This window comes from Primulina tabacum, chromosome 3 (assembly GCF_025594145.1).
Source record: "Primulina tabacum isolate GXHZ01 chromosome 3, ASM2559414v2, whole genome shotgun sequence".
In the NCBI taxonomy this organism is placed as follows: domain Eukaryota; kingdom Viridiplantae; phylum Streptophyta; class Magnoliopsida; order Lamiales; family Gesneriaceae; genus Primulina; species Primulina tabacum.
In genome coordinates, this window is record NC_134552.1 from 11,241,348 (window position 1) to 11,300,358 (window position 59,011).

Genomic DNA, 59,011 nt, shown 5'->3' on the forward strand with positions numbered 1-59,011 from the left:
TCGCTGATTCAATTTTAGCGACGGTTTTGATATATATTTCGTCGTTAAAATATTTCTTCGGAGCGAGGACGCTCCTACGTGGAGCAAAGTCCGCGCTTGGTAAGCGCGGACGCTGCTTCACGTGAGCACCGTCCGCGCTTACCAAACGCAGATTGCAGTAGTTTAGCAAAATTTTTTTTTAATTATTTTTGAAATTTTTTTTAAAATTAAATTAGTTTTAAAAAAAAAAATCCGTGTCAATCGGGTCGGGTTTCGGGTCAACCTGCGAATTTTTTTTTTCAACCCGAAGCAACTCGAAAACCCCCAACCCAAACACGAACCCGTCTAACCCGACTCAACCCGTCTAACCCGAATTTTATTCATTTTAAAAAAAAATTAATGAAAAAAATTCGAAAAAATAAAAAAAATAATAATATTTTATTTTAAACACATAATAACAAAATTTTCGATTTAAATTTGAAAGTTTAATTGTAAAAAATTAAAGTATATTTATTAAATCAAATAAACAATTGTTAAAAAATAAAAGATATACAAAATAAATATTAATGATGAAAATTTATCATATAAATATACAATAAATTTTGTTCAAACATACAATATATAAAAATATAGGTAATATTTTCAAAAAAAAAAATTGGGTCAACCCGGGACCCAACCCGAAACCGTCTAACCTGGCACTAACCTGAACCCACCCGACCCGAACCCGACCCGAACCCGAAAAACACCAACCCAAACCTGATTTTTTTCGTGTTGGGTCGTATTGGGTTGACGGGTCGTATTGCATTTTGACACCCCTAGGCCAGTTTAATGTAACAAACTTATATTTTATAGATCATCATAATTTTAGAGGCATGGATTAAAAACTTGTGTGAGACTGGTCTAATGAGTCGTATTTTGTTAGACAGATCTCTTATTTGAGTAATCTATAAAAAGTATTACTTTTTATCATAATAGTATTACTTTTTATGGTGAATATCGGTAGGATTGACCTGTCTCACAGATAAAGATTCGTGAGACCGTCTACATACTTTTTGTTCATTAGGTATTAAATTTGTTGAAATTCAATTCTAATTGTTTGACTTAAAATATAATTAAAATTATAGTAAAAACTAAAAATTGAAAATATATATTTTTCCATTAGTAATTATATTTTGCGATTTTACCGCGATTGAGTAATAGAAATGAAGATGGAGATATAGGGGTAATTTGGATCTCACTTGTTTGCAGGAATTGTTGGTGAAATACATAAGTAGTAGTTAAAACTTGGTAACCAACTGTTGAAGATTTTCTCAATAAACCTCTTTTCAGAAGAAGGGTACTTCTTCAAGCCTTCGGAGGAGTGGACAATATGAAGTCATGCATCCCGATCTCACACTGGGCCTATCGCCACACTCGGACCCCGGTGGAATGACCATCCTCTTACCAGATGACAATGTATCGGGCCTCCAAGTCCGCCATGGCGACTATTAGGTTACCGTCAAGCCCATTCCAAATGCTCTTGTCCTTTGGCACGAGATGGGCTATGGTTTAATTTCTTGATTTTTTTTGTATATATATAATTTAATTCCCAATCTCTCGGAAAGTTCGAAAATCAGCATCTCCTTGTGTTAATTGGCGGGTTGCAGGTGTTCAGCAACGGAAAATACAAAAGTGTACAATCCAAGAGGTGACACTCATCAAGCCAGCTGAGCCGCTCATGACCGAGGATGACGTCGAGCCACCGCTCTGTCCAGCCTTACTTCTGATGAATATAGAGTACTCTACATTAGGACCAGGGGCCCTTGTGGCAAGTCTCAAGTTGAATCCCAACTCATCAAATCTCCCCCCCATAATTATCATGTCGTTCTATGTTATTAGAATTTAACATAAGCTATCCGCTGAAATTGGGAAAACAAATTAATAAATAAATTTCTATTATTTTAGTGGTTTTATCCATTACTTAATTGTTACTATTGATTCAGTGAAGTAATCACATAAATAAAGCTCGACCAAGTACATGGCATGTAAACACAGTCAAGACACGTGAATGAATCGAAGAATCCTATAAAATAGCTATTAATAACTTTAGAGCAAAGTATTTTAAATGTCTCGCTTGACGCTGCACACTCGACACTACTGATCATTATGTCCGGTATCTAAATGAAGTTGCCTCGCGGAAGACGTGATACAAAGGATAGAGGAATATTTGCATTAAAAGTGAACGCACCTACCGTGAAAGAAGACTGCCTTATTCCTTCCATAATTTACTATAATAAACATCAGAAACTAGTCTATAATAGATGAAAGACAATGTTGCTGTACCAGCTTGTTAGCACACACCAATCGAAGGGGGATACCTACTGCTTGCCACGCTTTATGCAGTATGGGCATTTGTATTGCTTGATGTTCTCGGCTTTTGCAGGAGTTATCTTCACGCACTTACCATGAAACCACCTCTCACAGATGTCACAGCCGATCCAGAACTCATCTGCACTGTAATTTCCACTACAGCTTCCGCAGATAGCTTCACTATGTTCATCTTCATCTTCTTCGTAAATTTCCCCTTCCAGCTTTTGATTATTTTTAGCCTGGCCGTCAATGGACCTCTGTATATGGAACATATTTAACGCTGATCAATATCACAATCAATGATCAAAATCTAAGACTCCTGAACAAAATCTTATGGAGAAGCTGACAGTCGGAAATATTCCGATTTTCACTTCATTATCTAAAACTTTTAGTTAAAAAGAAACACTGCTTTCAGGTATCTGGTAACATTTTTTAGCTACGAGAAAAAAGTGCTTATTCAAGAGGAAAACTTCAATTATAACTAGCAGTTACATTTACAACAATTCTACCTTTGTGCCGCCACGAGACTTGCTTCCACTATCCACATTGGGCTTGTCTTTTTCAGCCTTGCTTTCTGTCACTAGTTCATAGACCGTAGGCAGATCATTGATCAAGCTAAACATGTGTTTTCTGCAAGTACAGAAACAAATTAATTTATACCTATAAATAACCCATCTTGAATCAAATATATGCCTCTACATGCATACATGTCCTTAAGGAAAGCATGGTCTACAACAAATTTAGAAAACAGTAAATGTTCGTAACTGACTAACATCAGTAAGTTATCAAGGACGATAGACTTTCTTTCTCGTCAATAACACCTTGTAACTGTGGTGGAAAATAAGCATGTAATTGAGTTTTCTTGAAATGCTAAAATAATATTAATTTCAAAGACAATTTATAGTGAGATTTTAATTTTAAATGTTGAAAAAACCAGCTGAGTATTCTATGAGTCAGATACAGCCAAAATGTGTGCCAATAAAAACCCAAAAAACTAATTACTTTCTAAACTGTTTGCTTATGCTCTGCAAACTGTATGACAAACCAAGATTAGTTGAAGTCCCCCAAGGGGATGCATCAGAAAGTCCAATACACACTATAGAGTATCCATATTACATTCCAAATTCTAATGATCAAGGGTTTATCACATAAGACACTTATTTTTAAGCAAACACAAATTATACTATGAGTCATAGAAAAATCAATGCATTCAGCAAAATTTAAAGTTGCATAACTTGACCAATGAATCATTTAATAGTTGAATCTTATCAAATGAATTCTCAAACAAGACGAATTTCAGACCTATATCGAAGAGCTCTGATGGTACCAAATCCTTCGACATTTAGGAAGAGTAAACTTTGTTATGGTGGTTAAATAGGGTTAATCTCTCTTATTTTATTGATGAAGAATTACTAAAAGGTGTAAAGCATCAGCAATTAGAGCAACTGTCAAGTTAAGGCAATTTTTGGTGCACATGACATTTAAGAACAGCACATGAATAAAAGAGCCTATGATCAGCCACAACAAGAAACTTGTAGCAAGACATGTGGCGTAAACCTTTCATTTCTGTTGAGCCTTGCTCCAAGATAAAAAGCAACTGAGAGCAACCAACAATCACTGTGCACAGCAACTAGGGAAAGCCAATCTCTTTGGTTCATTCCATCCCGGGCAAAATTGATCCCAAGTGCTGGCTCAGGAAGTTCTGGTGGAACTTCCTCGGCTGGTAGATTCACTTCCCAAGATTCATTAGGATACCCATATAAACACAAATTTTCCTTCTCTACAAACAAGTGATGCAAGAGACAAAACATGAATACATAAGAGTCATAAGACAGAAATCTAAGATGAAATAAATTTCATATATCACAAAACTGATAAAAATTCAGGACTCTGCACACTAACCCATTAGAAATGTTTCATTCAACAAAGCAGCACTTAAATTTGCGGATTCATTTTCTAACTGTCTGGAATAATTTTAACAAACAGAGTATTCATTTTCACAATTTCATGAAAGAGTCGACTAAAAAATTGAAGTGGAGTTTATCATGTGAAAGCATTACATTTCTTCACAAAAATATATTAAAAAAGTATCTGTATACAATATACTTAATTGGCAAATATAGGCAACCCCGGTGGCCCAATTTGAAGAAGTGGCAAGTTGGAAAATACAAGTCTTCTTCACTTTTGACTATTAACGTCAACAGAGAAGAAGCAGAAGGCAGCTTCTTTCAACCAAAATGTACAGTTAACAACAGAACACGAAAAAGAAAACACAACTGAGTAAGAAAAACAGTAACATTTCCGACTAAACGCTTCAGAAAAATAGTAGAGGCAATCTTAAGTAAAAAGGAGCTGATTAGCCCACAATTTTAAACCAAAAAAAATGACAGTAACATTAAGATTCAAAATTTCGTCTTTACGCATTAGACAATATTCAATTTGTAACAAAACGATGATAAAAACATTTAGCCATAAAGTAAATTAAACTAAATCTGAGCTAAAAACTTTACCTGGATCACAAAGCCCGTAAAATTCATCCACGTCTAAGAAAAAAACCAAAAAAAATTATAAACCCAGATATAAACATTTAGACTCAAATACTGTATGTGTAAAGTTGTGTATACGACGTACCATAAGTTAAAGCACGAACAATTCCAGAACGGCGAGCACTGTAATCTTTGAAGATCTCCTCTACCGTTCGGGGGCTTAAAGAAACTGCAGCCATTTCTGTGTGTAATTTAAGATCTGAAATGAATACGTACGATTAAAAAGAGGGATTGAAAGAATTGTCTGAATAAGAACTGCAGACATGAAAAGAGGTGATGGTTGAGTGTGCATGTATCATGAGAATCGAAACACAGCAGCAGCAGCAGCAGCAGGTCAAGAAGCGAACGACGTCGTTTTAATTACATGTTTTCAGTAAGAAAACCGGCGGTCTCTTTCTTTTTTCTACTAATCTCTGATTAATTAGAGTATCAATTAACTCTTTTTTTTTTAATTAAAAAATATCATAAAATCGAAAAGCTCCATTTCTAAAAGCTTGATTTGTGTTATATATCTCACTTTTAATTTATTTTCAAAAAGAAATCTCACTTTTATCTTGAGATTTCAACTTTTGGTACATAATTTACATGGGCCAAATTGCCTCAGAACCCTCATGAATTTTTTTTTCAAAAAAAAAAAAAAACTAAAAACCCTCGTGTAAGATCAAATACATATAAAACCTTCTGTTTTTTTTTTTAAATTATTATCAAGAATAAAACATATTGTAAATGGGGTAAATAGATGTTATCCAGTTTTGAAAATACAATATTATATGCGTTAGATTTTTTAAAAGCATACGGGGTGTAAAATCCCAGTAATCTTATAAGGGGATTTTGTGATTTTTTAGGGTTTTTCGATAATGTAAATGTTTTTTTGTATGGTAAGGTACTAACGTAGGATCAACTGATCAACAGCATTAAGAAAGTACTTTATGAGCCAAATTATTAGTATTTTTTTAACAAAAACACCACATGTCATAAACTGGTAGGGGTGCGTGTCAATCGGGTGGGTTGGATCGAGTTTCAGGTCAACCCGCGAAATTTTTTTTATTTCTTTTCAACCTGAACCCAACCCGAACCCGAAGCAACCCGAAAACCCCCGACCCGAACACGAACCCGTATAACCCGACTCAACCCGTCTAACCTGAATTTTATTTATTTTTTTTTAATTTTTTAAAAAATTAATGAAAAAAATTCAAAAAAATAATAATAATATTTTAATTTAAACACATAATAACAAAATTTCGGATTTAAATTTGAAAGTTTAATCGTAGAAAATTAAAAGTATGTTTATTAAATCAAATAAAAAATTGTTAAAAAAATAAAAATATGCAAAATAAATATTAAATGATGAAAATTTATCATATAAATATACAATAAATTTTGTTCAAACATACAATATATAAAAATATAGGTAATATTTTTTTTAAAAAAAAGTTCGCGGATCATCCCGACCCAACCCGAAACCCGCCTAACATGGCACTAACCCGAATCCACCCAACCCGAACCCGAAAAACCCCAACTCGAACTTGATTTTTTTCGTGCTGGGTCGTGTCGGGTTGACTGTCGCATTTTGACACCCCTGTAAACTGGCCCAAAAAAATTAAAAGGAAAATCAAATAAACAACATATTTTCTATATATTCATTTTCTTCAGTAAGATTCACCTTTAGTAAAAACTACAAATGAACAAATCTCCAACATAACCAATTCTGGTTTTTAATTTAAAAAAAAATATCAATTTCAAGCAATAAATTATGTTAGCCAAAAAAACATGTGGTTCAGATATTTCTTGCATGTTGTTGTGCTTACAGCGGCGGCATAACACCACATTTAGACAGGCAAGGGAGGAAAATCGTCATCATCTTTAAGTGAGTAAGAAGACCTCATTGGGATCCTACATTTTCAGGGCAGAGAAACGCTCAAACAAAACACCAGCCACATTTAGTAATCAGAGTATCCCAAGATTCTTTACCTATCATGTTCCCTGCTGAATCCAGGCTGTGGCCTTGGCGTTGGGGGGAAACTTCTAGGAGAAGAAGAGACGGGTCTCTGTCGCCTACTTATTTCTTGCATGGAGGTTCCAAATGCATGCACAACCCCATATTCAACTGTTCCCTCGGGCTCTCGTTCGATGATCAAGCCATCGGAGTAAGGAGGAGAAGATGGTTGGCGGCTTTCGGAAGACGGTGCTGGCTCGTGCAGGCTTCTGTCTAACATACTTGGCTGTATCGGGTTCCGCTCGTTATTATGGTAAGTCCTTGGTGGAGCCTCACTCCAACCTTTCAGAGCGGAAGGTCGATACCCTTGTGGGGGTTTGTTCTGCACAAAAATGCAACTAAATATTCATCCAAGTTCGGAACCTTTTTTCACAAATTTAGTAGGAAAAGCATGAATTTCTATACCGTATTGGGAAAATATGTTCCTGTGCCTCGGGGCTTTGGCATTTCTTCCCATCCAACGGCCACACCAGGCAGCAGTAAATGTGGCATGGCATACACTGGAGTAACCGGATGGGAGCTGTTGGGATGTCGGAAGGAAAACCCATTGGTCTGCAACTGTGATGGAGATTGGACATCATCCTGAGGATTCTTGATCTGAAACAAAGGGGGGCTTCGAGAGGGAGGCACCGGCGAAGAAGGTACAGGTAATGTATATTCATAACACCGCCGACCATATTCTAACCCATACAAATGACTTTCATAATCCCCAGTAAGATCTACCGAAAAATTCAACAATTCAGGTGTCCCAATCCTACTAGCCGAACCCTGATCCCATTTCATATTATTTGAATTCCCAGAAAAAGTTAATGGCTTTGCGCCATCTAAGACAATGGCATTTGCCTTGACGGAAGAAACATTCTCTTTAGGATCATTGCAGTGATTTGAATCTGATTTTCCGCCCCTTGTACTCCGGTTAAACATTTTTGAATTGGAGAAAAAGAGGTGAGGGGCAAAAATGGGCTTGACAGTTGCACGGGAACTCTCCTCAATAATTGGAACCACAGTGTCAGGAGAGTCACTTGAAATTCTAAGGCCTTGCATACCTGAAGTGGCAAGATCCGTCGCTAAGCCGGTGTGATTAACACGTGTTTTAAAGGACAAGATGTCGTTTTTTCGCAACTCTGCCTTAGAAACAGGTAAATCGGTGATGGTATCATCGCACGTCGGTGGTGGAACAAAATCTTGAACATCATGCCTTTGTCCGCATCCATGCCTAGCCATGGAGTCTGAAAAGAACTTGTGCAGCTCCTTAGGGATTACATGTTCAGGCTGCAAAAGTATTCGGTTAAGCCTCTGAGCACCAAAACTGAAAGCGCTGCGAATCCGGTAATAATTTGCTGTACAAAAATAAGCAGACCCCATGATGCAATATTAGTAAGAAATTAAAGGATTTTCTATCATGTGAAATATAGAGAAGATCAACTATATAATTATATCCAACTATTCCAGTCCATGCTACCTTTGTTGACACTACGGCCTAGATTATTCGTCTCCTTTAAGGGATCAATTATGTTCAGATGCTTCTGCTGAAATCCACGGGAATTTGTAGAAGGGATCGAGAATGCTTTAGTACTAGAACTTAAGAAATCACTTGTCAGCATTAAATCACCACAACAGTCTTCCAGTATCTCAGCTGCAAATGAGAGAATGAACAATGGTTAAATTTTAATCTGAAACATCATAGTTAATTTCATTCAAGGTGTTACTTACGCACAACATCTGGCAATGAGGAAAGTCGAACAGGCCCTTTTAAGCTGATACAGTAGGTTTCCCAGTCAAATTTGCTAAAGTAGTCCAAAAATTTATGTAAAACCTATTTTCAGAAATTTCAATAATCAGGTTCTTTTTGTGAGCACAATCTAAAGTCTAAAGAGCGTAACTTTCTCAGGAACCACTCACAGATAAAGGGCCATTTAATGTCGAGTAGAAGAGATGGAAGATGTACAAAACCATAATCTCCAGAGCATATGTAGAAATTAATCCATGAAATGCACCGAGAATACGACTTTCATAATAGCACCATGCTTTGGTGAGTATAATACTGCGCTTAAACAGATGATCTTTTCCAATGAAGCGATCAACCTGAAACATAAGAATGGTAAAAAAGTCACTGCCTCTTAAACATAATTAGAAAGAAATGTAATAATTTAATAATTAATAAATATAACAAAAAAACGTAAAATGTCATTTATAAAATCTGAAGATTTGTAAAATAATTTAAGAATCTATCATTGTTAAACTCATGTTCGACTTAACTGGACTGGATTAATCAACAAATACGAGAATATTTAAAACATCAATCTTAATTATGATTCTCAACCAGGTGAGTTATGAGTTCATGTACATATTTTAATTTCTTCAACCTTTTAGGTTTCTTTACCTGCTCAAGAAAACATAAAGCAGACAGGCCACCAATTTGATTGAGGGAGATGTCGACAACAATATCCTGAACAATGCATTTGACAATCTTAACCTGCACCATAACAGTTTGAGATCAAGAATCTAGAGAAAGAAGCACACAGGGACATAAAACACCTTCAAAAGAAATTTTCGAATCTTGATTAGAAAGTGGAATAAAAAGAACGGCAGTAGGGACATTCAAAGTTCAATAAGGTTTCAATTTAGCAACTAATATTCACTCAAAGAATTTATTATCCTTGTTCTACAGCATTCTGAACTAACAGAAGATAGGATCATGATTAAAACCAATTTAAAGAAAAGAAAGCACGCACATTAATTCAAGCGATGATAAATTTCTTATATTCTGCAAGTGGAAACTTACACACTTGTTTTGGGTTATTTTCACATTTGTCTAATTTTTAAACATTGTCATATCCACAGTTGCCATAACAGTGCATTTGCTGAAAAAGAGAAATTTTATCCTCATTCACATGCAGTCAGCTGCTAGGAAACTTCTCTTCCACTCAGCAGCCCGTCACGGCCATCTGTATCTCTAAATCTACAGCATAAAACAAGCTATTTTGACCAATACCCATTATTCCAAGTAGCAAGGAACTTGGTTCCCGTCAAACATGCTAGGAATTGGGTTTGAATTAAGAGAAATTTTCCGAGAGCTTTTCCTAATGAGTCCAACCAGCTCAACCCCAAATTAATCTGGGTCCGATATGGCACCAGGAGTTGAGTGGGTAAGGGTGCCTCTGGAACAAAAAACCATGCTATTTTGTCTACCTTCAACATATGATTTTGGATAGAACATGCCCTATTGGTTAACCTTTAATTATGCATCCATTACATCGATAACTCTCAAGCTGCCTCTTTAAATGCATTTCAACTATAATAAAGTGATATACAAAAAGATACCTTTTTCTCTGGAAATACTCGTCTTTATCCAAAACAAGATGCGCTTAACAGTATGTTACCCTCATATTGTTTAACCGAACTATTGCATGTCATTTACATGCTTTTTGTTAAGGTTTCATTTCATATGAAGCCTCTACTCTAGTTTCCTACTATTTGATTTATAAGGAGAAAATGGTGCACCAAGCAACCAATTATGCTGGACCATCACATCACAGAATTACAAAATGGACAGTGGAAGTAACATGGAGTAGATATTGCGAAAACTTATGTCAAATAACTTTTTGAAGCAAAAAATTTAGTGAAATAAAAAACCTCAGCATGAATTAGCTGGACATCCTTTACAACAAACTCAGCTGCCTTGTTTTTTGTCTCCTCTTCCAGAGAAAATTTTATTTCATTAGCCAACTTATCTTCACTATTTGCGCCACCAAAGGCAGTCAAATCAATGTCTCCATCAGGGAGATAAGTTTTTAATGGCACAGATCCATAAGGAAATACCTGCAAAGTCCAAATTTTTAATGTTACAAAGAAAAAGAATTGATTGACCAGAAAAACTTGCATACATCAGTTACCAAGAACATGAATGAGTGATATAGGCACAAAACAGGTAGTACAATCCAATCAAGGATGGTAAAAGAATTTAGTAATATTCCGCTTTCTTCGCAGGTTTATATCCATTCAGATCTAATAGGCCACAAATTCCACCATCATAAATGATACTATTGCTACATTAAACGCATTTGATAAATACTTTGGAAGAAAATGGAAAGCATGTAATTCCAACATGGCCACAATGGACAATAAATTAAAATAAGCAGCCAGGTATTACCTGTTCTCATCGGTTTTCTGTTTTTCAAAGCAAATCTGATCCTATCTTACACAAAATCTGACAGTGTTCGATTTATCAAGAAATATGTATCGCTTGCTCTGGCTCAAACAAACAATCATTTTTAGTTAATTAACATGTTAAAACCTTCTTCTAATCACTAATCTGACGAAGTTACAAAGTTGCAAAAGCTGCTTTAATTGATTTTACAGCTGAAGACATTATGTTGCCACACATGATTGTAACCTTTCCTCCCGTTTACCAATGACAACGACCAATTCCAAACCAGCACGTGTTGAGAATTGATGGAAATATCTCTAAAAATATTGGATTGACCTTGATAAAGGGCTTCTAAGATACCAATCTCTCTCTGGTGCATGGCGTGTTCCTTATTTCTCGAATATCAATCATAAAAGCTACTTCATACATGCTCGTAACGGTTTTAATTCCTTTGTTGATAACCAATTCCGAACCAGCACGTATAGAGAATTGATGGAAAATTATCATAATTCTTGGATTCACCTCAACAAAAATATCCCTTCCTAGATACCTATTCTACTCGGCATGTTTCAAAACCTCTTAAAAATTCAATAGCAGAAGCTACTTTAATAAATACTAAAAAACAGACAGCATTTTGCCACACGTGATCGTACGGATAACAGCAAACAATTTCAGACGACCACGTGTAAAGAATTGACGGATCGTTCTCAGAAATCCAGGACAGCGAGAACTCTCTGGTCTCTATGTTTTGGCAAGTTCATAACCTCTTAAAGGTCAACTTTTTATATCCTCAAGTTGTTTACATTCTTCAGCTCGAACACATTAATTTACAAGAACTTCATTTACCACAAGAGCTATCCTTGCACACTAATCTCTAAGTGTGTCCAGTGAACCATAGCAGATTATCGCTGCACAGCTCCATCGGTCAAAATCCAAACTAACACAAAAAATAAAGTTTAGAACATAAAAAAACTAGAGGGCTCTGCACATCAATCTCTAGAATAAAAAAATTCTCGAACCACCGAAAAAAACACATTAGCCGCTATACCTACAACCACAAATGTTGCAACTTGCAAACAAAACATGCTTCCAAATGCATCTAACAACATGCATCGCGAAAGATAGATTGGTGCAATCAAACTTTATACCTCAGCACCAAGACGATTCCTAATGAATCTCTGAACATAATCAGTAATTTGCCGTCTCCTCTCCTCTGATGCAGCAGTTAGCTGGACCTTCTGGATTAGCTCGTGTGCAACCTGTTCCGCCCGGGCCCAACGCTCCGGTCCAAAACCAAACTGATACGAGTCAAAGATCGACGATGAAGGTGAAGTGACCTGAGCGGCTGCGGCGACCGGAAGATCAACCATTTAATCTTTTTATGTAAACCAGATTTTAGAATAAATATATATATATGCACTTTAATTATCTCTACACACAACTGACGCCGTATAACAAATCACCGAACCCTTTTGATTAGAATCAAAATATCAAGTTCCGGTGTTGGAAATTCAAGAATCAGAAATGCCCACAAAGATCAACAAAAGTTGTATCTTCTTCCTCCACTCGCATGTGTGTGAAATGGGTTCTGGCGTGAAAGGTATAAAGATTCGAGGAGATTAATCATTAGATGGTCGGAAGGGTTTAAAGATCGCAAGAGAGATTTAGGGGTTCATACGTATAATTACGCTCATTCGCAAGTGATTCTCAGTTGGATTGTGATATTAAATTAAATTATACAGATCTGTCTTTGCAAGACTGATGTAGTTTCTTGACCGCCGATTCCCTGCTTTTTTAAATTTCCCTTTTTCAAATTCTTATTATTACATGCTTATTATTTAATTAATTCTTTGTAATATCGACCGTGTAAAACATAGTTTTGTTATTTTATAAAATAATATATTTTTTGTTAAAACAATTTACTTTTTTTTTAAAAAAAAATTTTAAAGAGTCGATGTCGATTATTTTAATCATAACTTGTAACATTATATCTATATCGATGCAGATCGTTTAATCATATGATCTACGCGATTACGATATGATAAAAAACGGATATCTATTGATAACCAAAATCAAAAAGTGTGTATCTTTTTTTTTTCTATTTAGTTTGGTTATTGAATATTTGTTTTTTCCTTTTTCCAACTATTATAAAAAAAGTAATTTTCATACTTTTTCAAGATGTGTGTCGATTTAAAATTTTAAAAATAATAAATGAGATATATACCCACTGCTAATATCTCATTTCCCTTATGAGAAAAATATTATAAAATAAAAATTGTTAAACACAAAATTAGATAGAGAAATACACTCTCATATGATTATATTTTATACAGAAATATATTACATATTAAATTATTAATTAATTAATATTTAATATAAATATATGGATCGCATGCAGTAGATAATATAGCAGGGCTCGCGATTTAAACCAAGCTGGGCTCATGTTGATTTTAGTGATTATTATCTCCGATAGGGCTAACCACCACGCTCACGGCCCAATCACTACTCCAACTCTCTTCGAAATTGCTATAAAACATCATTGATTCACGGCCGAGGCAAGAGTTTATATATTTGTTTTTAATATGATATTTCAATTTTATGAGGACTTATGTCCATCAAAACATCTCGTACACATATAACAGCAAAATATACGACGAGCTACGATGTCAGCTCGTCTATTAATAATCTAGTCATGTTTTGTGATCTCGATAGTTTTTGCACTTTAACTCTGGGAGAAGATTCCAATCCTTTTCGCCCTGACTACGTATTTGGTTGCTGTAGTTAAAAAAAGGGGAAGAAAACAAAGCGAATATGATTCTTCATTGTGGACCAAACCAGAATTAGGAACAACCCAACAAATGATATAATAATAGGACAAATTTAGTGCTAATTTAATTTCAAATTTTGATCTTGAATTCGATGTTTTTCTAGCACGTACGCATAAAATTTTGTCATGTTTTATTTATGATATTGCATTCAAATATATTCCTTAAAGTAAGATATTGGGATCCATTCTTGTAAACGAAAATGATGGATATGTATAGAGTTTTTTTCCTTGCGATAATGTGTACGTTAAACTGAGGAATTTTTTTTAAAAAAAAGATCTTAGTTCTCCTCTCCATGTATATTTAGAAAATAAAATTAAAACGGGTTTTATTACGTGTTTTTAGCGATATAAATCATTTTTAAAAATAAATCTTGTATGAAAGTTAAAAATTTAAATTCATCTTTAAATTTTTTCTACATAAACTATAATATCGTAGGATAATTATAGTGCTTTTTATAGTGATTTCTACTGATAAATTAGTTTATATATTCGTGTGACCTTTGAAATTCAATTCACACTTTGTGATATTTTGCTTTTGATTCAAACTATTTTAAATCATATATTTGTCGCTTTAATTTTTTTTTAAATCATATCCTCCTCCTGAAATAAATTGTAGATAATTATTGTATGATCAAGTACACTAAAAACCCTTTATGTATTTAAGGAGCTAGAGATATTTAATAAAATTGTTAAGATCGATATCAAGATATTATTATCACTATTAATTATATCGTCGTCGAAAAATCCCAAGCTCGAGTCGGTCCGATACATATGATATTATGTTTAAGGCAATACATGAAATTTGTTTTATAGATAACCATAATCTCATCAAATAATTTATAGAGGTGATTTTAGTGGTGATATACATGAAATCAAGGAATATGAGAGATACCATTAATTCAAATGTGACTTACCATTGACATTTAAGGTGGTCTTTCGTTTTTTTTTTTATAATAATTCATGATACAACGGGATTTTTTCTTTATACGATTTCCCCCTCCATAGATTGCACCAAGTACTCTAAATAACAAAAAACAATTTAACTAAATTTGTGCATGCCCTCCAACTAAATTTCAAATCCCTCACATTTACACTATCTTAATTAGGCTGAATTATTTATTTAAAATACAGGATTGATATGTAATAAGAAAATTTAACGAAAAGTATAGTTAAACAAAAAATAATCGATATTTATATAAATATAAATAAATATAAAAATAATCACAGACTCGGTATACATACATTAAATAATGTAAAAATAACATTTTTGGTTTTATGATAATTGCAATTTTTTTGGACACTATTATCGATCAATTCACAGTCTTATCTAAAAAAGAAAATTTTTTTTTTCAACGGAGTGGTGACAGATACATCAACAATATATAATTTCATGTTACCACGTCAAATTTTTTGAAAAAATACAAATTAATGGCTAAACACACATGTTATGTCACGAATAAAGCCATGAATTAAGTAAAACCCAACTGTCCACCAACCAAATGTTGGCTCATTCATTAATTTCTCCAAACCCCATTCGCAGCCCTCTATAAATTCAAACTTTCTGACAAAGAAAAGCCCATACAAAAGCTCCATTCTTCCTCCGACAAATTATTCAAACTACTTTTTGTCATCTCAATGGCAAGCTTTTCCGCAAGGAAGACGTCGTTGAAGGCAATGTGGGTTACAGTACTGCTGGTTGTGACCACGGCGGCTTTAATCGCTCCGCCCCCTACGGCGGAGGCAGTGATTTCATGCAACTCGGTGCTTACCACACTGTCACCATGCCTCAACTTTGTTATGTTTGGAGGTGATGTGCCATCGACGGAGTGCTGCTACGGCGTAAAGTTTGTCTACAACGCCGCCACCACCAAAGAGGACCGCCAGGCCGTCTGCTCGTGTTTGAAATCTGTTGCCAACTCCGCCACCCCGAGCATGATTAAAAACGCCGCCGAGATCCCCGGAAAATGTGGCGTCTCTCTTCCCTATGTCATCAGCCCATCCACTGACTGCTCCAAGTACGTACATGTACATGCATAAATTAACAAATATATATACATATTTATTTGACTTACTTGTTAGTTGTTATCGTCTAGATAAAATCTCTGAAAATTGCATATATGGATTTGGACAATTCTTTCTTCTCGAGCTAGCTTTTGAGATTGATTTAGGTCAAAGTTTTAATCTTAACATGATATCAGAGCTCAAGTTCTACCGTTGTGTGTTGAATTGTCTATAGTCAGGACACATGTTATGTCCATAATTGATCATTTGTAAACTTCACGTTCTAAATGTTCATTTCCTGGACGTGATAGAAGTGTGTTAGTTGTTCCACATCGGTTAGATAAAATTCCTGAGAGTTGCATATATGGACTTGGACAATCATCTTCTTTTGAGCTAACTTTTGGGGTTGAGTTAGGTTCAAATTCCAATATTTCATTATAATTTCTAATATATATATTTATTGTCGTCTTGTGTTGCAGGGTGAGCTAAATGATGTTAATGGAGTTGGAATGACGATTTTCCTTTAACGACCATAATTGTTTGGAGAAAATATAATGGGACGTACGTGAATTTGCCATATGATTAAGAAGTTTTAGTTAGTATTAAGTAGTAAAGTAAGGTTTGATTAAGGTAGTCAACTATTGCTATTAATCTACCAGTTTAATGAAGATATTCTTCTCTCATGTGCCTCTCCTTTTGCATATTTGAGTATCAATTTTAATTAATGCCATGCATTGCGATATTATATATATATCGTTAGAACTTTGAATTTAAAAATAAGGAAACTAGGGTCGAGAGAATAGTAGAATTACTAACAACAACTAACAAATGAACATCAATTTATAATTTTTTTGAAAATTTGAACTAATACGCAATTAAACAAGTTACAGTTTGGGCCACTATGCAATTTAATATTGCAAATTTGGCTAGAGAGCGTTGTACTCTACAACGCCTCTCATTACAGTAGTTGGGTCCAATGACTATATCAATCATTGTTCCATATTTTTTTAAATATTTTTACCGGTTCCGGTTCCGGTTCATAAGAACCGGTTCTTAACAGTGCGGTTCCGTTATAGTTCTGGTTTGAACCACCTTATTAAGCATGCCTACTCAAAACCACTATTCTGTCTAAACATACCATTCCACCGCTGTTCTTGGAGACCTCTCCCCAAATTTCTCACCATTGGGTCGTTAGCTTCTTGTTTTTGTCGTTTCGCACGAGGAATTGCTGACCTCCTTTTTATTTTTTGTTTTTTGTTTTTTTTTTATCATTTCTTCGAGAGTTACTGCAATAAGATTGGAAATTAACTTATAATATGACTAAAATTGATAAAAATCTAAATCATGTAACAAAAAATGTATGAGTATGTCTCTTGTGAGACGGTCTCACGAATCTTTATATGTGAGACGAGTCAAAACCTATCGATATTCACAATAATAGTAATACTCTTAGTATAAAAAGTAATACTTTTTCATGGATGACCCAAATAAGATATACATCTCACAAAATACGACATGTGAAACGTCTCACATAAGTTTTTGCCAAAATGTATATATCCCGCAAGATCATTAATATGAATTTTGAGTTTTTGATTGTCCCGACGAAAATTAAAGGTTTAGAGTACTATGCTTGAAGTTTTATTTATTATATAATTGATAGTAAATGTTCCTATGATTTGTCACGTTTAATATATTCATTTTTCCGGGTAATTCAACTATACTAATAATGTCTTCCTTTCTGACTAAATTTGTGCATGGCCTCCAACTAAATTTCAAATCCCTAACATTATTTACACTATCTTAATTAGGCTGAATTATTCATTTGAAAATGACACAAGCAAAATTTAACGAAAAGTATAATTGACAAAAAATGGATATTTATATACAAAAATATACATTTTCGGAGTTAAATAAACACTTGCTATGTACTTGATCAAGTTCTCATACGAAATAATTATGTATTAATAAAAATTCATTCATATGTACATGAGAAACTCATTTTTACAATATATATTATATATAACCCAAACCAAATCGGAATTCGAAATATTGAACGATTGAACTCGATCTACTCTTTAATTTTCTATGCGACCTCGATCCAACCCGAATTGTAGCATATGACGATGTTCCCAGAAAAATTAAAAAAAAAAGTTTAGCATATAATATAAAGGCTTGAAAGTACAGAAAGCGTTCACCGTTTACATTAATAAACAGAAAGAAACTTAAATAATTCATCCTAATTTGGGTTTTCTCAGTTTGGGTTATCTAACCGAGAAAATTATCATATAGTAAATTGAAAACTTTCTTTTCGGTTATGTATGTTTGTGTTTTTAAGATTTAATGATTTTGGTCTTCTATATCATCGAACTTTAGTTTTAGTCACGTAACTTTCGATTTTTTTTTATAAATTTTAGTCTGTTTGTTTATCGAAAGTGTTGATGTGACATTACACACAGGGACGGATCCAGGAATAAAAGTTGGGGGAGCTTGAAGTCAATATGATAAGTTATATATTATTAAAAAAAAATTACATTATATCGTTCAACGAAGTTGTGCCCTACGAGATTTTAAAACATAAAATTCATCAATAATAGAATTTACATCAATATGTTTAGCTAAATCTCGTTCAATATAGAGTGTCAAACAATCGGCAAGAAAGTCATCCTCCATTTTATTGCGAAGTGTCGTCTTCACATGCTTCATTGCTGAAAAAGCCCGCTCAGTAGTGACAGTAGACACAGGTAATGTCAAAACAAGATGAATCAATCTAGTCAACATAACATAAACACTTGACCGTCCACTCTCGGTCAATTGCTGACACAACTCAACAAGTGTAGAAACCTTTAAATTCTGCATCACATCAAGTTTATAATGTATCAATTCATACTCCAAAGCAACAATTTCTTGATATGTGAAATCTCCAGGATAAAACTTCTTCGCAAGCTTGCAAATATCATCACTGTTAAATGAGTCAAATGAATTTTTAGGATCTAAAGTTGTACTAAGAGAAAGAAGTTTCACCGATGACTCATTGAACCGAGTATTTAACTCCATCAAAATGAAATGTATTGCTGCATTAAAAACATCAAAGTGGTAATGATTTTATATTGTAGTTTGCCGACAGGAACGTCCAATCTTATATAGACAATCAAGGTCAGGTACATCAATTTCATTTCTTGAGCAAAAAACTTTAACTTCCTGAAGAAATTCATTCCACCCACATTCTCTAAATTCTTGAAGTCAAGTTTTGGTAGTAGTGACAAATGTGATAGCAGTCAAAATGTCTTGAGATTTTCTTTGAAGAATTTGACAAAGAGTATCTGTTGTTCTCATAATTTTATGCATTAAGTGCAAAATAAACACAAATTCAAAGCTTGCCATGTTTCTGTAAATCCCCCGAACTTCAGCCTTAACTCTTCCATTTGGAGAATAATCACTGAGAACTTCAAAAACTTTGCAAGTTGCAGTGTACATACCTATCAAGCTTTTTACCGAATCATAGTGAGAACTCCAACGAGTAGCTCCTGCTCGTTGGAAATTACCAATCTGGTTTGCACCATTTCCAGAATCACGTTCTCCAATTGACAACATATACTCAATTTCATTTCTTTGTGCAGTATGTAATTCAGCAATGCGCTTAGTAGAAGAAGTGACAATATTAACAATATTGTCCAAATGAGAAAAGAATTCCCAAATAACACTAACATCCTTAGCTGCAGAAACCAATGTCAGTTGTAAACGATGTGCAAAACAGTGGACATAGTATGCATAGGGACAATCTTTGAGAAATAATGCTTGAAGTCCATTCCACGCTCCACGCATATTGCTAGCACCATCATATCCTTGGCCTCTGATTTTCTTAACATGGAGATCATGATGAACAAGAACATTTGATATCTCATTTTTCAAATTCATTGAGGTAGTGTCACTAACACTTTTGATGGCAAAAAATCTTTCTGTCAAAATCCCATGATTGTTCACAAACCTCAATATAATGGCCATTTGCTCTCGTTTAGATATATCTCGGGCTTCATCAACAAGAATACATAAGTATTTATCTCCAACTTCTTCACGAACCATCTGTCGTACTCTATTGGCCATAATATGTAAAATCTCTTTCTGAATTTCTGGAGCGATATATTGGGCATTTTTTGGAGCATTCTCAAGCACAACTTCATCAATTTCTATATTCATTTTTGCAAAAGCCTTCACCAATTCAAGAAAATTTCCAAGATTAGATGAAGATAGAGATTCATCGTTACCTCTAAAAGCACAACCTTGAAGTGCTAGCCAACGAACAGCTACAATTGAGGTGCTCAAACGCAGACGATTTTTCTCTTTTTCCTCTCTAGATTGTGCATGCATCACTTTATCAATATGTTGTGAGGGCATCATCAAATTTTCAGCCCTTCTCTCACATATAGTATGAGGTGAAGAAGCTGCAGAACCAATATGGGCAAGAAAAGCACATGTTTTTCCTTGGTTTACCCTTTTCCAATTGTCAAATCCTTCATAGACCAATGCCGAGATATTAGATGAATTAACATCATTCAGGAAAAGAAAACAATAGAAACAATATGCCTTATTTGTTGAAGGCGAATACTCCAACCAATAAAATTTCTGAAACCATTTTTTCTGAAAACGACGATTCTGGCTTCCAAATTTTGTGCCTGGATACTCCAACATATCTGGTTGATAAGGCCCATATTTAGATATGAACGTCTTATCTCATCTCGTACATTAACATGATATTCACATATCTGTTTTTTTTTTCCCGGATCTCGTTCAATAAAAGTAGACGAAGACTGATGATCGTCTCTAGGAGAGGAACATGAAGGAATTTGGATATTGGGAAATAGAAGACTTTCACTGGATTGATGTTGCATTGTAAGGACCGTAGGAATTGAAGTATCTTCACTAGCTTGACGATCTCTCTTCTTAAAGAAAGAGGATATCAATGTTTTTTCTTTCTTTGCAGCAGATTGATATTCCATTTTGAAATAGTTCAATTTATAATCCTAAACAAGAATAAAATAATTATTAAACAAATAAACAAGTAATAGTCAATCAACAACTCAACAACAAACAATCAAGAAACCACAAATCACACACAGAGAAGCTATAAAAAACAAAATAAAAAATGTATAGCCAATTCTTACCTGGATTGTTGCCTTGCCGATGAGCAATTCGATTTCTTCGAGAGTCCGCAATTCTATTCTGTCGCTAAAGGGCTTGGGACTTGGGAGAGAAATTTTGTAGAATTGAGGTGGGGCGGATCAGAGGATAAATTTGGTCTCATCCTTGTAAATGGACGGGACTTGATTGGACTAAGATATTGATGTACGACGATTTTTGAAACTAGCGACGGTTTTTCAAAAAACAGTCGCTAATAGCGACTGTTATTAGCGACTGTTTGAATAAACCGTCACTAGTAGCGACAGTGTAATTAAAACCGTCGCCGATCCACATCGGCGGCGGTTTTACTAAAACCGTCGCAAATATTAGCGACGGTTTTTCAAAAACCGTCGCTAAATTATTAAAAAAGTGGGCTGGCCTACAGCCCAGTACAGCCCTAGAATACATCCGTCTCTGATTACACATGTCATTACTATATTGGTTCCATGTCAACAACATGTCGGAGAAAGAGCTAAAATAGAATTTTTAAAAATCAAAGATAGCATACTGAGTTCGACAACATAGAAATTCAAAATCGCAATGAGACAAACATCACAAAAACAACAAAAAAAAAACCACACAATTAAATAGCTAGCTAAACTTTTGTGGGTTGAAAAATTAATTCCCAGCCTCTAATCATCAATCAGACTCTCGATCGAGTAGATCTCTTATGAAATAGTCTCACGAATCTTTATTTGTGAGACGGGTCAACCCTACCGATATTCACAATAAAAAGTAATACCTTTAGCATAAAAAATAATATTTTTTCGTGGATGACCAAAATAAAGAGATCTATCTCACAAAATACAACTCGTGAGACCGTCTCACACAAGTTTTTACCCTCTCAATTTATTTATTTGTTTCAATAGCTTTAGTGGTTGTCAATTAAATGTCATGTTTCACCTTCCCCAAGTTCCGATACAGCTTAAATTAGATACGGTGAACGTTTATGAACTTATATGGGAATGGTATACTGCACGAAAATGACAGCTCGCACTTAATTTTCAAAGTTGAGACACAATTGAAATCGAATTCTGCAATTAATACACAAAAACTTGAAAATTTTACAAAATCAAATGCGTGTGATTTTCGTGCAGTATGCCGTATTTGATTAAATGTTGGGTGCATGTGTTTGTGTTTTCCACACGAACTTCATATTTTCGTGGCACGTATCTCGTCTGATTGTTTTATTCCAAGTGTAGCACGTAATCGCTCGTTTTTTCTATTTCGTCTTATATATTTGATATTATCTACAATTTAATGGAAGGGACTCCACGTAGATATGTTTTAGATAAATTTAATTAAGAAACTAATCTTGAATAAAAATACTAGTACTTAGACGCATGCAGCAACAGTTCCTTTTTTGTTAACAGAAGCAAAAAGGAAAGAAAAAATAAACGGTAAAATTTTAAAAAAATGTAGCGTTTTCGTGAACAAATAGTCATCAAAACGTAATAGATAAATCAATTTTATTATTTTACGTGACATTATCGTAAATAAAAAACGATGAAATGACACAAAGTGGGTGTTATTTTACTATCACAGACACATTACATTATATTATTTTCTCAATTGTGTGTCAATTTGGATAAATAAGTAGGTGATACTATTTTGCTATAACTTTGAGGTTAGTTCATCGAGCATGCATATTTTAATTTTTTAAAAAAGCACGATAAATTTTTACATTTCCTTTCCAGAAACAACTTTTCTATGTAATTGAAATTATAATTTTTTTTTAATTCAACTTTTATCTCAGAAATTTTATTCTATATATGTGGTCCCGTGCCTAACACACATGAAATGTAATGAATAAAACCAAACTGTCGGCCAACAAAATATTGGCTGATTCATTAATTTCTCCAAAAGCTATTCGTAAGCACACTATAAATACAAACTTCGTAACAAAAGAAAACCTATTCAAAAACTCCATTCTTCCTTCACCGAATTCTGCCTCTTTTCATCATCTCAATGGCGAGTTTTTCGGCAAGGACGACGTCGTTGAAGCCAATGTGGGTTGCACTACTTCTTGTGATCGCGGTGGCTCTAATTGCTCCACCCCCTACAGCGGAGGCAGCGATTTCATTGCAACTCGGTGTTGAACTCTGTGACTCCATGCCTCAACTTTGTTCTGGTTGGAGGTTCGCCATCGACGCAGTGCTGCAACGGCGTAAAGTCTGTCTTCAACTCTGCCACCACCAAAGAGGACCGCCAGGCTGTCTGCACGTGCTTGAAATCTCTTGTTGGATCTGCCACCCCGGGCATGATTTCTAACGCCGAGGCGCTCCCTGGAAAATGTGGCGTCTCTGTTCCCTATGTCATCAGCCCATCCACTGACTGCTCCAAGTACATATATATGGATTTATACATAATATATATACATATATGTGTTTGTTTTGTTTGCCAGCTTCCACTTGTTCTAACCATATTTCTTTACATTTTCTAATATATTTACTGTTGCTTTGCATTGCAGGGTGAGCTAAACAATGTTAGAACGAAGATCTTCCCTTAATTAGCACAAATCTGTTTGGAGAAAATATAATGGGACGTACGTAGCTGTGCATGCCATATGAATAAGAACTCTTAGTTAGTACTATTAAGCAGTAATTTAAGGTTAATTTGAATAAGCTAGTACTCAACTATTGCTAAGTAGGGGATTAATCTGCCTATTTAATGAAGATATTGTACTTTTCAGCTTTGTATCTGCCTCTCCTTTTGCGCATATATATATATATATATATATATATATATATATATATATAAAATCGCTGGCCTTTTATTAATATAAATTTGTCGATTTCCCGTACGTGCACGTGCACGTGCTTCAGGAGAAAAATTGTGATACCCACATGTTTCCCAAATAAACCAGAAATATATAAAATTAATGCATGACATGGCTCGGTGATCTAACATATATTATGCAATATTATAAAATTATTATTTTTCATAATAATAATATTTATAAAGTAAAGTTTATATTAAAGCAGGACAAATTGTCACCAGAAATATTTTTCAAAATATTATCTCTTTAATAAAATGAATGCATCAAATGTTGTAGCAGAGATATCCAAGTCTCCGTTATTGGTGGTTGGTCACCCAAATTTGCCCCACGTATGTGTGTGTGTCTATATATATTACGGATTAAATATATCTACGTTATAATATATAAATTTATATGCATATATTCAAATATTTATTGAGTTTGTAAATAAATCTGTGTATATATATGTGTGTGTGTCTATATATATATATATATGACTGTTTTGTTATTACCCTCACAAATAAGAATTGATGCAAGGCCATACCAAAGTAGATATATACATATGAAGTAATTTTCTTTTAATTCTTAAAGACAAAAAACTTGTGTGATACGGTCTCACGAGTCGTATTTTGTGAGACGGATCTTTTATTTGAGTTATCTATGAAAAAATATTATTTTTTATGCTAAGAGTATTATTTTTTATTGTGAATATCGGTAAGGTTGACCCGTCTCACAGATAAAGATTCATAAGACCGTCTCACAAGAGACATACTCATTCTTAAATCAATTTTCTAATGGAATTAGTGGGGGCTGGTCAGCTACCACCAAATTTGTTCAAACTAATTATTTGTTTTTATCTTCATTATCATACTCAAAATATAATATCATGCCCGAATCAACTAATCAAAAATAAATAAGTAAAATTTGGTTAAATTGGGTTTTTAGAAATTAAAATAACTAACTAATATTCATTTAACATAATAAAAAAATGATGATAATATTTATAAGTATATGAACACTGCGTTCTGAAACTGTACTGAATATTATGCATGGCCGGCCACTAGCTAGATTCATTCATACATCACAATAATTAAGTTTGTGCTGCTTCTGGATGGCGATAGCTCAATCTCATCGACGCCTGATGGAGGAGGCAGGCCGGATCAACCGCACGGATAATACCGATCCTTCAAACATTAATTACTCCGGGGATGCCAGCTCGGAAGAAGATTTCGATACTAGCATGTTGATCATCCTGGCGGTGTTGCTTTTCGCTTTATTATTCGCACTCGGGTTGAACTTAATCGTTAGATGTGGCATGCGGCAGTTGGTTGACCGCAGCCCACCCCAACAATCTGCTGCCTGCACAGGGCTGAAGAAGCGCGCGCTGAGCCGGATACCCGTGGCCGTGTACCGATCGCCTGGTGGGATTTCGACGAGTAGCGAGTGCCCGATTTGTTTGGGGGAGTTTATGGATGGGGAGAGGGTCCGGGTTCTGCCGAAATGCCGCCATGGGTTTCATGTAGGGTGCATAGATACGTGGCTACTGTCGCATTCCTCCTGCCCCAATTGTCGGGCGTCATTGCTGGAGGTGGAACTGCCCTAGCTAGACACAGCGCAGCATCTGAGGAGAAGTATATTAATGCAATCCTACAAGTTTATATCTTTAAAAGCTAAGCAACAATCTTAGATTTTGTATTCCGTTTAATTTATAGACGGATCAGAAAATTTAATATGCAATTATAATCTTATTTGATTCGCTCAAATTTTTAAGGTTTTTAAAATATAAAAATATGATATTGATTAGTATCTTATTATTTGTCGTATGTCCAATCAAATTTTAATTTCCATGTGATAATCTTAAATTTGTAGTCTATGTCGTGAATGTATCATTGCCATTATTGAAGCACAAAGTCATACACACCATGCATTTCTCTCTCTGATCCCAGAAGCGTGGGCTAAAAAAATTTCAGCCTGACATTTTGGTCGGACATGGATTCTGGTTGGAAGCCCATCCGCGTAGCCCACTTTTACTCCTAAAGGACACCTTAGCTCCATGCATGACCAGAAACACACACGTGACCTACATATATATATTAAAAATTAATATTTCTAACATCTCTAAACATAATATCTGAAAATTTTCAAGTTTAGAGCCCACTTAACCAATAACGATCATTTAATCTGAACGTATTTTGCAGTATTTTAGCCATTTTTGGTTTTATTGCTTGTTTTTTGTCTGGTTCAATAATACTGCTTATCATAGCGAATTTTACGGACCTACTAGACCAGAAAGAAGCTTCTCATGCTCAAGCATTTACTTTTTTAGTTAGAGACCAACGTCTTGGGGCTAATGTAGAATCCACTCAAGAAACTACTGGTTTAGATAAATACCTAATGCGTTCTCTCACGGAATAAATCATTTTTGGAGGAGAAACGATCTTGATTTTATTATTGTGGTTAAATCTTGACACAAAATGCACATTGCATGTTATTCTTATTGTTACATTGTAAATCTTATTACCTTGATCGAAAGTGGGAAGGACAAGTTGCCTTAGAGCTCCGAGCATATATCCCTCGCTTGCCCTGTCCGTTAAACCATACATTACTTGTTTCATGGTGTAGAATATATCCAAGGTGGGAAACACTTTCAAAAATCTTTCCAAATCTTAATATTAAGTAGGATTTTTTTATATTTTAATTTTACAACATAAATTTGTATGTTATAATACTTTTTATGTTTTTTTGTTTTTTTGAGTGAGAAAAGATTGTGTCATAATTTATTTGGATTTAAGATTTTGATATCAAATAATTTATGTTATTTTTAAGAATTCCTAATCCTAGAAGTTTTATTTAGGCTTTGGATGGATGCAGCCAACCGATCAACCAGATTCCGTGGGGACACACACACCTGATTCTCAGTGTTCACGCCTAAGCCTAACCCCCCGACATATATCGCTACACGAAATCATCAGCGATGAACATTTTGGAGCCAACCACAATACCAAACCCTAGCTGCAACGCAGCCTCCGCTTCTATGACACTCTCTCCACCGCCCTCCGCTTCCCTGGGGTTTCAATCTTTCCTCAAAACCACCACTCGTTGTAGACTTTCCATTTCGTCGCCTGCTCCTGGAGGCTTCTCCCCCAATTTCTCACCGTTGGGCCGCCGGATTTCTGGGAATCGCTCGCTGCTTGTGTCTGCCGTTTCTCATGAGGATTCGGTGACGTATCTTTTTAATTTATTTTTATTTTTATCATCTATTTGGGAGTTTTTAACTTTATGCAATGTACAAATTGTGCGATACAATGTGTGCAACTCCGTTTTATTAATGCTTCCAGGGATGTGCTTCTTTTCTAGTTTCATATTACATGGGAAAAATGTTTTTTTTTTTTGTGTGTTGTACAAGTGTGCGATACTACGTTTTTTTGTACATCAAATGCTTTTTGAATCATATAATTGATTATTTTCATTGTAATTTGTTTTCAGAAGCCTTCAGATATTGGCATAGAGGATGAGGGTTTGAAAGTGGGAGCTGAAGAATCACATGTAGCATGGCAGCAGATGCTCAAATCTTTTAAAGAACAATCCTTAAAATTGCAGAGTGTCTCAAAAGAAGCATATAAATTTTATAGTGAAAAGGCTATGATTTTATTACATGAAACTTCTGGAAAATTGAAAATTCAAGCTGAAAAAGCAAGTCAGGATCTGAGTGTCATTGCAAAAGAAATTACTGAAGAAAGCAAAGAATACTTTGCCACAGCTGCAGATAATTATCCGGAGCCTGTGAAGGATATTGTTGACACCTTTACTTCTTCTCACGATGAGTTGGATGATGTCTCTAAAGTGCGGGACTTCTACGTTGGAATACCTTATGGTATGTTGAGCAAAAAGTGTTTGCTTGCATCTACTCTGTCGAAATTCGACTTTTGAACTGATGCGTAAAAGTCATACCGGCTAAAATATTTGTGTTCTTATCCTACTTATACTTTCCAGGTGCTGTTCTTTCTTTTGGAGGCTTTCTTTCTTTCATGCTCACTGGAAGTATACCTGCCATCAGGTTTGGTATTATACTTGGCGGTACTCTTTTGGCGTTGAGTATATCAAGTTTGAAATCTTGGAAAAAGGGGGATTCAGCGCCTTTAGTCTTGAAAGGGCAAGCAGGTTTGTATTCCAAATGAAATTTGTACACTTATTCCAATTTTCTCTGTATTGATGACAGTTACTTTTCCTCAGCTAGCTATCTGTTCATTGATATTGAAAATTATGCTCGTAGTTACAGTGTTACACTTGTGACTTGTTGCCTAAAAACTTCTTAATCATCAAAAGACAGTCATTCATATATGATCCTTAACTTTCAAACTTTTTACTGCGAAAGATGTTTTGGTGGAGACATGCTCATACCTTATATTTATTAGGCATTAGTTCTTGTTTAATCTGTCAACTTTCTATTTCAGTTTTATATTGCATCACATCATTTGCCTCTTTAAGATTTTTTGTACTGTGCATGTTGTTGTCTGCTTGTGTTTAAATTACATATAACCATTTAAGAATCCATAGTTTTATTATACAAGAAAAAATTATTGATCTGTCAAAGTATCCCATGATTTGGCTGTTTATTGGAAGGAATCATCTTTATTCAAAATAACCTTGTCTGATTGAGTGCTTTCTAAAATTGGAATAGACTTTACTAATGCAATTCTTGATGTGATTTTGGATCTGTTATTGCTGCAGCAATTGCTACTGTATTATTTCTGAGACAATTGCTCTTGTTGTCTATGGTAAGTTGTATTTTCTCAGTCATGAGAGGCTGTCTATTGTTCTTGTTGTCTAATTGATGAATTTATAAACGATGTTATTTTATTGCTCTAAACATCATTCGTTTGTGCTCTTTGCAGCGGCCATATATATTCAAATTTTTCACAACCATTGTGAGGTCTCTTGTTCTCTGAAATTCTGAATTGTGATCATCATACTTTCCTTCTCTGTCAGTTTACTTGATTAACCCAGTAGTTTTATATTCTGCTCTCTGATATACATATCCCTACCTTTTGAACATGAAATACTTTTTTATGAGATATAGGGGATGGGTTGTGTTGTTTATAATGAATGACGAAAGAGCATGCATCGTGCACATTGTACCTTTTGTGCTCTCTTGAAGGATGATCAAACATTGGTCAATCTGTGTCCTAACAATGACATGTCATGTGCAGTGGTGGAGTAGCTGCATTCTATCTCTACAGGATCATCAGAGATAGAGGTCAGCCGAGGGAACCTAATTCGGAAGCAAGGTTACAGGATTAATTAATCTTCATACAGAGGTGTGACTAATTTCGCATCTTGCATCTTGCATCGTAGTCTCTTTAAAGCCAATGGACGATAGCACTTAATCAGGCTGTATAAATTTAATTTCTGGGTGAGGGCTTGCGATTTAAATAACATAGAGAATAGGGAATCCGACTGTTTCTGGTGTTCTGACTGATTTACTTTAACAAGGAGAGAGACGCAAACGAACGTAGACCTTATTTCCAAATACTGTTTTGTGTATAATGGAGTGTGTCCTATCTCTGTTCCAACTTGTAATGACCTCAATACCTTTTTTAATGAATGTACTAAGTGTAATGAGTTCGATATTTTACTGTGATTTAATCTAATATCTTAGCGCAGATTTGATGGGAGTCCAAAAGACTCCTTGACCCCATTGGATTTCTTTCTTTGCATCGAAGCTGTTCATAATGGAGTGTATTCCTAACTGCAAGAATAAAACATAGAAAAAGTTCAGAGCTCTGCACCATGCGAAGCCCTCTACTCGAACTCAATGCTCAGAATAACATTTACATCGATATATACAGCTATCCGATAAAAAATTTCCCAAACTAGGGGAAGTTCATGAAAGGTAGCGTGTATGTAAGGTCCATAATGTACAAGAATGATGCCCGCAGCAAAGATTATCTATTTTCACCTCTATCTCGAGGTTCCAATTACGATCAGTCGATTGACTGGGTAGGTGATTCATGATTTGGTTCTACGGTATATATTTCGCCACTGTATCCCTATTCTCAGAGTCCCTCTCTCTCTGCATGAGACATACGTGTCATGACAATATTTACAGGTAAACAAGACAGGACATTTGTAGACCAGCGAGCAACTAATACTGACAAGAGTATCTACATAATCCCACCTCAATCAAAGATTTATGCCAACCATTCTCCTTTAGATATAGGAATGTGTACAAGCGTAAGCGACAATTAAGAGTAAAAAATAAATAAATAAGAACGTGTTCTTTCTTTTTTTTAAAAAAAATATTAAAAACGTGTTCTTTCTCGGCTCTTCTTTAACGGCTAACGCAAAGATCAATATTATCAACAACATAATTTGAGGTTCTTTGCATCAATGAATAAATCTTGAACCATAACGGAACATTAGTCAAACCTGACCCGATGAAAATAGATTTAGATGGTTAGTATTAATAAATTTTAAGTTTTTAAGTTATGGAGATTAGGAAAAAATGTTTTAAAAAAAATAACATTGGGAGGTTATAAATGCAATTAACATAATAAATAAAATAAAATTACAGTGGAAAGATGGCGATGAGGATATTTACAGGTTAGAAATCTTTAATTTAGTCGATGTGCAGCACACAATATGCGGACCTTCACATACAATGAACAAGATAACTTTTGACATTAGCATATTTTGTACAAAATCATGTAATGCTGCTGCCACGCCACCAAGACTTTTAATTCTACGGTCATTTTTGTATCTATATATTTCATATTTGTCAGCGTCCAGAGCCCTCGAATAAAAATCTGAGATCTTCGACCGTGAGGCGACTAGCAGACACGCCACTTTGATCTTCACCAAAAGCAGACGCAACCATCTTTCTCTTGTCTTCCTGACGCATAAATGAACAGAATTTTAGCAAGAGTAAAATACGGTATCAATTCATCCTTAAACTTGCATCCACTCATTTAGCTCAAATCTTTCGATGCAAGTCCAGAAAACAAAAGCTCAAAAATCTGACTCAGAAGGAAATCAATTTCCAAACACAAAAACTGATTATTTCAGCATTGTCTTGTCCCCATCAAATATAAAACTTCAGGTGATATACAAAATATTGGATCTCAAATGAGGCCAACCAACATAAACTCCAACGTAACAAACAAGCCAACAGCCACCATTCACCTTTGGGTTCCAGGCAAGAGTATGAAAAGCACCTAAACAGGGGCGAATTCATAGCCTAGAGTAACCTTGTAAAGGTGTTCATTCCACCCAGGCTCAATCAGACATTACAACCTCAGGCTCACAATAGATAAATAATAACCAATAAACAATTTTAAAAATATTAGATGTGAGGATACCTGAAGAGACAAAATGCGATCTTCAACAGTGTCCTTGATAGTTAACCTTGATACTGTAACAGGACGTGTCTGCCCAATCCGATGTGCACGATCAACAGCCTGATCTTCTGTTGTCGGATTCCACCAAAGATCCAAAAGAATTACACGGCAAGCAGCAACCATGTTCAGGCCAAGATTTCCAGCTTTTAGAGACATCAACATGACATCCACCTGCGGATAAATTTATATTGAACACGAGTTCATTGACCAGAGGTAATGACTGAGGAATTATTCTGACACAATCCATGACTGATTTAATAATCAAGAAACCATATAGCACGTGATTAGGGTACTAATGATTAAGATTTAGTGGGCAAAAAGATTGATGAAGGGCGGACTTTCCAACTTAAGTCGGTCACATTACACTGTAGTTGAGAAATGTTTCAAGCTCAATTTTGGAATGAAGAAGTAACTCCTTGGTTAACTCTTTTTATCACTGTTTGAATTCTTATCTACTAGCTAATGCTTGGAATTAGAAATTGTGGCAATTAATCAACTAAAAAAATATGTCAAGCGGTTTGTCAAACATTAACATATAACTTTAATCCTTTGTATCCAATGGGAAATTGTATCCTACATGGGATTTTCTAACCCGAAATTTCTGAATGATGATGTAAAAAAGTTTGACAAGAACCTGCAACATGAAATTCAGCAACTATATCTTCAATCAGATACCACTGAAGACAATAAGAATGGAAGACGTCCAGACACCTCAGAGAAAAATACACTTAATTTAATTAGTAAGAAAATGAGTTACATGGAGATCAAAATCCAACCTCTGGATCAGCGTTGAAATCTTTGACAGCCTTGTCTCTAGCAGCTATCGACATTGTACCATCAAGCCTGCGGAAATTTATATAGGAGTTCTTCAGTGATATCTCCACTAAGTCCAACATGCTAGTCCACTGGGAAAACACAATGGCCTTTTCAGGTTCTTCACTCTCGGAATCTAAGTAAACACCACTTGAAGATGAAGCATCTCCCTCAAGTGTAACCAAATCGGATGACTTCGACCTATGACTTTTAGAAATGCAATGTGACTTGAGAATTTCCAGAGCAGATCTGATTTTAGAAGATATGTAGTCAGTCTGCAGAACCTTAGATTTCTCACCCATTTCATATGAAACAGCGGAATCACTGTCAATATCATCAGATAAACATCTTCGTAAAGTAGCTCGGGAATAAACAAGATCCGCACCAAGTTGTTCTTTGCATTCTGGGGCTGGACAGGTATTATCTTCCCCTGTCAAATGAGCTGAGACACACTGATAACAGAAAACATGCCCGCACATTGTGACAATTGCATTTTCAGGAGTATCCTGTAAAATAATAAATCATTCAAAAAAAACTTTAGCCTTTTGTAGTTAACATATAGCTTACCTGTAATGAAAAATCTACAAGCGAAAGTTGTTATGGATAAATTTTTCGTCACTCGTGTAACCGTTACAATGGTAATTGTAACTATCACAACCACCAAAACCATATTGCCACCCCTACCCTTTGCATGATGAGAAGAACCCAACAAGCATGCATTGACAGTGGTATTATCCAACAAACAGTTCCCAACAACTAACATGATTGACGCTGTAGATACTAGACAATAAATCAAGCAACTCTAACAAGTGATACTAGCAGGACCATTATACAAAACTCATAAAACTCACTACTTGACAAGCATAAAGAAAGAATTGAATAGACATCCTTTAACAATCTAAAACAATATATACAGCCCAGCCTCCATAAAAAAGTGATAAATAGACATCCATCATGACATTTTCCAATACATCAAATCTACGAATCAACTCAAGTTTTTACTCAAATCTCCACCAAAGAGGTCACCTCTAGTATTTGAGCAATCGAGAAAATATGATCAGTTGGTCACGGAAGCACAAAGAAAATAGTAGATTAAATGAAGATCAGGGGGTCAACAAATATCTTGATTTATGAAGGAAACATAAATCAACCACCGTGATCAACCCCCAATGAACAAGGTTGAGATTGTCTAAAAGTTTTGCCTCTATCTAGATAATAATCTATGCAAGACGATCACAGGGTAAAAACATTAGAGCTTCCTATTTACTTGTAAGATTATACATGTTTTTGTATTTCTCGTGTGAGATTTCCTTGAATAGATTTCTGCTACATAAATACAGAAACCAATTGAGACGTCTCCAATAAAAATGGGTCTCTAATAGAACACAAAGTTCATTTTTGCACTTCCAAATTTGGCGAGAAACTTCAATGTGTTTTCCCCCTGCAACAGATTCTAAAGTTTTCCATCAGAAATTACAAACTCTCATAATTCCATTTCCTTCTTATTTCGAAGATTATGCATGGGATCAGAAACCACAACATTTAAGGATTCTACATGGAGTCTTATTTAACTCCGCACCATTCTCAACCATATTCATCAAGATTAACAGTAGCAAGCCATCGGTTTTATGAATAACAATATAGTTGAAGACTTCCTTAAGGTTCAGTAACAAGCAAGATTAAATGGTTTTGGTAATCCGTGAAGATGATTGCATGAGATTAACCAGGTTCATATGTTTGCAACAAAAAAGGTCTTAAATGAGAGATATCATACTTTGCATGCAAGACATATGGCCAAAGAATCTTCCAGTAATTTATATAAATTAACAAGTAACTCCCTCGGAAGTGACTGGGCCATCTCAGAGGAAATTTCTCCAACAGGATCAGAACGGAACCCTTTGACAAGTAATGGATGGTCACATGCTTGACGAAGTCGGAGAAGCAGCAGTAGTATATTCGCATAATTTTGATTCAATGTGCCAGCAGCAGCATAAGCCTGAAAATTACATATTTTAGATCCAAACTTTTTGTCAATCATAATCGAAACTAAATGTCATTAATTCACCATCAAGTAAAAGATACAAGTGAAAAGCATAAACAAACTATAGATTTAAATTAACGACCGTGATCAGAAAAAGGACTCTGAATTTAAAATCATGATTCATGGCAAATAAAAGATTTGACACACTTGTCCTAAAATTTGTCCCATGGCACCACAATCTCCAGGAGCTTGTGCTCCTGTTATCAATGAAAGGACCACAGGTTCTCTAGCACCAACCTCAATGTTCTACCTACTAATGTCTAATGTGCAAAGTTATTTCCAGTAGACACAGAGGAAAGTGTATAAATTACCCTATTGGTTCATAAAAAGACACACTACCAGCTTTGTCTTCCTATCAACCTATGCATTCTATCAATTAGTAGATAGGCTCTCTTATTCATCGTTAACAATGGCTGGTCAAGAGGTATGGTTAGTCTGATGACCAGTAATCCTATTTTATTCCATAAATTTATTCATATTAGAAGCAAAACACAATTCTACGTGCTGAAACCAATAATTCCACATGACATTTAACCAACAGAGAAATAGGGTTGCAAAATATCAGAATTAAAATGAATTTTATTGGTAAACTCATTACTGTGACCCAGAAATGAAGCAAGATACTTAGTTACAAGGGGATCATCAACAGCAGCTTATTATAACGGATTAGGACCTATGAGCGCCTAATTCCATTATATACAAGCACCACTTCTTTAAGATAATGATGCCGATCATAAAAGAATATTTGGCAGATAGCCCCAGGACATTTTAGACCATAATGTAGCAATATAATAACATAAGAATTCCCATCCCATTCACAAATTACAGTCTCCATGCCTAGTTGTGTACCTATAGCTTCACAAGGAACATTGTCAACAACTGATTAAATTACTTCAGTAATTCAGTTAATAACATGGATACCCCCCCCCCCCTCCCCAACATGCCAGAGGCAAATATATAAACATAAAAAAAAACTCTGTTCCACATAATCCAATAAAATAGAAACAGAAAAGATATCCAAAGCAATAGACTCTATGGTATTCCCAGATAATTTGCTCTACAATGAAGACACAGAGAAGCTATCGCGATAGTTTTAAAGAGAACAGGTAACAATTATGAGAGGGGAGGAAACTAAAGCGAAAATGAGCAAGGGATGATTAATAAAGCACCAAAACAGAGACAAGAATAACAATAATTGCTGACATTGGCCACAAATCAAGTAGTAAACATCAACAGAATCACGTCAATACATGCATTTACAACTGAATGGAAACTGGAAAAGTGGATGAGAGATGCACACAAACACAGTGAAATAAACATGAGTCCCACAAAGGAAGAGGAACCTTAAATTGCTTGCGTGAATCTGCTTCAAGTTTGCTATAGAAAATCCTTTCTTCTGATGCAAAATCCACCCTCTTTAAGTGTACTTTTTTGGGTGGCAGGGTGATGATAGGCTCGCCATCAATAAATGTGCCTAAGCCACACAAAAAAAAAAAAAGATTATTAGCATTAGACAATATAAAATATTCTACAAATGTGAAATCAACCGTGACCATTTAAGGGTGCATGTTCATCAAAAACAACATGAAATTAACTATTTTGATTAATAATGACAAACCATGAAGTTTAAAAAAATCAAAAGAAATAAGATCTGATAAAAAAACTAATCAAGCACCACAGAGAATCTGCCAAAACAATTTGCACCATAGCTCAATACCTTGGATGTGAAACAGTTAAAATCAATAGCCTCGTTGCAATTGGGTGTTGCACAACCATAGAGCACATAATGTTCACTGTAGAAACATGTTATACAATCTATGGCATTCATTTCTTCTTTTCTTCTAACTATAGCATAACAAGGCCAAATGCTTATCTCAACTCTAAACGAAAAGGCCAAAGGAATGGCCAAATTCAAACTTTAATTAAGAATGCAACTTCCAAGATGCACCAAATGTAATTTCATGACTCTTGCCTTGATGAATCATACATATTCAAAGGAAATAATGACCATCTTTTGAATGAAAATGACCATCTTTTGAATGAAAACTCGAGAATAAGAATGAACCACACAAGCATACACACACAACTGAAAAATAAGCCATCTAAAAAACTTCAAAAATTATGTAAGTTGCATCTTAAACTGCTAAAAGTATGTTCATGATTCAAAGTATAATTTCAAATAAGGAACAGTTGTTTGGATAAATATAAGCCTTGAAGAGATTGAAAACTATTAGACAATGAAATGGATAAACTAAAAAGGGATTGGTTGGTTAGTGTTAAAAAAAGAACCTCACAGGTGAGAAGGCGGTTTTGCCAAAAAATATCGAGCTAGTCTTTCATTTTTCCAGTATTGGGCGTTCTTTAGGATGACCTCGAATTATTTTGTTTATCATTTTAGGATTTAGGAAAATAAGTTCTGAGTAGACTGCTAAAAAAATTTACATCAAGAAAAGGAAGATCCAAAATGGAAACAGAGTCGCCTACAGTAAACTGTTACTTTTTTAATACAGGAATGAGATTCCTCGTGAGGAAAAAGTAAACAGAGGAAACCGAGAATTCAAGCGAAACTTTAAATTTCCATAAAACATATCATCTTACACAATAGAATCAATCCATATGTGGGGTACTGCTCTAGTATTAAAAAAAATGGAGGATCCTGATATACATCACAGTTAAGAATCTCTCCAACTTTCCCAAAATAATAAATTAATGTCAAAAACTCATAGGTCCGTGTTGCATCATGAATGATTTGAAAAATGAAAAATCCTTTCAAATCTTTTACTACCTACCATATCATCCATCCCTGAACATGTTTTCTAATTTAAATAAAACAAAAAAAACTGAGATCAGTACCCTATATCATTTTATCAAACCTCCGTGTGTTGTCAAAAGATAGAAACATTGTTGTACAAAACTATGTTACATTAAAGAGTGATCTCACGGATAAATAATGATAGAAGAAATTGAAAATCACCTTTAGTTCGACGCAGCATGATATTTCTTAAAACCACCTGAAGCTTTTTGTATCCTTTGGCCGAATCCCTTGAAATTAGGGCCTTAATCGAGGAGACAAATGTTTTATACTTATCATATGGATCATATCTCAAAAATCTGAAGTAGCTGAATAATTCATCTATTGAATTTTGTATCGGTGTTCCAGATAAGCACCATCTTCGCTTCGCTCTAAGGCTGCAGCAGGCCCTGGCCACTTGAGTTCTATGATTTTTTATTGTTTGAGATTCATCCAAAATAACCCTAGACCATTTTACCTTCGCTAGTGTACCGCAATCACTATCAAAAGCAGAAATATTGATTTCCTTTTTACCCTTCTTGGACCTCTTATTAGCTGACAACTTTTTTTGTTTCTTTGCCATGGAAAATGTAGAAGATAATCCATATATGTCTCCATTTTTAGGTTCGTTGTCGTCCTCTTCAACCAAAGGTTGTTTTGGAACTTCATTGGATACAATGGCATATGTGGTCAAAACCACATCATATTTTGCTAATGATGCAGGACTTTTAGTCCTATTACCTCCATGATAAATTAAAACAGACAGTTTAGCTTTATCTGTAACTTTCTCATGCAGCTCCTGCGCCCATTGTCGAAGAACACTAGCTGGACACACAATCAATGTACCTGCTGTCGGCCTCTTGCAGTGAAATCCCTTTATTGTGTTACTTGTCTGTGGAAGTATAGTAAATTCCTCACTTTCTATAGCCTGCATTGTTTCATCAGGTGCAAGATCCCTATTTTCGTCGTCGTCGTCCAAATTTAAAGCTTCAGTTTGGGCATTGCATGAGTCTTTGGGCTTAGATTTTCCCTCCACAAGTCTCTGCGCATATATGAGGGCAATCATGGACACAGTTTTACCAAGGCCCTGCAAAATGGAAAATTTGTAAGAAATATTTTAGGGAAAAAAAAGTGAGCAGCAAGGCTAGCTCGAAGACCTGATCATCAGCCAAAATTCCGCCCAAGCATAAATCAGATGATTCCTTCTTGAGCATCCACGTCAAAGCAATTTTCTACAAGTGAAAAGGCCTAGGCTTAGAACTACATTTGTACAGCACAATTAAAGGGTGTCTAACAGAAGCAAACAATGACCTGGTGCCTGAGCAGAGATACAGACATAACTCCCACGGGTAAATCAGTTTCATCTTTGGGTTGATGCAAATCCTGCAGGAAAATAATAAGTCCAGCATACAATTGTTCACTTATTTAGCAATCACATGGAATAGGGTCTCATTGTCTCAAGCTGGGTACACAGTTGCAAGAAAATTTTCTCAAAATATAGGTTGGTCTTTTGTAGGTTGTAAACATGAAACAAAGTAAAATACATTAGAGAAAGAGAAAGGACCAATGTCCAAGTTACCGAATTTACCTGAAAAAATGAATTAAGAAAACACTATACAGAACTTCGATACTGCCACATTGTAACCAAAGTACCTTCGGTAGCAACCCACACAGAGTCTAATTCTTTTTTTTTTTGATAGGAAACATATTTTATTGATAGTAAAATAAAAATTACAAAAAGCGGATAAGAAATCCGCTCTAAATAAGGTAGGAAAAGTCAGACAACGACACCATAATCATGACAATACAAATTTTCAGCCCCTAGCTAAGTCTCCGATAGTAAGATGCCGATATTCACGCAGTGTCGTGGACCAAGTCGCAATCCTGAATTTTATTTTATCCCAGACTTCGTCGACGAACTCCGACTTCTCTTCAAAGATTCTTGCATTCCTTTCCAGCCAAACGGACCAAAATATACAATGAACAATCAGAAACCAGAACGTCAGATGTTTTCTTCCAGATTGCAAACATGGTTCCAGAATAAGCATCTCCTTTGCCTTCTCCGGAGAAACCCAAACCAAATCCAGCTCTTTCAGTGCCTGCTGCCAAATTATTGAAGTAAAAGGACAATGAAGTAGTAAATGATCTTGACTTTCCTCCTTCCTTCGACACAAACAACACCATTGTGGACTTAGTACACAGGCCGGCCATCTTCTTTGCACTGAGTCGTTAGTCTGTAATTTGGCCGAAAGCCACAATCCACGAAAACACTTGAACCTTCGGTGGGACAGGTTTTTTCCAGATGTTATAGCAATAGATGAAGGGAGTAGAAAGACGAGGAAAAAAACGAACTATAAAAAGATTTAACAGAAAACAACCCTGAAGAATCTCCCGCCCAAGTTCTGTAGTCCTCAACACCCCACTCCAATCTAACGTCCTGTAAAACCCGTAGAAGATCATTGAACTCTCCCTCTTCTCTCTCTGTAAAATTCCTTCTAAAACGGACATCCCAATGAATCACTAAGTTAGCGCTGCTATTAACTAAATCAACAAAGCTTAAGATAGGTTTGTTAGTTAAAGTACTAAGCTGAAATAGTAAAGGAAAACTAACTTGAAAGGAGACTCTCCCTACCAACTCATCCTCCCAAAACCGAATGATATTACCCTCTTTAAGCACCCCTCGTACCAACTGATGAAAAGCCGGGTAAGATCGAGAGATACATTTCCAAGGACTTCTGAAGGTCGTATTCCCCGCCAGACCAAAATCCCATCCATTTTCTTGAGTACCGTAAATGCTTATGATCACTTTTTTCCACATATTCTCCCTTTCCACCGAGCCTCTCCACCACCATTTTCCAAGAAGCGCTTTATTCCGTAAACGAATGTTACCCACTCCCAGGCCTCCTCTTTCCTTTGGTTTACACACTTGACCCCATCCTACTACATGGCACTGATTTTCTCCATCGGCCCCATCCCAAAAAAAATTCCTCATCAATCTTTCCATTATGATCCCCACCTTATTCGGCACTTTGAAGATGGACATAAAATACGATGGCATGGCACTTAAAACAACCTTGATCAAAGTTAGGCGTCCCCCCTTTGACAGAAAAGATTTCTTCCAGCTTGCCAATTTTTTTGCCATTTTGGTTAAGACCGGTTCCCAGAACTCCATAGTCATGGGTTACCTCCCAAAGGAACCCCTAGATATTTTAGCGGAAATGTGCCTCTATTGCACCCAATCGTCAATGCCATTCCATCAATTTCCTCATCCGACATATTCAAGCCCAACACCGTACACAGAGTCTAATTCTAGTAGAGAACAAATAATACTTTTCCATTACAACAATTGTTTTGAAACTGGATATGGACGTTCAACTAGGAAGTAGGAACTGTATGCATTCAATCCAGAATAGTCAACAAGATAGTGTACAGATTGAACTGATGCAAACCAGCAAACCGGTCTTGCCTTCAAAAATCAATCTTCACTGGAAAGTTTGTGAATGTTCTGTCTCATCAGAAATGTTTCCACCTCCATTTCCAATTTTTCCAAAATTACAAATTTTAAAGTTTGGTACCCCTATAATTTGAGTTCTCATCAGCTTGATCATAAAATGTTGAAGCGTTTATAATGTATGTATGAACAAAATAATAGCGAAGAAGATTTGGAAAACACCAAAATTCTGGAAATGGAAAAATACGAGCCATGTCGTAAACCTACAAATTCTATCCAATCCATTTTTCAAAATATTGGCCGCATTACAGTCTACAGAGGCCTGCTGATGGTTTGAAACCAAAGATTGAAAACAATTTCACATTACCCTTCCATATTGTCAGCATAATTCTCGATCCTTATTTCAGTTTTCATCCTAAATAATCCTACAGTCCTTCATTTCCACCGACCACCTTGATGTCAAAGGCTTCAACCAGCTTCTGAAAACGGATTTATTTGCCAAAAAGATCAAATGGGCACCATCAGGAAACAACAGCTAAAAAATTCATAGAAAATACAATTAGTTGAATGAATAAGTGAATTTTGTGCCAGCAGGATATGCCCTAATATGGATGACTCCACCATGGAGTTAAAAGAAATAATGGGGTAATCCAATTTGGGAAAAAAAACAGCAAACATGGTCGATAAAGAAGTGTTAGATAAGAACCGAAGAAAGAGAATGAGGAGCAAAGAAGAAATAGAAAAGAGAAAAGGACAACAAAAAGAAATTTTTAAAAAGGAATATGATGGGGAACATGTCAATTGATTGGGGAGGGGGAGTAAAGCTCCAGGAAGAGCATAGACGCCCACACAAAAGAGTTGTAACTGAAACAACATCAGCAGATATACGCCCTCAAGAATCATGATTGAGTTACAATATTTACATGTGTTTTCTATTCCTCTCTTGAGTCTAGTCTCTATTCGTTGAAAACATAACAAGAAGATAAGAGAGTGAAGTCATTTATTAAGCTTCTTAATCTACAAAACTAGTACCACTGCAATATGAACTAAAAATAAATCCTCAGAAAGCACTGCCAAGAAAAGGGAATAAAGAAAGTGAAAATAAATCGAAAAAAGTTATATACAAAAGTCACAAAAAAATAAATATATATCAAATTATCAAGGAAAACAAAACATAAAACACCAAACAATAACCCAAAAATATGAAATAAGGAAACACGCCAAAAAAAGTACCTGCAAAGCCGCTTGGTAAACAAATCTCTCATCAGCTCCAGGAGTCCTTTCTTCACCTACCCCATTCTGATGCATGGAATCATTTGAACTAAAAACCTGAAGGGTTGGAGAATAATTTCCAATCATCAAAGATGAAGGTAATAGCCGATTTCCTCTTTTCTCATACAATGATGAATCATTCACGGCGCCCCGGTGAAAATCTTCAACCATATGGTTCTTTCCATTTGAAACATCAGACCATGTTGCAGGTTGATAATATTTTCCGTATGTTTCATGAATTTGATTGCCACCAACATTCTTAACTAAATTGTTCGATCCCGCACTCGATATGGAAGGTTGGATGGATGCAGGAAGTGTTCTCTTCATGGATTCAGAAAAAGAACTAAATTCAAGAGTTGTGTTGAATCTACCAGCATTGTTTAAACCATTAGACTGGTATAAATTCCCATCCCGAGCCATCCTTGAACTTGAAGCTCCAGCGGTCTCCATAAAACTATGAACCTCATGGGGTTTTGAGAAAGTTTCTCCATTAACAACCTGCCTCTTGGAGGAAGAACGATCTTGACGAGAATGACCATTGTAACCTGTAAATTGCATTAAAGCAAACTTAATTTATAATACAACTTGTACAATACTGTGAAGGTATTTGCATGCAGCAATTCAGATATTACTCGTCAAATGCGGAGGATTTGAAGATCCCCATGATGGAAGTACCCTATGATTTACAGAAGAGGCACTATCCATCACAGGAGACCCTTCTCTATAATTGTCTATCTCCCGTAAATCTGAGTCACTGTCGGATGAACTGATATCTATGGGATCCAATGAAGCCATTTCTGATGTACTTACCACCTCTGTAAAATTTCCAAATGCTGAAGAGACCTGCTTTTCACATAGAAACACCTCAAATATTTAAGGACAGGTAGTGGCAATCATGACACTACCATCTGGAGGAAAATGTTTCTCTTAAAATGCAAAATTTGTCTTAAACCACTACGCATTCCACAAAAAACGGTGAACATTTCTGACTGAGCTCTAGAAAGCTACCCATGGGATCCATATGGACAACAATCTGCGAAAGTGTGCAAACTTGATCAAAAGCATTGAAAAAAAGATGATCTTAAATAATAGGACATGATGTGTTGCAAAAATACCAAAACACTGTCGAACCTGCCAAAAAATTGGAAAAGGAACATAAATATTAAATGAAACGGGTAAAACACAAATAAAAATGGATGGAAACTAATTTAACCAAGGACGGGAGCGGGTGCAATTAACAAATTTAATTTACTTTAGACGATACCCCTGCGTTAATCCGAAACCCAGATGGTTCGCCAGGGTTTAACTACATGCATGAAAAACAAATTTTAAAAAAACGCGTCTTGGAAGGAAACACCAACGGTCCAACACTGATCATTGAAAGAAAATAATGAAGCAGATTAATTTCATCTTCAACACAGAATTCACAACATTCATCCCAAAAATTCTATCTTGACTTCCGAACTTCCCTGAAAAGTATCTATCACGAGCAATAACAAATCTCATCTGGGACTCCGTCAAATGAGTGGCTTTTTAAATTCCAATTCAGAAAAAAAAAACACACACACACAAAAAAATAATTGTGAGAAATATGGCGGGGAAAGAAGGAATTACAAACCTGAAGTACCATTGCGGCATTGATGTGGAACCGGCGAAATGGGAATGTCGATACTGGTTCCGACTTCTGTGTTGTACGTTTGAATATAGCAGAGAAAAACCCTAATGGGACGTTGGGGAAGAAAGACACTCAGTATTTAATTTAATTCGAGTCCTGCGATTTTCTGAGAGTGACAACCCGTCAAGACTTTTTGTTTATTGTCTGCCTCCATATACATTTCAAATGTCATTTCACACACACACACACAGAGTAATAATTATTATTTAATGTGTGAACTTTTACAGTAAAAATATACAAATTGTCTATTATCTATATTATATAAATTATTTATTATTATATAAAATAAAATTAAATACACATATACCTCTTCCTTTCTTTTTTACAAGGACGTGGAAAATAATTAGATTGTTCGTAAATAATATTTCAGATTCAAATCTTACCAAAGTCGACAAGATCAAGATTTTGATAAAAAGAACATTTATATATAATTGATCGATGAAATTATATAAAAATGACTTTGAATGTTAATTTAAGTTCTTATGTATATTATGGTGATTGATTCATCCATTGTCCAAGGAGCACAAATCAAGTGGCACATTTTCTTGCTCAAAGATACATGTAGATTAATAGAAATTTAGATTTTCAAGTTGTTATTTCTGCTTGTGAAAAAAATGGAAATAACCAAAAGAGAATTGATGAAATGATATAACAAAACAAATTAAATCCACTCGAGAACCATTTCCACACCTTCCTGTATTGAGTCCAAAAATTGAAGTGGATCCAGGAAAAAATTATCAACTGTGAAGATCTTTTTTTCGGATTTTCCTATATTATATACTAGAGGAATGTTAAACATGTGTTTAAAAAGGTATTGTAGAACACACACGAGCAGAAAATTCCGACAAACAGCTAACGGATTCGACATCTTAACATCCCGTTTTCGCACGTTTCATACCGATGGTATTGAAAGGTGAGACACTGCCACTTGGTCCCGGGCTCTCCTCTCTTATGTTCGAATTTATCATGGCTAGCTCATGGAGTTGCTGCCTCTTGACAAAATCCTGTGACTCATCCTTCAAGGAAACAAACAAAAGAATAATAAGATCGTGCAGAGATAATCAGTAGCAACCGAAAGCAAGAACGTTTTAGCATGTTCCAACTACAGAGAAGGTAGTATCAATGGCACTCGGTGGTCTTAGAAAGACGAGGGTTACAGAATTCACTGTCCTTGGAAGATTCAAGGAGAAATGTTTAGCATTTACTAGTGAGTAGAACTAAAAAGTCCAGCTATTCAGACTTAGGACTTGCTTTTCGGCAATTTGAAGTTTCAGAAAACAGAGAATTACACAGTGCAGGAGAATAAGTTTCTTTCATAGAAGTGATGAGGGGGTCTGTTTCAGATACACACCACTGGCTTTAGCAGTTCCTCGATTATCTCTTGTGCTTGCTGTAGTCTGATATCAACAAGGTTGGCAGGTAAATCAGCCTCGAGTAGGACATGGAGTGGTTCATTCAGGTGCTCATAACCTGGTCGACCCCGTAGCTTCTCTTCCTTCAGATTACAAACACCAGCAGAATGAAGTTAACATTTAACATTGATTAAAAACTCAATTGAAGCCAAGTAGCAGTAAATGTTCATTTCTACAAATAAAAGTATTTCACCATATAATTTTGATTCACCCAAAGAAAAAATGATAAGAGTTCTATCACAAGGAGGGGCGGCACAATATCTTACCTTGTCAGCATCCTTTATTGAACCAAATCCTCTAATATACACTCGACATCCTGTAGTGGCTTCCACTCGTTTCAATGAATTTCCTCTAGGGCCTAAAAGTCGCCCCACAAAATTGAACTATGAGGCCATAAGATAGGCATTAAGATGATACTCTAGTGAAGAAGGATGCATGCTAACCCTAAAGAGTGGAAATGCACAAACAATGTATTATTGAGAGTCAGGGAAACCAGCTCCATCAAAATCTTACATTAGGATAGGTGTCAACAGGAATTTCTAGGCGCAAAATTCTTTTGACGGTATATGCACTATGACTTGCTGGAGTTCCATGCCAGTTCATAGTCATACCAGGGGGCCCGTACCTCTGTAAAACAGTGGAGAAATCAAATGAATGTATATAGTAATTAGTTACCCTGTGTTTCACCCGAGGCAAAACATAGGTATGCTCACAATGTATTCAATTTCACCTTCAATAAGCCGAAAAGAATAGCGGAAATCGTGAAAGGTTATTGATGTATCTTTCGCAGAACTCCTCTTATTGAATCTTTAATTTGAAAGAAATTTAAATCTGGTTGTAAATTGTAATTGCCACAGAAAAATTGCGTCATAAACAATGTAACACATGAACCCAACCCTTTATATTTTACTTTCATAAAGAATTTTCCAGAAGCCGCATAGATTAACCAGACAGTCCACATGATTCAAAGTTTTGCAGTATACCAACCATATTGACTGAAGGAATTATCATGTTTTAATGATTTTCATTTTTGCCTTGTGAACAGAAAGGCTAAGGTGAGCTACTAATAAAACCCTCGCACCAAAAATTCGAAGGACTTACCCAATTTACAAGGTATATCAATTTTTGGTAATAATGCGATAAAAGCACCCCTCTAGATAAAAACAGATAATCAGATAAATCAAAATTCAAAAAGGAAAGGAAAAAACATATATAGTGCCACATTACTTTATAGCCTCTATGTGCAACACTAGATGTGTATAGAGTGCACATATATGACAAAGAAACCAATTACCTCTTGAGTTAGTCCGTTCCAGCCTGCTAACCCTGTACAACCAGCATTTGATAAAAGGTCTGAAGAAGCCATAGGGCTGGGACTTCTATGTCTTAGCCTCTCCAGTTCTCCAAAGCCGTTATTGGGCAACATCCCAGTAACCCGCAAGATCTCTGGACAAATAAAAGAAATTAACATTCAAATGATGATCAAACAGCAGTAAGATGTTAGAAGACGTGTATTTTTTTATACAAAATACTCTTTAACATTTAGATTCTAAACGAAAGATTTCCAAGACCTTATATAAAGAGCACAACTACATTAGCTTACGCGTATTGATGCTATTTATATGTGTACTTTGACATAATTGATAAAGCAAGTTCCTCTCGCACCTTAATTTCAAACCGCACCTTGGCTAAGCTGGAAACTTTCTCAATGAAATGAATTGAAATTTACAAATTCAAAACCATTTGTTTGAAGTAAAATGGGAAAAAAAACAGAAAAGAAAAGAAAATTTTTAAGTTTTTACTATTATCTTGCATTATAACAATGAAAACTTGTATTTCCAAAACTGACATGTGAAAATATAATTTCAGACAAGTTAAATAGCATTTGTTCTTCATTAAAGAGGACTATACCGAAATTCTAAATTTCTAAATGAAACCTAAAATAAAAAATCATATAGTAACAATATAATTATAATTACAATGCAAAGACTTGAGTGTGTAAGGATAGATGTTGAATCGCAGCCCACAAAAGGGACACAAGAATGATGCAGAAACAACTAGCAACACGAATATCTAGAGCCATCAAGCACATATAAAACAAACAGCGGCTGTCTGAAACAGGCAAAAAATATCCAGACAAAAAGAAGAAGATCCAATTAATTCACAAAAGGTAACCTTGATTCAGGAGTCTGCTACAAATGGGAAGAGCTTGTGCGAAAGGACCTATATTTTGATGCTCCGCCAGTAGCTCTGATAAATACCGACTACTAACATTTGTTTCGAATCAAACACAAAAAGGAGAACCCATATTAATCAGAATCTTTCAAGTAAATTACAAAAAGAACACAAACCAAATACTGAATCAGACCTGTCCGCATCTGGGATGCTTCTAATCTGAGGAGACACGGTTCTGGATGGCGAGAAGTTGGGATTGTAACGCCCCGCCATGTGAAGCTTGCAGATCAAAATTTCAGCTGGTCTGTGTCAACACCCACAACTCAGAAGATTCAAAGATGGCAATGACAAGAAGAGAAGAGAGAGATACAAAAACACGGAATACCCCCATACGTCGGTTTCTGCAAATTAATAATACAATAATATCGTTGATGAATAAAAATAATAATAACGTATAAAAGAGCTGTGAGAGGTAATTTTAACGCAAGGGAGGGGGAAAGGCACGGCAAAATCGCCATTTTTTCACCTGTGATTTGCCTCGGGCTGAGATTTACTCGACGCTTAAAAATTGGCAGTAAAATCCATTGGGAAAGTAGAGATAACTCTGTAAAACTTCGGCTGCTCGCTCTATTTCAAGGCCCGAGAATGACTGTCGTGGATGATTTGGGAGACCCACACTCGCTGCCAACCTATGCTTGATGGGTTGAATGTAATGTATTATTATATAAATAATTATCTAGTGGAGTTTATTCGAATTTTAATGATTTTTAATCATTCTTTATTTTTATGAATTTCATAGATTTTTATTGAATTTTAAATAATCTCACATATTTATAAACAGATTTATGTGAATTCATGTAAATTTTTTTACAATATTTTGATAGACTTTTGTGAAATTTTTTTTATAAAATTTTATACTTAATTATAACATATTATTTTTTATTAATTTTTTCGAACTAATAATTAATTAACATATATAACATATTCAGTTTGAAATATTTTTTCAATATTTATATTAATAAATAAATTTATTTATTTAAAAGTATATATATGGGTTTGTATGCATGTTTGTAAATTTTTTAAAATACATAAATTGATTAATCTGTAATCTTATTTTTGAATTGATAATATACATATAGAAAAAATATTATTTAATATTGTGTGAATATAATTTTATATAAAAATATAATAGCTTACGTATTAATTGAAAATGCTAAAAAGAATTTAAAAAATCATGGTTGTTGCGAAGCTATTCAATTATTAAGAATTAATCGATATTTTTTTGATCATCTTTTATTATTATTGAATATTACATTAATTTGAATAAATTATAAATTAAAAATCACAAATTCAATTCTAGAGTTCAAAATTTCCTATGATATTAAAATGAAAAATTATTAAATGAACTATCAACTAAAAAATATAAAATATATATAGATACACTTCGAAAATTTGAGAGAGTGATAGATATAGATGAGAGGAGAGAATATAAGAAGAGAGGTGATGTGTGGAGAAATAAATAGCTTGTGTATGAATTAGAAGTTTTAAAATCCATCCAAATCTTTGGGTTGAACCAAATAAAAATTTTGACAATTTATAGTTGTACCTTATGTTTAATGTTTGTATGTTAATGAATTTCATGAAATTATTAAAAGTATATTGAAAATTTGAATACATGTAGAATTTTATAGAGTTTTTAAAAATAAATATTGAATATCACTCGACTTTTTAAAACTCTATGAAAGTCTATTTTGAATATCACTAAACTTCTATAGAGTATATAAAAGTTGTAATTGAATACATTTAGACTTTTAAAATATACAAAAATCATTAAAAATCAATAAATATCGTACAAAATGTATCGGCTTTGTTACTATTTTTCTTTTTTATTTTGGCAATCCACCAACGCTCGATTTTTCTAATAATTATATTTAATTAATTATTTTTTGTACACACTAATTTCAAATCTTTATAATAGTAAATAATTCAAATTATATTTTTTATTAATACTATAATTTCGATTAATATATAATTGCGAGTCTGGAGCTAGCAGCCTTTTTCTTACTTTGCTTTGACTTTACCTACCCACCATCGTTCCCTTCAAGCTACCACCGCATCTCATCGGATTTCCTAATTTAGGATTGCCGGAGCCCTAAGTTCAGTTTCCTACTGAAATAATCAGGTGAGTAGCTATGCCGTTGCATTTTCTTACTTGGACCATACCTGCGTCCTCTCGTTATGAATCTCATTATTTTTTTGTATATGATCGGACTTGATAATTATTTTCTATCGGAATTTGATATCGCTTCTGATTTTATGGAAGCATTTGTTTTTGTCAGTAAATGAGTAGATTCAGTTTGACTACGGATGCAAGTGTTTTGGAGGAATCTTCTCAAGTGTCAGCACCGAACAACAATCGTGATACTTTGGCAATGAACAACACGTCCCTGAATCTTCTTTCGACCACGTGTGCTGTATGTCAAAGAATCTTATCGTCCGGTAATGAATCGGGCGGCCCAGAAGCCATGACGGGTGTCTGTGGAGATTGCAGATTCTTGTTGGACATTGAAACCACTTCACCTGATGTGTATAGAAGGAGAATGCCTGGGGCAAGAAGGAGAACTTATGGGAGTTCTGAGTCGATTGAGAATTTGTTTTCTCAACAATTTTCTGAATTGATTGCTGTCGAAAGACAAACGCACTCAGTAGCGGTGGAGCATGATAATCAATCTGTCAATTATTATGGCACTGGAAGGTTAGTTCGGCGTGTTAGTTCTCATACTACTCCGAGTGGGTCTAGAAGATGGAGGAGAGTGTTTTCTGACACTGAAAGTGATGGTTTGGATTCTCTATATGGGGAGAGTGAATCTAATGCCAGCATAATGAGATACAGGGTTTTCCATGGTGAGGGTGATACCTTATCTTCCAGTGCCTATGGTGGAGATTCTGATGTGTCAGCAGATGGGCAGAGTTTTTTGGAGGTAGGAAATTTTGGATATGCTGTTGGAGGAGGTGGCCCAGATAGTGATACAGATATTGATCCAATGAATGCTGGTGTCTACCATTGGAACTCGGAAGATCAGGGGGAAGAAGATGAAGATGAAGATGAAGATGAAGATGAATGATGAGTGAATGGGAGGAAGCTGATGCTCAGGAAAACATGGTCGAGTCATTGAGAACTGGAGACCATCTTCATGGTTCATTAGGATTCAACAGGAACAATTTCTACATGGGTTGGTCCAGACAATCACATTCCCCTCATGTTAATGGTACAACTTCACTTGGAGCTAGGAATAGGACTCGTGCCGGTTATAATGAATTGTTATCCAATTTTGAAGAGTTGGAGACACAAAACTATGCCGGAGCTCTTGGAGATTACCTGGATGCGGGAGGATTTGAATATTCTCTGGAACATCTTGCTGAAACTGATATTTTGATGATGGGAGCACCTCCTGCTGCCGTATCTTTTGTAAATAGCTTGCCCCAAATTAAGATTGATGGACAGTATGAAAACCTGGATAATCTGTCATGTGCAATCTGCAAGGAATGTCCAACAGTGGGCACTGTTTTAAATCAACTTCCTTGTCTTCACCTCTATCACCCCTCCTGCATCTTGCCATGGTTAAGCACACGAAATACATGTCCTCTATGCAGATATGAGCTTCCAACTGATGACATCGATTATGAAGAAAGGAAAAGGAACTGGGGCAGTGAAGTTGAAATGCTTAGTTTGCCTCTGAATGATGTAAACGTTGATGGTTCCTCAGACAACATAGATGATGCTGTGGTAGATGAACTTTCTCAATTTCATCACGGTGTAGGTGTTCAAGGGGAACCAGTTAATGCATATTTCGATGCAGAGAACGGTGGCCAGAAGATTCCAAGAAATAGATGGTTCTTTGCTGCTGCAGTTGCTCCTATAGCCAGTATGATCGGTATTTCTCTCATGTTATGGTTAGGCAAGCCTTCGGTTAATGGAGTATGCTCAGGTGGCCACATTCCCTATCGCAAAGAGAACGGCCAAAGGAGGTGGTGGTCGTTCTTATAACTTGTTATCTAATGGTCGAGTAGCGTAACCTTCCAATGTTTTCGTTTGGAAATTCCGAAAGCTAGCCTCGTAGTTAGAATCGTGGGACACATTTGTCGTCATTTCAATTGAACACGATGATTATTGTGTACGCATGTATTTTAAAGGGTATGTTCATTCCGCCGTTTGTTGTTGTAGCCTTGTAGTTATAATCGTGGGACACATTGTTGTCATGGTGATTGAACAAGATGATTAATTTGTTTACGCATGCATCTTCCAGGACACGCTCATTCCGCCGTTGGTTGGTCTGGCCTCGTAGTTGGAATCGTGGGACACATTTGTTATCATTTCGATTGAACACGATGATTAGTTTGTCTACGCATGTATCTTCGAGGGCACGCTCATTCCACCGTTAGTTGTTCATTGTCATTGGCAGAGGCACTTGTTAAAACTGTGGAAGATCATGGACTATACATACAAGAATTGAAAATCGAGGGAGGAGAATGTCTTTTATTTATTTTGGTTTGATAAATAATTAAATCAAATGATAGCCTCAACCAAGAGCTTTACAGTATCTGCTACCGTTCTAGAATACCAGTCCAGATCGATCCACCCGAACAACTACCGTGAATGGCATCTTCTTGTGATACATTTTAAAAGAGCAAGTGGAGATAAAGAATAATCCATCCAGCCATTGAGAAAATAGCAAAAATATGAACCCAGAATAATACAGCAGCTGCCTCCCGCCCACATCCTCTCAGGTTGGCAACAGCACCTGTGAATGCAGGGAGTGGAAACATCATAATTAATTTATTGGTTTATTCCTAAATCAAAGTTCCATCGAGTTAAACATGGAAATCTCTACCAACTAAAAGGTAATTTGTTTATGTATATATTGTGCTGTCTTCATAAAATGTTTACCTGCAAGCACAGAAGAGGGCATCGTATGCTGGAGGAGGAGGACAAATCTGAACATTTTATCATCCGGGGGAAGAAAACCGAGCTTATCAGCTAGCATGACAATGCCAAGTCCAGTTGGAGGAACCAAGACCAGTCTCCCAAACACAATAGCAGCGGTAGTTGGCAAACCCAGTTTTGAACTACCTGATCCTGAAAAGGCAAATCATAACCACAAGTCACTTGTTTTGAATAGGCACCGAGAATGAACTACTAACAATAGGCTGTTGAAGGAATTTCGCCACAATAACTCGACTACATCATTTTGTACTGTGCCAATTTAGATAACATATATACCATCCACTAGGTTGCCTCCTAAAGCCAGTAGTATGCATGGAATCATCGCCTCCCTGATAATCATATATATATATATATTAATAAAAAAAATCATTTGTTTGCGGTATGGGAATATAAACACGGATAATGGACTCATCAAACGCTGTATATCAAATGATCAATTAATTTATGGAAAAATTCATCCATACTTTCACATTGAATAGCATTGTTCAATACCTCTTCTGCATTATTACTGTTGAATGTAATCAACGACCTTAACACTAAGAAATTACGGAGGCTAAGACTATCACATGCACAAAAATTGAGGCAATAGCCGAACTAAAATCTATTTTGAGGAAAAAAAATCAAATCTTCTTCCTGATTGATGGGATTAATTTTTTTGAAAATATTAAATAAACTTTCTGGCCAACAAATCCATCGCTTAAGCATGTTATCTGTCCTCTTTTTGGGTTATCGGATTGACCTATTCTGTTTTAGTGCATTTCATGTCCATCTCTTCACGAAGTCAATGATCTCAGAAACATTGCAGAAGTAATCATCCAGTCATGAGACAATCAGTGCATCAAGGTAAAATAATCAAAGTAATATGGCCCAAAGGTGAAATAACTAGATAGACTCATACTGGGAAAAGAAAAGCGTACCCGAGAATGATACAGCTGTCAGTGAAGAAGTAGAGAGGAGCATCCGAGGTAAAGATTAATTTCTTCAAAAAAGGAACACATCCTATAAATATGGCAACAACCTGCAAAAATATAAAATTTCATGAGGAAAGCAATTTGTTTAATACAAAATTTCATGGAAACAACAGTCGAGTAAAACAATGGGAAAGCCAGATTTTCTAGCAAAATATTCAAAAGGAGAAACAGTGAATTACCATCCTCACTTTATTTGTCAATACCCTGATATACATGCCTAATTGCAAATATCGGCATCTCTGCACATATAAACTAGAAACATGGTATACAAGTTCGATTGGGAGTGCATAAAAAATTCAAGTTGGAGAAAATATGTCGTGAAATTCCATATTTCTGGATCCATTTTGGAAACTTCTTATTAGGTGCAGGCTAGAAAAAGAAAGTAAGACCATTGCAACAGGGAAAAAGGATACTTATAATACAACATCTAGAAAATGCTGAAGAACGTGATGATTCTACTAATGCAAATGTTCGATTTTGAACTGGCCTTAATGATTGACAATGATAACTAACTTCCCAGTCAAATGTTGCAAACCATAAAAAATAAATACTATGACCAACATTCCATAGAGTAATAAAAAATCTAATAAAAGATAATAAGAGAAACTGATCTTACAGAAGCAATAATTGGTGGTTGAAAGATTTGCTTGAGCTTCAATTTTTCATATATAACATTTAGAAAATGTTTAACCTGCATGGCAAGGTAGCAGAAGGCAAAATAAAATTAACGACATAACTTATACCAACAAAATCCAATCATCCGCATAAACTTCATCGCATGGCTCATTTTTTCTTTAAATTTACAAAGGAAGCAACGAGGTCAACAGGATTGATCAAGTTCAAAAAATACTAAATCCAGGGCTTATTGTGGGCATCAGTCTTTACAATTTTTTGAGATGTCCAAAATTCCAAGAAGATTTGTAGCTTAGCATAAGCACTAAACGGTGGCTTTTTTACTTTGTGACCAGAACAATGCCGGTACAGCTAATAAGTAGATCAGCATGCAAATATTCATACAGCTTAAAAACGACGCGGGCATGGAAACCTTCGTGTTCTAAAGTTAGATAGAGGCAAAATTGCATCTCTGTTAGATCTTGAATAAGAAAATGAAACTAACACATAGGCTCTTCAGTTCTCACCTTATCTTTCTTCTTATAGCTAGAATCATTTGAAATAGCCTCCTCCATAAGTAGGGGAACATTCTCAGGAGAACTATCTTTAGCAGCAGAGTTAGAGCTTATCCTTGTAGGAAACTTAACAGGAAGATTTTCGTCTTCAATATCAAATGTACCACCAGGCGGCGGTGCGAGCATATTAAAGACATATGTATATACAACAATTGCACCAACCTGTGGGCAAAAAAATTGCATAGTTACCATGCACAAAAATGGCCGAATTATGCAGAGAGGTTATTGAAAAAGCCATATCATGTTTGAGTGGTATGTACTTTTTCAGTTTTGATGCTAAGGATCATTATGTCTATCCTGGATAATTTCCAAAAAAAAAATAATAACTACACAGAAGAGGAAACATGTGAAAGGCCCCAAGGGTCTACGTAGCTCGAAAAGCTGCAAAAGGTGGGATGTGGTTTTCTTCATGTAAAACTGGTGTATTCTCTGAAGCTGAGCTGCAGTAATTATTGGACTAAAGAAAGCAACGTACCCATTGGCCGAATGAGATGTAAGCATTTCCATCTTGAGAACATTTACTACTGTCTCCAAACGGATTCGACTTATCTTGACACAATGCAGCAATCAAGACAAGAGGCACATTTCCAATATTCCCTGAAAGCAAAGAAATTCAAGAATCCAACTTTTAGATTCTCAGTCCTAATGTAATAATTTTATGCTTATTTTTCAAATCAAACTTCAAAATGTGACAGCAAATGCCCATTTTAATGCATGCCACTCGGCCTGATAACATGGGATCATACAGTAAAGAATGTGTTAATTTTAAGCATCATTTATCATGCTAGTGTCCTTTTATCCCTGAATCATGGGGCTAACTCGAAACAAACAATTATAGAAGCGACCTTTATGAATCAATGAACATGAATCTTGTTCTTTTCACGCAAAAATTTTGGAAATGATATTATTAAACCATAGATGACAGAAAAATTCAATAAAGGAAGGAGAATTAAATTATCTTCACTTGAAACGTCCATAATTATATTATGGCGATGTTCGTTCGTGCATGTTGCAATATCTCAAGAATAAGCTATTGCTCGTGACAAAAAGCACCCAACCGAAATTGCGATCAAAGACAGCAAGAAAGTCACAGTGCTGAACACTTGAAATGAACATCAGCTACAGGAATGTAATTAACCCTGGAATATTTACCGATTCCGAATTTGAATTATGGTAAACTTGAAGAATGGGTAAGGAGGACGAGCAATGCAGGCAACAAGAAGCCCTATAATAGAACCTGTTATAGTGGCTATAACAACATTAACGGGAATAAACCACCTGCAAGGCAAGAACATGGATTGAGTACTTAAATCGGTCATTGCTATTTAGGAAGAGTGAATAACTGATACAAAATCCTTACCATTCGATCATCTTTTGAAAAGTAATGGCTTGTCCTAGTTGAGAGAATATCAAACATGGGAGCAGAAGTGAGAAGACGAGCTGCATAAAGTCGTACAAACAAAAACAATTGATAATAAGCCACACATCATTTGATGATAAGCCACACATGTGATATAAAATCTGGAGAAAATTTCATGGTGTCCGCTTACCCCATTTAAAAGTTTTCTTCCATTAGAAGGCAAGATGTTTACAAACTTTGAGGCCATAAGAAATCCGAGGAAACACATGGTAAAGACTTTTGCTATGGGCAGAACAGCAATCTTGATGCTTCCGAGCAACGACGTTCCGCCCCTCGGTGGTTCTGCTAGGACCTGAACCAGAAAACTTTGCCTTCTATCAATCATCTCCTCACCTTTAAAAAAATTTAATCTTCGAATTGTAGCAAGAAATAGTTATCCTTGACGATTGCAGTTGAGGAGTCCCCTGGTGGATATGTCTCTTTGCCGTAACTTTCTATAATCTACAAAATTAAAAAAAAATATATTGGAAAGCAGGGGAAAACATCATAAAGAGAACTTGTGGATGGAAAGAATTTATTTATTTTTTGCCAAACACACATCCGAATGTCTATTCTGACAAAAATTCCGTCTTTACTGAGGGAGTTTTTAAAAAATAAAATCCAAGAAAGGTAGGTGATCGAACAAACCAGAACAAGTTAATGAATAATCACACATCAATATTATCAGAAGAAGCAATCATGAATTGAGACAACAATTATCATATACACGAATTATAAAAGGAAAGTAAAGAAAACAAAAAGGACACAATAAACCCACGAAAGATCACCAGCAAATCAAAAAGTCGACGACGAATAAAGAATAGTGAGGAGAAGAGAGAGCTGAAAGATACCCAAACGGGGACAGCTGCAATACGAGGCAGCTGGCAGTGCCATGCGCTGATATTCCTATCGCAGCAGCCCACACAACATAACACACCTGTTCTTTTCTTTCCCTTCAAAAATAGCAATAATAACACCACCACATCAACCAACTCTATTCCTCGTGCGAACCCAAATAACGACGATAGACTTGACCGATATATATATATATATATATACAGGGTTTGGTTAACCAATGATCACAATGACGATGTTATATTAACGGTTCCTTCTCCTACTCAAACCCTTCCAGTTCCAGTACTACAGAATCGCCCGATTCCGAAAAAATCAACCGACCAACCCCACTTCTTCTTCTTGTATCAAAGTTTCTCGAACGCGGCGGCATCCACCAAACCAAACCATGTGATGTGTTCTTGTGGCGTGGGGACCCCGTTCGGAAGTAATGCCAAGCGTTGCTTTTACTCAAACGTTACGTGTGTGTGTGTGTGTATACACACATATGTATATATTTATCTATAATATTTATACTATTATATTAAGTATGAGGTCCTAATAATAACCGCTCTATGAGGACACCAACTTTCTTTCCCTGTTTTACCCTTTTAATTTTTTATATTTACTATTTACTATTTTATTATAGTTGAGCCCCTAATAATAACCGCTCTACGAGGACACCAACTTTCTTCCCTATTTTATCCTTTCTCATTTTTTATATTATATTTTTTCTTAACAAATAATATTATATTCATCGTCGTAAGGAAACCGCTCACGTGAAAAATAATATTATTTCTTCTCCAAACTAGCTACCGTGAAAAATAAACTCTCTTCTTTATGTTGTGACGTCATTATGTTGTAATATCATGAATATTTAATATATTAACCACATATATTCAGGACACACGCAACGCGTGGGCCACTGCTACTAGTTTATTTTATGTGTGCTCCCCATAAAATAATACCTAATTAATTCCAATCAATATTTTTTTGGCTATTAGTTTCGATTATCTTGTTAGTTCGAAAATTTACTTTAACATAAATAAAAAAATAACAGTTATGGATTTTACTATCATATTAAAAATAATAATTATATTTTGCTTGAAAGAATTCTCCAGACTCCACGACAAATAAATAAACTGTGATATAATAATTGATTGAAGTTTATTTACACGAGGAACTTTTAACACAACCAGGGATGACTACTTTTCTCACGAGTTTGGAGCCTCGTGGGAAAAACCCGAAACGAGGATGGAGATCTCCGATTTTTTCGGGTTCGAGTTCGAGATTTTTTAAATCTTAGTTCAGGGCGGATATGGGACTACTATCCTCATCCACGAACCTGTCCCAAAAATAATATCAATAATAAAATAATAGTATTATTAGTATTAATAATAAAATAATATATTATTTTTAAAAATATTATTATTATTTTTAAAAATATTATTTTATTAATATTGATATTAATATTAATATTATCACTAATAATAATAGATAATAATAAGTTTTAGTTTGAGAACATTTTCGAATCAGTCATCATCTTACCATATTAATATTTTTGAAGCGGGGATGTGGACGAGGATGAGAAGTTGATCCTCGAATTTTCGGGTTTGGGGATTCCCCGAACCAGAAAAGGCGGGGATCAGGGCGGGTATGGGGTGGGGATGGAATTCAGGAACGGGGATGGAGATGTTAAACCCGCCTCCGCTCTGTCCCATTGCCATCCCTAAACACAACCAAGACTTGTTGCACACCGTGTGTGTAACCTCATAAATAAATATGTAATGTTTCGAAAGTTTTGTTTGATATTTTTTAATATATATATATATATATATATTATATATACTAGTTATTATTATTATATTATCGTGTTAATTTTATATTTTAATTAATTAATTAATAAATGCTGGTTGTAATGTCGTTATTGTCGATTTGATGAAAATGAATTCCGATTGAAGTGATTACATTCAATTCTCCAAGTGTTTGTTATGATTTTAGTGAAATTATTTAAAACGACTCATAAATAATAAATAAATTAATTAATGTGGGGAAACGAATCTTATTCTTTGAAGATTTGGGAGAAAAAACAATTATTATTCTAAAACAATTTGATATTTAAATTATATTTTTGACTCGCATGATTTTATTTTATTTCTTTTGAAGCGACTGTAGCTGCATGTGCGTGGGGTTTCTTTTCAATTGAATTAAAAAAAAACAGCAACAATTATTGGACATTTTATAATTAGTCGAGTGTAAAGATATGAGTAGGTCTTTTGTGAGACGATCTCACAAATCTTTATCTATGAGACGGATACCGGTATTCACAATAAAAAGTAATACACTTAGCATAAAAAGTAATATTTTTTCATAGATGACCTAAGGTCCTAAATAAGATATATATATCACAAAATACGACTCGTGAGAATGACTTACACAATTTTTTGCCTAAAGATATTTAGCCATCGAGATCTTATGAGATATCATTGTGTACAATTGATGCATTTGTCATCTAACAATCTTATTTTTATATAATAAAAATGTAAAAGTTTACATTTTATAAAATTATGTTTAGCCATAAATCGATTAATAAATAGTACTCACATTAATAATACAGACAGTCAACATGTCAATATCTACAATTAAAAATAATATTTTTTATGAGATTGGTCAGAGATCCGTCTCACAAATTTCACCCGTAAGATAATTTTATTGGAGTTTTTGTGTATATTTATAGATTGATAGATAGATACAAAAGTTAGAGTAGGTCTCTTGTGAGACGGTCTCACGAATCTTTATCTGTGAGACGA

General features: G+C 35.2%; 9 protein-coding genes and 1 pseudogene across 15 annotated transcripts; 4 read left to right on the plus strand and 6 right to left on the minus strand.

Annotated features, from left to right (window-relative positions):
• Positions 1-2,032: 2,032 nt before the first annotated feature.
• On the minus strand, positions 2,033-5,246 carry LOC142540264 (PHD finger protein ALFIN-LIKE 2-like). Its single transcript, XM_075646275.1, has 5 exons — positions 4,960-5,246; positions 4,839-4,871; positions 3,886-4,108; positions 2,838-2,958; positions 2,033-2,585 (listed from the first exon to the last, which is right to left on the minus strand). Exons 1-5 carry the CDS (start codon positions 5,051-5,053, stop codon positions 2,337-2,339), a joined length of 720 nt encoding a protein of 239 aa, XP_075502390.1. The 5' UTR covers positions 5,054-5,246; the 3' UTR covers positions 2,033-2,336.
• Positions 5,247-6,497: 1,251 nt separating this feature from the next.
• Positions 6,498-12,749, minus strand: LOC142540263 (uncharacterized). Its single transcript, XM_075646273.1, has 9 exons — positions 12,169-12,749; positions 10,507-10,692; positions 9,254-9,346; positions 8,773-8,955; positions 8,584-8,686; positions 8,333-8,506; positions 7,276-8,210; positions 6,846-7,192; positions 6,498-6,767 (listed from the first exon to the last, which is right to left on the minus strand). The coding sequence occupies exons 1-9, from the start codon at positions 12,388-12,390 to the stop codon at positions 6,704-6,706; spliced, it is 2,307 nt and encodes a 768-aa protein (XP_075502388.1). The 5' UTR covers positions 12,391-12,749; the 3' UTR covers positions 6,498-6,703.
• Positions 12,750-15,482: 2,733 nt separating this feature from the next.
• On the plus strand, positions 15,483-16,375 carry LOC142538406 (non-specific lipid-transfer protein 1-like). Its single transcript, XM_075643729.1, has 2 exons — positions 15,483-15,872; positions 16,328-16,375. The coding sequence occupies exons 1-2, from the start codon at positions 15,483-15,485 to the stop codon at positions 16,373-16,375; spliced, it is 438 nt and encodes a 145-aa protein (XP_075499844.1).
• A 1,273-nt stretch (positions 16,376-17,648) lies between these two features.
• On the minus strand, positions 17,649-20,554 carry LOC142538407 (uncharacterized). The gene is made up of 4 exons (XM_075643730.1): positions 20,476-20,554; positions 19,325-20,356; positions 18,450-18,919; positions 17,649-17,657 (listed from the first exon to the last, which is right to left on the minus strand). Exons 1-4 carry the CDS (start codon positions 20,552-20,554, stop codon positions 17,649-17,651), a joined length of 1,590 nt encoding a protein of 529 aa, XP_075499845.1.
• A 4,338-nt stretch (positions 20,555-24,892) lies between these two features.
• On the plus strand, positions 24,893-25,384 carry LOC142538408 (RING-H2 finger protein ATL8-like). Its single transcript, XM_075643731.1, has one exon. The coding sequence runs from the start codon at positions 24,893-24,895 to the stop codon at positions 25,382-25,384; it is 492 nt and encodes a 163-aa protein (XP_075499846.1).
• Positions 25,385-26,656: 1,272 nt separating this feature from the next.
• LOC142540265 (protein FATTY ACID EXPORT 3, chloroplastic-like) lies at positions 26,657-29,630 on the plus strand. 3 transcript variants are annotated; one of them, XM_075646277.1, is made up of 7 exons: positions 26,657-27,001; positions 27,268-27,655; positions 27,775-27,942; positions 28,513-28,559; positions 28,677-28,714; positions 28,992-29,099; positions 29,446-29,630. In XM_075646277.1, exons 1-6 carry the CDS (start codon positions 26,756-26,758, stop codon positions 29,080-29,082), a joined length of 978 nt encoding a protein of 325 aa, XP_075502392.1. In that variant the 5' UTR covers positions 26,657-26,755; the 3' UTR covers positions 29,083-29,099; positions 29,446-29,630. The 3 variants fall into 3 exon arrangements, 2 of the variants coding, with proteins under 2 accessions (XP_075502392.1, XP_075502391.1); XR_012819071.1 differs by lacking the exon at positions 29,446-29,630 and adding an exon at positions 29,334-29,411 and having other exon boundaries at positions 26,658-27,001; positions 28,992-29,293; XM_075646276.1 differs by lacking the exon at positions 29,446-29,630 and having other exon boundaries at positions 26,658-27,001; positions 28,992-29,411.
• A 679-nt stretch (positions 29,631-30,309) lies between these two features.
• Positions 30,310-43,360, minus strand: LOC142540266 (helicase-like transcription factor CHR28). 3 transcript variants are annotated; one of them, XM_075646281.1, is made up of 12 exons: positions 43,174-43,360; positions 42,478-42,579; positions 42,179-42,389; positions 41,508-42,091; positions 38,135-38,206; positions 37,981-38,055; positions 37,007-37,910; positions 35,376-35,506; positions 33,766-33,987; positions 31,955-32,497; positions 31,140-31,349; positions 30,310-30,673 (listed from the first exon to the last, which is right to left on the minus strand). In XM_075646281.1, the coding sequence occupies exons 3-12, from the start codon at positions 42,339-42,341 to the stop codon at positions 30,560-30,562; spliced, it is 3,018 nt and encodes a 1,005-aa protein (XP_075502396.1). In that variant the 5' UTR covers positions 42,342-42,389; positions 42,478-42,579; positions 43,174-43,360; the 3' UTR covers positions 30,310-30,559. The 3 variants fall into 3 exon arrangements, with proteins under 3 accessions (XP_075502396.1, XP_075502395.1, XP_075502394.1); XM_075646280.1 differs by having other exon boundaries at positions 43,165-43,360; XM_075646279.1 differs by lacking the exon at positions 42,478-42,579 and having other exon boundaries at positions 43,165-43,360.
• A 512-nt stretch (positions 43,361-43,872) lies between these two features.
• On the minus strand, positions 43,873-47,498 carry LOC142540267 (KH domain-containing protein At2g38610-like). Of its 3 annotated transcripts, none has more exons than XR_012819072.1 (8): positions 47,335-47,498; positions 47,002-47,209; positions 46,809-46,900; positions 45,928-46,079; positions 45,147-45,260; positions 44,900-45,016; positions 44,511-44,716; positions 43,873-44,237 (listed from the first exon to the last, which is right to left on the minus strand). XR_012819072.1 is itself a non-coding variant. In XM_075646283.1 (8 exons), the coding sequence occupies exons 2-8, from the start codon at positions 47,079-47,081 to the stop codon at positions 44,091-44,093; spliced, it is 843 nt and encodes a 280-aa protein (XP_075502398.1). In that variant the 5' UTR covers positions 47,082-47,209; positions 47,335-47,497; the 3' UTR covers positions 43,873-44,090. The 3 variants fall into 3 exon arrangements, 2 of the variants coding, with proteins under 2 accessions (XP_075502398.1, XP_075502397.1); XM_075646283.1 differs by having other exon boundaries at positions 44,573-44,716; positions 46,809-46,897; positions 47,335-47,497; XM_075646282.1 differs by having other exon boundaries at positions 44,573-44,716; positions 47,335-47,497.
• A 1,342-nt stretch (positions 47,499-48,840) lies between these two features.
• Positions 48,841-51,099, plus strand: LOC142540269 (uncharacterized). Its single transcript, XM_075646285.1, has 3 exons — positions 48,841-48,990; positions 49,148-49,919; positions 50,033-51,099. The coding sequence occupies exons 2-3, from the start codon at positions 49,151-49,153 to the stop codon at positions 50,854-50,856; spliced, it is 1,593 nt and encodes a 530-aa protein (XP_075502400.1). The 5' UTR covers positions 48,841-48,990; positions 49,148-49,150; the 3' UTR covers positions 50,857-51,099.
• Positions 51,100-51,377: 278 nt separating this feature from the next.
• LOC142540268 (protein PIN-LIKES 6-like) lies at positions 51,378-56,666 on the minus strand (annotated as a pseudogene).
• Positions 56,667-59,011: the final 2,345 nt, after the last annotated feature.

Excerpts from the sequence above, each read along its gene's own strand:
- LOC142540264 (XM_075646275.1), bottom strand. The coding sequence starts at position 5,053 with ATGGCTGCAGTTTCTTTAAGCCCCCGAACGGTAGAGGAGATCTTCAAA. Across the intron at positions 4,109-4,838 it reads TTACGGGCTTTGTGATCCAG|AGAAGGAAAATTTGTGTTTA; the intron begins GTAAAGTTTTTA and ends ACTTGTTTGTAG. Across the intron at positions 2,959-3,885 it reads AGGCTCAACAGAAATGAAAG|AAAACACATGTTTAGCTTGA; the intron begins GTTTACGCCACA and ends CTGTACTTGCAG.
- LOC142540263 (XM_075646273.1), bottom strand. The coding sequence starts at position 12,390 with ATGGTTGATCTTCCGGTCGCCGCAGCCGCTCAGGTCACTTCACCTTCA. Across the intron at positions 8,687-8,772 it reads CATTAAATGGCCCTTTATCT|GTTTTACATAAATTTTTGGA; the intron begins GTGAGTGGTTCC and ends TTCTGAAAATAG. Across the intron at positions 8,211-8,332 it reads AGGCCGTAGTGTCAACAAAG|CAAATTATTACCGGATTCGC; the intron begins GTAGCATGGACT and ends ATTTTTGTACAG.
- LOC142538406 (XM_075643729.1), top strand. The coding sequence starts at position 15,483 with ATGGCAAGCTTTTCCGCAAGGAAGACGTCGTTGAAGGCAATGTGGGTT. Across the intron at positions 15,873-16,327 it reads ACTGCTCCAAGTACGTACAT|GGTGAGCTAAATGATGTTAA; the intron begins GTACATGCATAA and ends CTTGTGTTGCAG.
- LOC142538407 (XM_075643730.1), bottom strand. The coding sequence starts at position 20,554 with ATGGGCCTTATCAACCAGATATGTTGGAGTATCCAGGCACAAAATTTG. Across the intron at positions 20,357-20,475 it reads CGTCGTTTTCAGAAAAAATG|GATTTGACAATTGGAAAAGG; the intron begins GTTTCAGAAATT and ends TGGTCTATGAAG. Across the intron at positions 18,920-19,324 it reads TTCGGTAAAAAGCTTGATAG|CAATACATTTCATTTTGATG; the intron begins GTATGTACACTG and ends TTTTTAATGCAG.
- LOC142538408 (XM_075643731.1), top strand. The coding sequence starts at position 24,893 with ATGGCGATAGCTCAATCTCATCGACGCCTGATGGAGGAGGCAGGCCGG.
- LOC142540265 (XM_075646277.1), top strand. The coding sequence starts at position 26,756 with ATGAACATTTTGGAGCCAACCACAATACCAAACCCTAGCTGCAACGCA. Across the intron at positions 27,002-27,267 it reads CCGTTTCTCATGAGGATTCG|AAGCCTTCAGATATTGGCAT; the intron begins GTGACGTATCTT and ends ATTTGTTTTCAG. Across the intron at positions 28,715-28,991 it reads TTTTTCACAACCATTGTGAG|TGGTGGAGTAGCTGCATTCT; the intron begins GTCTCTTGTTCT and ends TGTCATGTGCAG.
- LOC142540266 (XM_075646279.1), bottom strand. Across the intron at positions 42,092-42,178 it reads AAATCCTCCGCATTTGACGA|GTTACAATGGTCATTCTCGT; the intron begins GTAATATCTGAA and ends TGCAATTTACAG. Across the intron at positions 32,498-33,765 it reads CCATATGTCTTGCATGCAAA|GATACTCCTGAAAATGCAAT; the intron begins GTATGATATCTC and ends ATTATTTTACAG.
- LOC142540267 (XM_075646282.1), bottom strand. The coding sequence starts at position 47,081 with ATGGCGGGGCGTTACAATCCCAACTTCTCGCCATCCAGAACCGTGTCT. Across the intron at positions 45,261-45,927 it reads GGAACGGACTAACTCAAGAG|AGGTACGGGCCCCCTGGTAT; the intron begins GTAATTGGTTTC and ends ACTGTTTTACAG. Across the intron at positions 44,717-44,899 it reads CAATAAAGGATGCTGACAAG|GAAGAGAAGCTACGGGGTCG; the intron begins GTAAGATATTGT and ends TGTAATCTGAAG.
- LOC142540269 (XM_075646285.1), top strand. The coding sequence starts at position 49,151 with ATGAGTAGATTCAGTTTGACTACGGATGCAAGTGTTTTGGAGGAATCT. Across the intron at positions 49,920-50,032 it reads AGATGAAGATGAAGATGAAG|TCTACATGGGTTGGTCCAGA; the intron begins ATGAAGATGAAT and ends ACAGGAACAATT.